Source organism: Furipterus horrens, unplaced genomic scaffold (genome assembly GCF_987537825.1).
Source record: "Furipterus horrens unplaced genomic scaffold, mFurHor1.1.pri manual_scaffold_6, whole genome shotgun sequence".
In the NCBI taxonomy this organism is placed as follows: Eukaryota; Metazoa; Chordata; class Mammalia; order Chiroptera; family Furipteridae; genus Furipterus; species Furipterus horrens.
In genome coordinates this window covers 89916493-89988046 of record NW_028327176.1, presented here as the reverse complement: position 1 = coordinate 89988046, position 71554 = coordinate 89916493, and the positions used below count along the sequence as shown (strand labels likewise).

The window sequence follows — 71554 nt, the reverse complement described above, 5'->3', positions numbered from 1 at the left end:
GTACTAATGCTAGCTAATATTAGTAATATGAATATTAACAATTGAATGCATTGCAAATATCCTCTCCCAGTTTGTGCCTTGTATTTTAACCTTTTAATATTGTCTCTATGGTACATAAGTTTAAAACGTGTCATTTTCTTCCTTAATGATCTATGGTTTTTGTGTCTTAAAGTTATAAAGATGATCTCCCATAGAAAACAGAGTTAAAAGATTTAACCATCAAGCCTAAGCTTTTGTTCAGTCTCCACTGAAAAACTGCAGTCTGGTAGGAAATTTGGTACCACCTATTTTAAAATAAATACTTGTAGAAATTTATCTTGCAGAAATACTCACAAGAGTCCCAAAAAACATATGCACAGGGTTGTTAAATACAGGACCAATTGTAATAGCAAAAATCTAGAGGTAACCTAAATATCAGTGGAAAGCTAGTTAAATGAATTATGGTATAACAATATAATGTAATTCTCTGTAATTATAGAAGAATAAGGGAGGTCTGAATGTGCTCATATGGAAAGTTCTCCAAGATATATTTGTAAGCATGAAAAATAAATATGAAAAAAAAAATCCAATCAGTATGCTACCATTTATGTCAAAAAGGAAAAAAAGATTCTCTATGTGTATCCATGTAAATTTCATAAGTAAAACCACCGAGGATGATTACTTGTGGGGGAGGGGGACCCATTTTTCACTGTCAATCATTTGTGCTGTTTTCATTGTTACTTCCATTATAGCAAACAAAGCACATTGCTGTGTATGGTCCCATTTGCTGTAAGTTGCTATTTGTTTTGGCACTTGAAATATTTTGAGGTGAAGAGGACCTTTCGTTCCAACAGTTGGGAGGGAATTGAGTTATTAGAAATAGGGCAGGAGACTGGGCATCAGTCGGCAGTTTCATTACGCGGGCTCTGTAGACGGTCGGAAGGCGGAAAGGGCAGTGCTCAGAGCTGCGTGGGGGCTGATGAGATTCAGGCTTGCTCTTGTCTGGGGGCAGGCGGGGTAGGGGGAGGTGTCGTGAACCAGGGGGAGGGATTGGGAGAAGTGCAGGATGGGGGTGTCTGGGGCATTGGGGGTGTCTGTGGGATGGGAGTGGGAAGGTTGGGGTAGCTGTGAATCAAGAGGACCACTCCCCAGTCTCTGCAGCCCCAAGACCAGCTGTCTGAGTCCCTTGGTCTGGACCACTCTAGGCACTGTGGCAGCAGGGCAGGAAGCTCTGCACCCCCTCCCCAATTGGAGGAGGACAGCCCTCACCTTAAAGCTTCTGGCAGGCAATTCTCTGGAGAGGAAGGACAAAGTCAGGCTCAACCTAGGAAAAATGCTCATCCAATAAATGAGAACTGCAGGTTCTGGATCTTACTACCCTTGTTGAGAAAAGAGATGGGGTTGACATCCACAGAACAAAGACAAACTGTGCCCAGGGTTAAGTCCTGCAGCCTTCTTCTGGGCCATGCAGGGTAACTGGTTGGGGGATGAGGTCTCTGGATTCAAATCCCATCTAGGTCGACCTCTGCCAAGTTACTTAACATCTTTATGCCTTGGTTGCCTTATCTGTAAAATGGGAAAATGATCATACTTATCCCATAGGGTGTTGTGCTGGCATGTAGTAAGTGCTTACAAAAGCTAACCTTTATACTTCTTTATTTATCGCCTTTGTAAATTCACTACAGCTGGGGCCCTGGGCAGTGAGGTGAAGACTTGATCTGTGTGTGAGGGGATGCACAGTAACCAAGCTCACAAGCCTGATGAATCAGCCCAGCGTTTCATTTACACTGGCCAGTGCATGTAGGTGGATCCATCAATACCTTTTCTTCTCTCTTCTGCCAGGTTGGAGCCCAGACTGCATCAGAGGCTCCTTGGGGGAAGGCACTGCTTCTGTGCTGCTCTTCCAGACTGTCAGCTCGCTGCTCCCCAGGGTTGACTGTCAGCCCCTGGGGGGAGACGCTTCTGGTACTTAGGAGGATCGCAATTCACGGTGTCAAATGAATACTTGTTGAATGAGTAAAGGTCATCAAGCGTTCCCTGTCACAGCAACACTGGAAATGACCCAAACACTCAACAAGGAGTTGTTATTCAGTTGTGGCCCTGTCACCTCACAAAACCAAACAGTTATTGAAAAGGGTAATTATAATGATTACATAGAAAGATAGAGAAACGCTTGTGATGTGACCTTAGAAAATCAAGAGCCCTGGCTTGGGTGGCACAGTGGGTTGAGTGCTGGCCTGTGAACCAAAGGGTCACCTGTTCGATTCCCAGTCAGGACACATGCCTGGGTTGTGAGCCAGGTCCCCACTTGGGGGTGTGCAAGAGGCAACTACACATTGATGTTTCTCTCCCTCTCTTTTTCCCTCCCTTCCCCTCTCACTAAAAATAAAAATAAAGATACTACATAAAATTTTTAAAATGAAATAAAATTAAGTTTATGTTAAAAAAGAAAATCAAAAGAAATCAAAATGGTCTAGAAATGATTGGAGTCCATCCTGATATTTTAAGTGCAAACATGGAGTTCAGAAAAGGGAGATGCTATCATTTGTGTAAAAAAGGGGGCCAAAGAATATGACTTCAGTTGCAGTCTGGGGTATGATGTCATCAGCCTCCATATAACAGTCCAGCAAAACATATGCCGAATTGCACTCTTTCAAAGCCACACAGTTCTCCCTTTTCCCTTTCAAAACCACATGGTTCTCTCTTTCCTTTCAAAGTTGCAGGGATCTCTCCTTCCTTCTAAAACCACATGATGCTCTCCCTGCAAATGGCTGCCGCCTTATTTTTAAATCCCTGACAGAAGCCTGTGACGCAGGGGGTGTGGTAACCAGTTCTGACCATTCTCAGAACCTTACACAGGCCCTGTATGCTCTTGCCTCACCATTCCATGGTCAAAATCCCTCCTGTCTCCTTGGGGCCTTGGAAGAAGTAAACCATTTGGATAACTAAGACACCAGGTACCAGCCATAGATATGCAAAGGCATCTTGAAAGCTGTCCATTTCTCCCCATTCCCTAACCACAGGCTCTGGGGAATTTTGGGGACCTGCTCTGTAACAAAACCATTGCCATTGGTCACACAATGGTCATTGATTTAGAAACACTGGTGAAGCCCAGTGCCTGCTGCTCAGGCTGCCACAGTGGTGAAGCACACTGAGCGTCCTGACGAACTGTGACCTGGCATCCTTGCTGCTTCCTGTTCCGACCAGGGTTCCAAATGTACCCCACAGGACCTGTGCTGACACGCGCGCTATGGATAAAGGATTTCATAATCAAATGAATACATTTAAGAAATATGGGGGTAAGATTAAGATAAATTGGAGATCCACAATATAAACCTTCATATTAAAGGCACTGATAAGTCCTGTGTGGCAAATTCCATTGGGTTCCAGTTTAACAACCATTCCCACCTTTTTCCTGGCTAATCAAGCCCTAATTCTGTTTACTTTCTTCAGGCAAAAGCAAATCCCAGAACAAAGGGGATTAGGAAAAAAGCAAAGGAACATAATTCTAACCAATAAGACAGAGAATAATCTGCTGGGGAATTCTAAGGAAGTCGTCAGCTTTGTTTTAAAAAAGAGATTAGCATGCCTGGCCAGTGTGTTTTAGTTGGTTGGGACTTGTTCTCAGGGCACACACTGAGGCTGTGGGTTCCAGCCCTGGTTGGGGCATGTATGAGAAGCAACCGATTGACGTTTCTCTCCCTCTCTTTCTACCTCCCTTCCCCTCTCTCTCAATAAATAAATAAATTTTCTAAAGAGAGACTAACAAGAATCCTGGGTTTGAAATGGCTGAGCAGCTCCTATTAAAGCACAAACCTCCCACACAACAGGATTATGAAAAGCAATGATGAAGACACTAGAGAGTGATCAAAGCACACACAGTACAGAGGAGTCAACACTTGAAAGAAGGGAATAGCCCTGGATAAGTTTTGTTTTTTTTTGTAGTTTTTTGTCTGAGGGAAGGCCTAGGCGTCAGGGCCTGTGGGGTGGGTAAAACTAGGATAGGAGCCCCCAGTGACACTGGTGTGAAAAGCCACAGAGCAGAGTTCTGGTGACCACATAGCTGGAAAATGAGGAGAAACCCTGGAAAGGATAAGGAACCATGAAGGCAGAACCCCAAACTCTGTAGATGCTGCTCAGATCTCTGAACTCCACATGTGCAGGTCTGACGCTAAGATTTCAGCTCTCATCTACCAGAGAGGAGACAATATATGCAGTTTGAGAGTTCAGCCAAGTGAACTGACTGCTAAAACAAATAAACAAGTAAATAAAAGATTAATTAATTAAAAAAGCATACTCTTCAGAAGAACAAAAGGAATCCAGACTGTTTACAATATGCCATTTGCAATGTTCAGAATACAGTCCAAAGGTCCTTGACATTAGATTCACAACAATAGAATAACACTTAGTATACTGAGTTTTGCTAGTCCTGTAGTTGGGTCACAGTTTGCCAATTCATTGTCCATATACTCTCTCATGGTTTCTGATGATGCAGACAGTGGCTGTCTAGCCAAACTGGGAGGTAGGCCCCAGCCATTCCTTTGAACATCCTTTACCAGTCTCTGCCAGGATTGTGCTCCTCTCTTAATACCCAGGGTTGTCCTGTCCCTCAGGAGAGAGACGACAGTCCAGTGCACTTGGCCAGTCTCTCCTGTCTGCTTCCAGGGCCCAGAGAAGGAGCCTGAGCCCAAGGCTGAGGATTAAGTCTACTCAACAGTCAGAATAATGGGTTCCTGGTAGGGCAGCCAGACAGGTCCTTACATCACCCCTGCAAGGACGTTTTCATTCCACCCAGCTAGAATGGCCCATTCTAATGAGGATGACAATGGTCTGTGATTGACAATAATTGGGGATTACTAAGAAAAGAACAGAAGCATTTATTTCTCAAGAAACTAGAGTATTATTTAAATCTAAGAGTTTATTTTTAAAAATTCATGATGTTGGATTATTTACTTGTTTTACTATTTAATGGTTACTTTGTTTACCTGCTTGATAAAGTGCTGTGACTTTTAGAAAAGATGAGGAAACATAATATGAGAAACACAATAAAAACACCGGGACTCAGGACTTCAGCAGCCAACAAGGCTTTGTTCAGTCACAGGTCTGCAGAGCCAGGTGCACAACAAAGGTATGCACACCCAGACAGAAAAACAGGCTGGTTTTATACTAAACGCTGGTAGCACCCGCTCCCTCCCCTTTCCTCCTCTGTTTCTCCATGCTTGGATACTCCAGAGTTACAATCTAAGGTGCTTAACTAAATTAACTGAGGGTAGTAATTTCCTAAATTGTTTGCTGAGCTGTCTAGCCACATTTTCTCATTTCCCCGTGTTTGGTGCTGAATACCTTTCCCCTTTGATCTCAGAGGCATTTGCTCTGAGCTGCGGAAATATCACTTCCTGACTTGTGGGTATGCTAATACTGTTGACTCTGACTCAGAGACCCCCTACTTCAGGGTTTAATTACATTTGTTCTTTGCTGCTAATTATATCCTACTCTGGTTTGAGAGTCACCGGTTCTTTGTACCTTACAATAATGCTTTCTAGCTCAGTGAATATCTACAACATAAGCCCCCTATTCAGACCATATCAGCTCAGAACACAAGCTGCGTACCTTGCGTACCTTAGCTGTAAGCAATCTAAGGTGAAAAGGGCAGTCTTGAAGGCTATGCTCACCACCAAGTGGAAATAGCCACAGTATGTACTAAGTTCTTCCCGAATCAGGTGATTCCTTTTGTATTTGTAATAATTATCACACGCAATGATAGAACGGTTTTGGAAAGCAGTTTTGTTACAGAACTCAAGGGGTTCGCCTCTTGGGGCTCGCTATTCAAAAAAACAAGACATGATTGTTGCAAGGTAATTTTATTTACTTGCAGCAAGTAAAGGAGACAAGATCGTATCCAAATCTCTGCCTTCCCAGAGAAAGGCTTAGCCTTAGTCATTGCTTATATGCACTATTTGGCCAATTACATGTTGATTTGTTCTTTGCAGCTGGCTACATTTACCCAGTTGCCTTTTTTTTTTTTTTAATTGATTTTGAGAGAGAGGGAAACATCTATTTGTTGTTCTACTTATTTATGTATATGCTGGCTGATTCTTGTATGTGCCCTGACCGGGGATCAAACTCGCAACTTTGATGTCCACACGATGTTCTAACCAACTGAGCTATCCAGCCTGTCCAGCTGTGCTCTTGTCAGCTCATCCTGTTTACTGCTGCATCTGCAAAATACTGTGCTACATCTTAACATTTAGCAAGATAACATTAGAACTGCCCAGACCTTGAGACCCTTGTCTTATCTAACAGTTTGGTTATTTATGAAGAATCATAGCAATTGCGTCTTGGGTGGACCTGACCACTCCCAATTTGTGATTCTACGTCTGGAAATGTATTCTAGGGAGATAATCTAAGGCATAGGAAGAGCTGTAGCCAAAAGAGCTCTCCACTGCACTATCTTAAATATTTAAGCACTGAAAGCCCATAGCATCTGAAAGTAAGGGAATGACCTACAACAGTGGTCCCCAACCTTTTTGGCACCAGGGACCAGTGTGGTGGAAGACAATTTTTCCATGGATGGGGGTTGGGGGAGACAGGAGGCTGAGCTCAGGCCGTAATGGGAGCAAAGCTTTGCTAGCCAGCCGGATGCTCACCTCCTGCTGTGTGGCCTGGTTCCTAACAGTGACCTGGGGGTTGGGGACCCCTCACGTACAGTATATCCACCTAATAATATGTTAAGTAGCCATATTTTAAATGGTGTTTACATTTTAAGTATATCTGGTATTAAACTAAGTTGTCTTCAATTGTCTTTCCATCTAATACACGAAAGTGGCTGAAACAAAGGTAAAAACAAAAGTCGTAAGGCTAAGATTATTTGTAAAACACCAGCTATAAAATTTGGTCCCAGACTCAGCCCTCCATCCCTCTGTCCCTCTGTCCCGCACAGCTCCTACAGCACACACGGTGCCTTGCGTGGGAGGCCCTGTGCAGCTGGCGTTTTCATTATGTGTCTCTCACACTGGGATCCTTGACAATATGCCTGGGTTTTGGGACCTCTTTTACTCTGCACAGCACACAGCTCAACCCCGGTACCCAGTCAACCACCAAGTGCTCATAATCTTCCTTTCTAGCTTTCCTTAGCTTCCTCCCTCGCTCTCTATCCCTTCCAGGAAGGGCTGTGCTCATCTCTCAGGGGGATTCCCGCAACATTGTAGCTAGCAACACTGTATCGGTTAGGGTACTTTCCGCTGCAAGTAACAGAAAACATTCCAGAGTCACCTAAATAATGAGGAGAAAAATCAGGGTCCGCTGGCTAGCACTGGGTCACACATCCACGCCTCAGCTGCAGCGGAGGCTGGGAAAACCAGCACAAGGCATTTACCATCTCTACAGTGGGATGTAGGCTTTGCCAGCAGGAACAAGGGAGAGGTGAAGGGGCAGTCTCCATGGGGTGGGGAAACAATAGTGTCTGTCTCAGACTCCCTGCTTGGGTCTCCTCAACCCTTTAGGCCATTATCTATTTATAAATTCATTTAGTTAATGATTCATCCATTGGATTAGTCCCTCTGTTTCAGCTAGTTTATGTTCCAGTAACAACCTTCAACTACCAGTAGCTTGGAATATTAGGGCTGATTTTCACCGGCCATGGCAGCAGGGGAAAGAGAACATCGACTTCTGTGCTGGCTCTCACCTGCTTCCGCCTGAAATTAGCATGTATTAGTTCTCCTCACATCTTATTGGCTAAAGCAAGTCGCATAGCCACAACTAGCTTCACAAGGGCACAAAAGTGAAATCATCCTTTGTGCAGGGTGAGCAGCCCTAACAGTTACCACGTTCAACAAATTAAGCTTTGACTATACGCTAGGTGAGGAGCTGGAGAGGAATTGGTAAGAAGAATAAAGTATCTGTTCTGAAAGCATTTCCTTTATGCCTTCTTGTTACTATATAAAGATTTCAATTGTCAGTTGTACCTCCTGGTACATGTTTATTGCATTAAAAAAAAAAAGGACTTGGCTGTCTGCCTGAATAGGCTGTAAAACTTAATACCTAGAATGGTGCCTAGCACGAGTAGAGACTTAATAAATGTCTGTTGAATGAGGTATGAGATAGGATGGGCTCAGCTACCAGAAACAGGAAGCCTGGCTGACAGTGGCCTAAATAAACAATTAGTATTTTCATATAACAAGTCTAACAGCCAGTAGCTGCTGTGGTTGGTTTCTCTGTTTTGTTCACCCAGGACCCAGGCGGGCTCTTTCTAGCCTTACACGAGGATATGCCTGGCTCCTTGACTTTTCCTCCATGTGATTGTGCCTCATAGTCACAATATGGCTGCTACTGCTCCGCTTGACATACTCATATTTAAGGTGGGAAGAAACAGAAGGGGCAGTGGCGAGGGGCTCTCCTCTGATGATGGTCCCTAGTAGCTACCACTAGCTTATATCTCACGGCCAACTCATGGGTCACATGGCCATCCCAAGATTTAAGCAAGGCTGGGAAAAAGGATATCTGGATTTCCAGTCTCTGTGGTTGGAGATGGCAAAGAAGGGGCTGGAATGGTTTGCATAGCCAACCGAAAGTGTTCACTGAAATGAAGAATATGTGCTCAATAAATATTCACTGGTGGGAGTTCATATTTTAAAGACCTGGTTCTTTATTGTTTAAATCTTTTTTTTCAATTACAGTTTATAGTTAATATTGTTTTATACTAGTTTCAGGTGTATAGCACAGTGTTTTTTGTTGGTTTTTAATAACATATAAAAACCCTCATCATTGCTGTGACTACCCAATATTGAGTACATCATCTGTTTGTGCTGGGCACTATCCCAGGCAAAGTATATGAATTCACTCATTTACTCTTCGCAATACCTGTGACACAGGTATTATCAATCTCTGTTCTACATATGAAGAAATTAAATCAGAGTAGTTAAGCAACTTGTCCAACTGGTTCACTTACCAGCTAGTAAGTGATGAAACAGGGGTTTGAACTTCAGGGCCTGACCCCAGAGCCCGTGTTCCTATCCTAGAACTTTAGGTCTAGAGGGAAACAGTGAGCTCATCAGACCCGAGCCCTGTAATCTCACAGTACTGAGGCCCAGAGGTGGGAGGTGACCAGCTCAAGGTCACACAGCAAGCCCAAGTCAGAGCCAGGCCCAGGACCCAGGGCTGCCAGGCCATGGTTCTTTCTATCACACTGGGCTGCCTCTATTTAGAAACCTCACATTAGTTCACTTTGTGTGTAGTTGCGTAATGTCCTTGTAGCTCAGTTTCCCTTGCAGTACAATGGGGTTAATAAGAGTAGCCACCTCAGGGGTGGTTGTGGGGAATAGATGTGGGAATGCGTGTAGGGGCCTGAGACCTGTGTGTCACGTGGTAAGCACATCACACAGGTACGGGAGTCTGATCAGGTCCTTGAAGCTCTTCCCCGGAGTTTTTCATCTGACTTTTAGTGTGAGTTAGACAACGTATTTTCTTTGCTTCTTTTTAGGTAGGTACAATTCGGCAAGCGACTGCATGTGACAGCAGAGTGAGGCGGCATAGCAGGCGGCAGCAGGGAGCCCAGGACTTCAGCGCAGAAGACCTGGGCCGAGTCCTGGTTCTGCCATCGGCGCTCATGTGTCCTTCTTTCTCTGGCCTCAATTCCCTGCTTGTACCATTTGGCGGTTGGAAGAGGTGAGCGGTCAGGTCACTCCCGGCTTCAGACGTCTTTGCTGACCATGACCACCCAAACGTCGTCTCAGAAGCTTAAGTCACCAAGACTGGCAACAATTCAGCAAAGGTTCAGAATCCTATAATTTGGGTTTCAGAATGAAGAGCTCTTTCAAGGCCCCCTCCCAGACCAAGAAGAGCCAGTTAGGAAGAAATAGCCTCTCCTTAGGCAGACTTGAGGAGTCCCTGGGACTGTGCTCCTTGGCCCGCCCTCCCATCCTCCTCTGCCCCACCTCGGACACAATGTGACTTCCATCCCCCCCGCCCCCCAGATACTACTGTAAACTTGCTCTCAGATCTATCTCCACACCCTGAAATTTATTCAACAAACAGGCACATTCACTGAACATGCAGCAGGCACTCCTCTGGGGGTGCACAGCACACACAGCCCCTGCCCCGTGGGGCTGACACGACAGCAGGGGGCAGAATGAAGCAGCATAAACAACAGGGCATACGGCAGAGCACGTGGCATAGCAGAGAGATGGAGTTAATTGGGTTGGGGTTTTGTGCGGTGAGTACGATCTGGCAACTCAAGGTGTGACAGGGGAGAGTGTAGACATGAAAGTTGTGATAACTGACCATGGAGTTGAGACTGGGCTAGGAGGGGGGCAGGGTTTGAAGAGGGCAGTGAAAAGTGATGAGTCTGCGGACTGTGGAGCCCATGGGGGCGGAGGCTTAAAGAACAGGCTACAAAGCAGTTTGAACTTGGGATCTTAGGAGGACTTGGAGCTTGACCATGGGATGGAGTAGCTGACCAGAGAAGACGAGATCATCAAGGAACAGGGGTGGGGGCAGTGAGCGTGGAGGAGTTTGTGAAGACACATTTAATAGTGCAACGTAATGTTACATTTGGGGAAAACTTTTTTCTTTTTATTGATTTTTTAAAGTATATTTTTATTTTACCTTTTAATATTTTATTTCTTTTTTAGAGTGAGGCAAAGGGAGGGAGAAAGAGGGAGAGAAGGATCAATGTATGAGAGAAAAATTGATCAGTTGCCTCCGGGGACTTGGCCCACAATCCAGGTTGTGCCCTGACCAGGAATTGAACTGTCAACCTTTTGGTTCGCAGGCTGGCACTCAATCCACTGAGCCACCCTAGACAGACAGGGCTAAAGTATATTTTATTGATTATGCTATTACAGTTGTCCCAATTTTTTTCTTTGCTCCCCTCTGCCTGGTATCCCCCCTTCCCTTTAGCAATCCCCTTCCTTAGTTCAAGTCCATGGGTCAGGCATGTAAGTTCTTTGGCTTCTCCATTTCCTTTGTTATTTTTAACATCCCTGTCTATTTTGTACCTACCAGTTATGTTTCTTAATCCCTATACCTTTTCCGACATTCTACCCTTCCCTCTCCCACTGGTAACCCTCCAAATGACCCCCATACCTATGATTCTGCTTCCTGTTCTAGTTGTTTGCTTAGTTTGTATTTGTATTTGTTTTATTTTAGATTCAGTTGTTGATAGTTGTGAGTCTGTTGTCATTTTACTGTTCACAGTTTTGACTTTCTTCTTTTTCTTAAATAAGTCCATTTAACATTTCATGTAATAATGGCTTGGTGATGATGAACTCCTTTAGCTTTACCTTGTCTGGAAAACACTTTATCTGCCCTAAATGCCTAAATGCTAGCTTTGCTGTATAGAGTAATCTTGGTTGTAGGTCCTTGCCTTCCCTCATTTTTAATACTTCTTGCCAGTCCCTTCTTGCCTGCAAAGTTTCTTTTGAGAAATCAGTTGACAGTCTTATGGGAGCTCCTTTGTAGGTAACTCTCTTCTTTTCTCTTGCTGCTTTTAAGTTTCTCTCTTTATCTTTAACCTTTGGTGTTTTAATGATGATGTGTCTTGGTGTGGTCCTCTTTGGGCCTAGCTTGTTTGGGACTCTCTGTACTTCCTGGATTTATATGTCTATTTCCTTCACCAAATTAGGGAAATTTTCTTTCATTAGTTTTTCAAATAGGTTTTCAATTTCTTGTTATTCCTGTTCTTCTTCTAGCATCCTGATGATTTGGATGTTGGCACTTTTGGAGATGACCCAGAGTCTTCTTATTCTCTTCTCGATTTTTTGAATTCTTATTTCCTTATTCTGCACTGGTTGACTGTTTATTTCTTCCTTATGTCCCAAATCATTGATTTGAACCCGGGCTTCCTTCCCTTCCATTCACCACACATGAATGTGGGACCGCCCGTTCTGCCGGCCATCACCACTGCCTTGCTACCGCCACCTCACTGCCACCACACTGCCTTCTTTCTGCCCCGGCTCCCTGGCTCCGCCCCTCCTACCTATCTAGGTGAAAATTTCTTCTTTAACTCCTTGGTTGTCAGACTTCCATTCAGTTTGATTTTCTGGCAGTTCTGGTTGTTTTTTGTTTTGAGGTTAGTTGAGATTCTTCTTATGGCTGTGTGAAGAGGCAAAGCCTGTCTACCTAAGCCTCCATCTTGGCCAGAAGTCTCCTAGGGGAAACTTCTTTTGTTTTTATAAGAACTACAGAAAGAGAAAGAGGTGTTTCTGTCAGGTAAAGCAGGCCTGAGCATTTGAGTTGAGAAATACCTGAGAGTATGTTGTTTCATCAAGATCAGCACTGCCAGCCAAGGGCATGTGGTGCTGCTTGTGCAATCATGCAGCCCTGAGCTGCTGGGAAGGTGTTCAGCTTTTTAAGGGTGAAGGAAATTTCTGTCATCCCTGAAATACCAAGGAAATAGCTACTATTTCAAGAGGCTTGAAATAATATTATAATAATAATTTATTAGTATCATGTATCGAAGGCAATGTGTAGAGGCGTTAAGAACATGGGTTTAAATTCCAGCCCTGCCATTTATTACTCATTTAACCTCATCTGCAAAATGGGGGTAATAACAGCACCTGCCCTTCCTGCTTCTGAGAAGTAAATGAGCTAATACGTGTAGAGACTAGACTGTGTAAGGACTGAAAAAATGTTGGCCAGATAGTCTAATCTTTGTTGGCAAAAACAGGCTTCAAAGGCCCCGTGCCATTAGTATTTCTGTGTGTGGAAAACCAGCCAAAAAGTAAAGCTGAGACGTGTGTCCTTTCTCCGTTAATTGCATTTCAACAGCCCCTGTGAGGGTGTGGCCCAGGGGGAGCAGGGCTGTGTTGGGAGTTAGGAGCCCTGGGTTTCCCTTCTTCCTCAGCCTGCAAGGCCATGACCAACTATGGCCAAAGGCACGGCAGGGTGTCTCTGAGGTCAGTTTGTCCACCTATAAAGTGGGGACAATTCTGCCAGGCCCCAAGGTGGTTTTGAGGATGAAACTGAGCATATGTTCCATGAAGGTAAATGGCAAATCCCTGGAAGAGTGTGTACACCTCACTGGTTTGAGTTTCTGCCTACTGTGGTTTGAAATTCAGCCTGCACCCTCCCCAGAGCAATACCCAGAAGGCAGGACATTTACCAGATAACCAGGTAGAAGTATTTTTACAGGTAAGTCTATGAACAAATTTGGGGAAAATATCATGAATTGTGCCTAGTGTGGTCAGCAGTTATCCAGCAGATGTTGCTGTTCATGCAACATGACCTGAGGTCAAGGCTGTTCAGAATGGGTTATAGCTGCAGATTCAGAAGCCCCTACACCCCCACCAAAGAGATGGGAGTCGATAGATGGGCCATAGAGCCAAAAAGGGAAAAGCTCTTTATGAACTGACATGGAAACACCAAGTGAAGAAAGAAAAAACGGTGCAAAACAGGACTATAGGATGCTACCATCTGTTGTCCAAAAGAACAGGGGAAAATATCTATAGAATTTATGTATTTGTATATGCATAGGATATTCTAGAACTAGTTATAGGAAACTAGTCTTATTAGTTTCCCCTCTAGGAAGGGAAACTGGGACAAAGGGGTAGGAAGAGGAATATCACTGCAAATCTGTTTGCACTTTCTGATTTGAGATGTGTAAATGCAATAGCTATGTGGTGGGGACAGGGAGAGAGGAACACTGTGTGTGTGCTCCAGATTCAGATGGCCAGGCACGACTCCCAGTTCCACCACTCCCTGGCTGTGTGACCTTGCACAAGTTACTCAGCCTCTCTGAGGCTCAGTTTCTGCACAAAAGGGACATGATGATGTAATACCTCCAACCCACCTGGACTGTGGGAAGATTGAGTCCAATGAGTTTAGAGCATGTAGATGGAAAATAGTTGCTATAGCTGCTTGATCAGCCAGGGCTGCCTATTCTCCAGATCCGCTTCCAAACTTCCCAGAGGACGCGTGCAGTTCACCTTTTCCTTTCACATGCCATGCCCTGGGCATCCAGCCATGGGAGGCCCTGCACCTTCAACCCTAGGTCAAAGAAGAGCGGGGTGCCCTGAGTCAAGTGCAATGAAATGTTGCTCTCATGATTCTTCCCAGAGGGAAAACCCTGCAGGCCAGCTACTGGGCTCTCTGGTAACCAGGTCCAGCTCTATTGATGCCCACATCTCTCCACCCTGGGCTGCACCTCCTCACTCTGTCGAAACAGCAGTTCTCAAACACGAGTGTGAATCTGATTGCTGGTGCAAATCAGATTCCTGGGCCCACCCTAGGACCTCCTTTTGCCCATTTAGGCCTCCAAAATAGGGCTCCAGCCACATGTCCATCAATCAGTCCCACGCTCTTTACCCTCCATGTCTCTCCCCAAACTACTCACTGGTCCTCAGGCACATCCCAACCTTTCTACCTTCTCCCTCCACACTTCTAAGTTCCAGGATCTCTCCTTCACAAGAGAGATTGCCCCCTTGCTTAAATGATGCCTATCTAGAAGACACAGCTCAAATATCTGCTCCCCCAGGAAGCCCTCCCATTCGGGCTTCCTTCCCCTTGCTCCAGGCACTCTCAGACCCTGAATCTGCATCTATCGCAGCACTGATAGGGCTTCCTTGAACTAGAAGGATACTCCATAACAAGGAAAGCCGTGATAGTCAAGTGCACGAATGTGAGCTGCTTTGTAAACACCAGCCCCACTTCAGCCCAAGCCCCAGAGGAGTGGCACTGTCCCTGTTTTATAAAGAAGCGAGGCTCAGGGACATAGGGGGTTACCCTGGCCGTACAGCTTATAGGTCCTGGACTGGAAACTGTGCTAGTTGTTCTGGTTGGTTGTGGGTCTGTGTCGCCCCACTCCCAGACTGTACACTCTCTGAGGGTGGCAGTGCGTTTCTTTTCCCTCCTTCAGGACCAGGCCCAGTCCAGCCCCTCAAGGAATACTGTTGTTGAGATGGGGGTGGGCACAGAAGGAGGTGCCAGAGTAGAGAGAACTCCTGAGGGACCAGTGTGGCGGAAGGGGTGACAATGCAGGGGCCACAGGTTGGTTCTTGGCTGGTGCAGAGGTAAGGGGGAGGTGGAAAGACGGTATGCGGAAACAGGCAGGCAGATCCAGTTCTCATCTTTGGGAACTCGAGGAATTAAGAGAATTTGCTGGAAATAGACAGGCACAGGGCCAGAGGGGAGCAAAAACTGTTTCCCAGTCTCATCTAAACATCTCAGGAGGTTGCTGTATGAGAAACTTGCCTATAGACTCCCCCTGGGCACAGACACACTTTACTGCCTGTATACTGAGCTATGCGTTGCAGAATTGGCTGTAAAAGACTGGAGCCAACTCAATGTCTACCAATAAGGAACCAGTTAAATCAGCCAGATTTTCATTTGATGGGACACTCTGCAGCCCAAGAAAGGAGGAGGACACTTTAAAACAGTGGAGTTGGACCCATGGGCAAAGGACCTGAATAGACATTTCTCCAAAGAAGATATATATGAAAGGCCAACGAGAACATGAAAGATACTCAATATCATTAGTCATTAGGGAAATGCAAATTAAAACACCCCACACTTGTTAGAGTGGCCATCATAAAAAATACAAGAGATAACAAATGCTGGCAAGGATGTAGAAGAAAGTAAACACTTGTGCACTGTTGATGGAATGGTAAATTAGTGCAGCCACTATGGAAAACAGTATAAAGGATCCTCAAAAAGTTAAAAATAGAGTTACCATACGATCCAGCAATTCCTCTTCTGGGAATATATCTAAAGGAAACAAAAACACTAACTCAAAAATATATCTGTAACACCACATTCATAGCAGCATTATTTACAATAGTCAAGATATGGAAACAGCCTAAGTGTTCATCAATGGATGAATGATAAAAAACATTGTGATACACACACACAATGGAATATTAGTCAGCCATTAAAAAGCAAGGAAATCCTACCATTTGCAATAACATGGATGAAACTTGAAGGCATTATGCTAAGTGGAAGAAGTCAGAGAAAGGGAAATACTGTATGACTTCACCATATGTGAAATCTAAAAAACACAAAACATATAGAAAAAGAGGTCAGACTTGTAGTTACTGGCGGCAGTGGGTGGGAGGAGGGGGAATTGGAAGATGGCGGCCAAAAGGTACTAACTTCCAGGTGTAAGATAAAAAAGTACTAGAAATACAGTGTATGACAGTGACTATAGCTAACAAACACTGCTGTAGGATGTATAGGGAAGTTGAGAGCAAATTTTAAGAGTTCTTATCTCAAGGAGAAAATATTTTTTTCTTTCTTTTCATTGTATCTATATGAGAATATGGATTTTAGTTGAACCTATTGTGGTAATCATTTCACAATATATGTAAATCAAACTATCATGCTGTACTCCTTAAATTTACAAGTGATGTATGCCAATTATTTCTCAATAAAACTGAGGGGGGAAAAAAGGGAAGAAGGTCTTATCACTCTGACATGCAGCAATCACCAAAATACATTTCAAGTAAAAATGTGTTGTGCATAATCAGGGAAATGCTAATTTAAATAACTATGAGTTACAATTTCACGTGTATCAGTCTGGAAAATTTTAAAAACTAATAATTCCAAGTGTTGGCAAAGAAGTGGAGCAAAGAGAGCTCTCAAACACACTAGCGGGTACGTGAATCAACACAAGCTCTCGGAAAAACAGTTTGGTACTGCATCCTGGAGTTGGCCATGTGCATTCCCTAGAACCCTGCAAATGCCTGGAGAAACCCTAAGTGTCCATTGATAGATGATTGGATAAAGAGGACATGGCACATGTACCCAATGGAAAAATTATTTGGCTGTAAAAAGAATGAAACATTACCGATTTCAACAACATGGATGAACCTAGAGAGTATTATGCTAAGTGAAATCCTAGACAGAGAAAGACAAATAGCATATGATTTCACTTATGTGAACTCTAAAAGACAAAAATAAAAATAAATAAACAACCAAAATAGAAACAGACTAACGGACACGGAGAACAGACTGATGGTTGCCAGAGTGGAAGATTGTTGGGGGGCTGGGTGAGGAAGGTGAAGGGATTAAGAAGTACAAATTGGTTGTTACAAGGTAGTCACGGGACGTAAGTACAGCACAGGGAATACAGTCAACAATGCTGTAATCACTACATATGGTGCCAGGTAGGTACTAGACTTATGGGGGGATTACTTGGTAAGTTATATAAATGTCTAGTCAATATACCGTACACCTGAAACTAATATAATATTGAATGTCAACTGTAATTGAAAAAAAAGAACATTCACACCAGCACTGTTTCTAGAAAGCAAAAAATTAAAAGCAACCCAATTGTCCTTAAATAGTACAACAAAAAATAAATTGAGTCATGTTAATATCAGGAATCCCGTACCAGAGTGAAAGTGAACTAACCGCAGCCATGTGTACCAGTGTGACTGAATCTCAGGATCATAATCGTGGGGGCGGGAAGGGGGATAAAAGGAAGCTGTAGAAGACTTCATGCAATATACACTTTCCTCTCTTCAAAATCTAAAAAGTGAGACACTACACAATATTGATTATATGGTGACATAAACATGTGGCAGGACTATAAAGAAAAAATGGGCATGATAAGCATAATATTCAGGGTAGTATTTAGGGGAAAAGGGGGATTTTAAAAGCTCTGCTGCTTTGTCTAGGACAGGTGGTGGGCACCAGGTGGCTTATTGCGTTGTGATTTTTTGAAAATTTTATATGTATTGTATAGGTACTATTTTTGTATCTGCTCAATATTTAATAACTTTTTAAAATGAGGCCTAGCCTTGTATGAACAGTATGCTACCATTTGTATAGAAAAGGGGAGACACACATACACATATACACACACGCCTATGCTGGGTTTTAGGGTTGCCAAGTTTTATTTAAAAACTCATACAAAATAGCCCTTGTCGGTTGGGCATCATCCCTGGCTGATTCCCTGTCCAGGGCACATGCCTGGGTTGAGAGTTCAGTCCCTGATTGTTTCTCTCTCACATCAATGATTCTTTCCCTCTCTCCCTCCCTCCCCCTCTCTCTAGAATCAATAAAAGGAAAAAACAGTTGAAGTTTAAAATCATTGTCACAAAAAAAAAAGAAACCAAAAAACCTCATACAAAATATGCCAGATAAATGTGTTTTAATCATCTTCCTCCTCTTCTTTATCCTAGCTAATCTAGAAGTAACACAATTTGTAACTCTCTGCTGATAGCAACTATGTGCAACCAATCACATAGCTTATTCTTCTTCAAATATTGTTCCATGAGATATATGAAATATCTCTTGAAAAAAGGATTTACAGTGATCTGCTTTTGTTCCTTTCAATGGTTATAACTCTGTCATCAAGATGCCCAGCTTTTCCATTCACTCCGTCTCCTGCAGAAATGGCTCAAGATCAGCAGCACGCATAATTCCATCTTCTACACGGTGGTGCAGTCAAGGGGAAATGTCAGAACCTGCTTCTGTCTTTGCCCTTCTCTTGCCACAAGCTATCTCACAGGCGGGCGGCCGAGGCAGGAAGGCCGCCTCTGGTGGTACTGAAATATCTCTGGAAAGTTACATATGCAACTGATAAAACTAGTTGCCTCTGGGAAGAAAACTGGGAGGCTGGGGACAAGGGGGGAGATATTCCTGAATTTTTAAAAATTTAAATCACATAAACAACTTAAATTAAAAAGAATAAAATTTGAAGAGAGACAGGGAGGGGAAGGAAGAAGGGAAGGTAGGGTGTGAGGGAGGGAGCAGTGCGACAGGAAGGCTGGCTGGGCCCTGGCCACCAAAGCCCAGCTTTGCCCAGACCCACGTGGAGCCAGAGGCCGTGCCAGCCAGCCCAGAAAAGCCTGTGTCCTCATCTCACGCTCCGGCCCAGACCCAGACCCTGCCCTTGCCCTTGAGGATGGCCGGCTTCAAAGAGTTGCCTACAGGAACTCTGGCTCTGCAGTCTTTTGTTTCCAGAGCTTTGTTTCCAGACAAGGCTTCCCGGTCTCTTTTCCTGACCCTTCGTTCTTATCACAGACCTTCACCCCACTAGTGATCTGAGCAATTCCTTTGAAGTTGCTCAGTCTTCTGAGCCTTCATCCTTGATGACTCTGAAATGTGTCTGTGTCACCAAGGTCAGCCGACAGCAAATAGGCCTTTTCATCCTTTTTTTAATCCTCCCTCAAGGACTCAGGGTCATTTGCTGTACTGCCTCTCATCAAAACCTGCCTGCACATTCTTTATTCACACTGGAATACCAGTAATTGAAAGGAAAGCAGGGTCACAGGCAGGTCCTCAAGGACCATGGCCTTGAGAGAAAAGGCATGAAGTGCTCATGGAATTTCAGGCATCAGCCAGTGAGCAAGGAGGAATTTGGACCCAACGCGCGCAGGGTGTCCTGCCCTGCTTGTACTCCGGGTACCTGAGGATGAAGTGGCAGCCTGGGCTGTAGAAGAGAGTGGGCCCGGAGGCTGGGCTCAGACCCCCAAACCCAAAGGCCAGAGAGAAGAGGAGGAGGGGGCTAGGAGAGTTGTGTTACTCTGAGCTAAGAGCTACCTTATTCCCCAAAGAGCCAATGCAGGAACCTGCTGGCACCATGGTATGGAGGCAGCTGCTGAGGGACTGAGGGGACGGCGCTACATGGCCAGGACAGGGGCAGTGCTCCCGCCTCACCCATCCCCTCAATGCGGGGCTCCCCAGGTAAAAAGCACCTTGTGGATTTGTAACTTCCCTCAGGAGCAAGCAGTGTTATAAAGGGAGAGAGAAACCTTGCGGTACAACGGAGTCTAGCGGAAGCTGTTCAACAAGCAGGTCTGGAGCAAATGCCATGGGCTGACGATCCTGTGTCAGTGAGGATGGGGAGCAGCCAGCCTCTCATACCTGGCCGTGGGGGTGGAAATCGTGCAGGCAACGGCAACTGAACACACGCCTGTCCTGTGACCTGGCAATTCTGCTCCTGGGGATATACTGAAGCAAAATAAGCACCGTGTTCACCAAGTGACATGTACAAGAATGTTCACAGCAATGCTATTCATGAGAGCCTCAAACCAGGTGGGTTAAGGAAACCCCAGTGTGTTTCTATAGTGGAATACTACTCAGCAATAACAGAAAACAAACTGCTCTGATGTACAAAATAGGGAAGGCGTTCAGAGACATAATGCTGAATGAAAGAAGCCAGACACAAAAGAGCACACACTGGATGATCCCATTTGTTTGAGGGTCAAGAGCAGGCACACTGCTCTGTGGCTATAGAAGTCTATACAGTGGTCGCCCTTGGAGAGGGGAGGAAGCATGGGGAACGCTCTAGGGCCCTGGAAATGTTCTGTATGTTGATCTGGGTGGTGGTTTCATGGGTGGATACACATGCAAAAATTCATGGAGATCAAACTTAAGGTTTTACTATATATAAAATTGCATCTAAAGCAACAATAATATTCAAGATCTAACGCTCCATTGCTCTTGCCCTGAGCCCTGACCACTTGGCTGCTGGTCTCCCCTCAGAAGAGTGTTGTGTGTACTTTGGAATGACCTTTTGTGCCACTTGCTGGAGGCTCACCTGAGGCCGATCCTGGGAGCTTCTCAAGCTGGAGAAGAAATTCTACAGCCATGTGGGGACCACCTCACTCTTAGAATTTGGTGTAGGATTTATTTCCATGGAAATGCACCCCCAGTAGCAAAGTTCTTGGGATGGAGATATAGAATTCCCATTCAATTTCAATCGCCAGAGACTATCAGTATTTTAGTAAAACAAAGCGAGGTAAAATAATAATAATAAAAACAACTACAACAATAATAACAATAACAACAGCAGCAGGCAAAGGCTGGCATAGTCCAGTTCACCATACACAGCAAGTGAGGACGAGCCAAACTTGGGCCGAGGCGGTGTTGGGCAGAAATGACCGACAGCTAACAGCCTCTCAGAGCGGCTGATTCTCAGCTACCCACACAAGACACTAAAATACACATTCTATCTAGAAAAAATAAGAGACTATTAGGAATTACATTAATATGGTGGGAATAGTTATTTCTGGTGGTTGGGATAATCTTAGTTTCTCCTTTGCACTTCTTAACAAGATTTCCCAAATTAGGCAGCAAAGAACCAATTTTATAATTTGTCATGACCAGTTCAGAAAAAATCCTGCAGGGGTCTTTCTGGACTTCGAAGCTGGGCCGAGGCCCTCCCCTAGGCCCCCTTGTATCCTGCACCCTTGCCCAGCATCCCAGTCTTGCCTCCATGTCCTGAAAGGGGCCAATACAAAGCAGAAAGAGGCAGGAACTCGGCTCCTGCTTCAGAAGTAAGGGGAGTTAGATGGACGCCTGCCATGTCCAATCAGCAAGCCCAAGACACACGATGTTCTTTGAAATAACAACACATTTACTCTGCTGAAATTTGGGAACAATCAGCTTTTACAAAAAGTTGAGGTATCGTTGACAAGCAACATTTTATTAGTTTCAGGTGTACAACATAATTGTTTTTGTATGTATTGCAAAATGATGATTACAATAAGTTTAGTTAGCATCCATCGCCTTACATAGTTACAGATTTTTTCCTGTGATGAGAATTAAGATTTACTACTCTCTGAGCCACTTTCAAATGTGCTCTGTTTTGTATGGTATTATTAACTATATAGTATTAACTGTAAAAAATTAGCTTTTCTACCCTGTGTGCCTGTGAGTCCCGGCCCTTTTAATAATATTAAAATTTCTTTCTACCCCTAGTGCCCTCTGCCACCCTTGAAGGGAAAGGGAAAGCAGAAGGGCACCCCAAGTGCCAAGGTCAAATCAACGCTTCCCTCCAGCTCTGGCCCAGCAGACACACACCTCTCTGGTCCCGCTTCCCCACCACATAGCGAGGCAGAAACTTCTGTCCTCCAAAGATCTCCTTCCCTCATCCCAGTGCTGGTAAAGGCCAGACTGGCTGAAGCTGGCAGGAGCAGATGGTCATGCCCATTGCCCTGCAGACACTGTGGGAGGCCTACAGACCCATGGGTGGGGGGGGGGGAAGGCCCCACTTTCCATCTCCCTCCCAGAGCCCAGCAGTTTCACCACTCATTCCCTCTTCTCTCAAAGTCAAAGCTCACAGCCTAGCCAGGTCAGGAGAATCCACATGAAAGGCAAATTCACACTCAAGGGTTTATGGAAACTGACACATTAATGGAAATGGCAAGCTGACCAGAGCTGTGGCAAATGCTTTTCACGGTATTTTTGAATTTCTTAGAAAAATGAGATTTTTCTATTCCTAGCCAGAGTGCCCCCACAGGCTCCAATACCATGTTTCAGACTCAAGGACATAAAACTTTAATTACAACATTGTTAAAATTCATTAAGGGCACGTCTGCTCACCACAGGGGCTGAGTCACACGCCTAGAGAGAGTAGAAAATGCTTGGTTTGGGTCCAGCAACCCCTCTCCCTGCTCTGTGACCTGCGCGCCTGTCCTGCCCCTCTGCGAGATGAGTCGGTGGGCCTAGGTCCTTAAAGCTCCACATTCTGTATGAGGTCCCAGGGACCAGACCCCTCTGCAGGCACTGTCTCCGTCCTCCGTCCTCCGCCCTCCGGCTCTAACTCTACGGGGCTTTCCTCAGGTCTGTCCTTCCCAACTCTCCTCAGACATGCTGGTAACTGACCTGATGGGGGATCCAGTGCCCCTGCACTTCTGTCACCTGCTCCTACCTTCCTCTTGAACTCAGCCCAGTCCCATCTGCTTGCTGGGACTTTTTCTCAGATGTCCTGTAGGCAAACTCATCAAAAACTAAACTTTTCCTCCTCCCCCCGAAACCCACTGTTGATCTCTCCAGCCACCCAGAGACCCTGCCTTAACATTCCTTCTTTTTTGACTCTGATACCTAATTAGTTGCCAAGTCTCTTCCCTGTTCCAATCCCTCAATGGATGCTACTGCCTGCTATGCACTAATGCCTTGCCCTGGCCTTAAGTTCCTCCATGAAGTCTGTCTCTGACTCAGAGATGTTGAAGACCTTGCTTGGGGTCACACAGCCAGAGTGACAGGCTTTCCAGTCTAATGGAACGGTGCATAATCCCTAGTTGGGATGTGCACCATCATCTCCCGAGCCCTGCCTTGGCTTCAGCCATTTCATGGATTTACGTTGCCTTCTCTCTCTCTTTCTCCTTGCCTGCTGACATCCTGCCCATCTGGGTATTTTTCCTTTACTTTGTTTTCAAAATGTTTTATAGGGTGACATTGTAATTTTGCCTTTGCAATTTAAAGTATAAATTTATAAATAGGCATTTTAAGGCTTGAACTAATTGCTTCATTCTTCTGAAAGTTTTTGTTGTTCCCCCCACCAAACATGATGCCTCCCTCCTAAATCCCTCCCGTCGGGGAGCCTCACACCTGCCTCCTTCAGAGTTGTCTGCCATCTAAGTGTCCTGGGTGTGTAGCTTTGCACCCACAACGTGTAGTACAAGGACTGTCAGCACAATGGAGGTACTTTTATTTAAAAAAAAAGAAAAGTTAGAGAAAGGGAAACATTGATGATTTGCTGTTCCACTTATTTATGCATTCGTCAATTTTTAGATGTGCCTGACTGGGGCTCGAACCTAGAACCGTAGTGTATTGGGATGATGCCCTAACCGAGTTACCCAGCCAGGGCCTGTACTTTGTTCATGCTACGACAAATTGAGAAGTCACACTTTAGTGACTTCAATGACAAGAATTTCAAAGGTCCTGTGGAAGTGACCTGGAGCCCCCGTGTCCAAGACTAGCACAGGAGCCAGGCAGGCACCAGAGAGAATGGGGTAGGAAGAGCCACCCCAGGCCCAGCCACTAGCATTTGTTCCTGGGAACTCTCGCCCTGCTTCTGTTCTCCAAGATGTGCCTCTCCAGAAATGTTGGAACCGCAATCACTGAGGGAGGGGAGAAAAGTAGATAACAAGCCAGCACAGCCTTGAAATGTGTGCAGCTCTCGAGAAAAGCCTTGGCCAGATCCTTGTCCCAGGATTCTGCCACCATTTCTTGGCTATCTGACCATGGACAAGTCTTTTAATCTTGTAAGGTTTCCTCACCTGCAAAATGAAGATCTGATAGGCTCAAGGATCCCTAATGGAAACAGGGACAGTGGCGAAGGAGGTGTGAGCATCCTAGAGTCAAATTCCATAAGCTCAGTAAACCGGAGCTGGAGATGTGCCAACGGCCACTTCTCCCACTAAATGAACAGATGTCCCTAAAGGAAGAGGCAGAGGGAAGCCGAGGCACAGGAGCTAGGCTGGCCTTCCACAGTCCCCAGCAGGCGGTGCTGTCTGGGAGGGAAACAATGCCAGAGACTGTTTTCACACTCATCCTAGGGGTCCAGAGACACAGCCCTCTCCAGCTGGGAGCCTGTGAGGCTAGGCTAGACAACCCCACCCTTAACATCCTTAACGGTCCCTGGCCTCCTGAGGAGGGAGGCGGCTGTAGGAATTGAGAGGTGCAAGCACCCACTGATGACACCAAACACAACACAGCAGCTGCTGCCCATTAGAACATTTATTTCTCAGAGAGAAAATAATTTCAGACAGTCATATTATAGTAGGTAAAATTAACTTTTGTATTCTTTACAACCATAGATTTTTTTTTATTACCTCTCTTATACCATCTGTTATAAACAATTCTAGAAAGCAAATAAAGTCACTTTCTACAATAAATAGAGCATCGTGTGCTTCACAGCAGACGCGACTGAGACACGTAGGCCCCATGCCACAGCAGGATCTGAGCCGTTTCCTGTTCTAAAAGAGCAGTTTTAAAAATGAGACTCAGAGAGAGACTGAGAAATTGAGAGAGAGAGCGAGAGAGAGAGAGAGGAGACTAAGACAGAGAAAGTGTCAAGAGTAAAGAAAGACAGACACAGAATGAAGGGAAATAGAGAAAGCCCCGAGATCTTACAACACAGGTTGAGACAAAGGTCACAGAGTCCACAGCCGACTGACTACCTGGGGAGAGGGGGTGCATTGGCTCCTTTAAACAAACCACACTGTGTGCACTTAAAATACGCAGTCACACAATGGAGAACTCCTGTAATGGAAACTATAGGCCTGAATAATTTAGAACAATATTTTACAATTATATACACCATGTCTCTTCCCTAGCCATATGCTGTATTGTTTCTATACTGTACAAAATCCAAAACCCCATCCTTTATGTTATAGTTTCGTTGGTTCCCTTTAAAACTCTGGCTCATGTCCCAAATGTATAAGAAGTTGTGGTGGTTGGTTGGTTGTATTTTTAAAAACTCGTGTGTGTAAAAATGGCAGTGATCTCTCCAGTGACTTCGTTTTATCCAAAACTCCTCTATGAAAAACTTGAAACGATTAGAACGTCAGGTTAAAAATCGACATGGCAATCAGTGGCCTGCAACCTGGCCCTGCGACTTTGGTGCTTAAGAGGCAAAAAGAAACATCCAGAGAACAGACACCGAAGCCTCTGAAAGTCGTGGTTTGTCAGTCAGCAGTCCCCGTTTCACAGTTTCTTTTCCTTCCGTTTTTGAGAAGGTGATGGTGTGGAGGGGTTGAGGAAAGAGAGGGAAGGGGACAGAGGGTCAGAAGTAGAAGCGTGGGCTTCCCCGGAATTGGGAAGCAGAGCAGCAGCAGCTGTGCAGGGCCGGGCACGGGTCAGGGAGAGGCTGGACTGCAGGCCCGCACCATCCGTGGAGAGGGAGGCTACAGGCTGCAGCTGCAGGAAAGGAAGAGCCCCAAGGAGCAGAGAAGAATGAAGGGGCAGACCCAGATCCACCCCAATAACCATCAACATCCAAGTGGCTAGATGGACACACACACCCCCAGCCTGGTCTGCTGGAGTGCCCCAAACTCAGTCTGCCTCTTGGCAAGACAGGGAGAGGGCAGGAAGGCACCTGCCTCAATCCAGCTGGGTAAGCTCTCACAGCCTGGCTTCAGCGGGGCAGCTGTGGGTGTGAAGTCAGCAGGAGGAGGAACAGCAGGGGGCGGGGGCGTGCTGGTGGAGGGGTCACCCAAGTGGCAGGCTGGCCTGTTCTGGGCCCTGAGGAGCCAGGCGGAGGCACCCACCTAGCATAGCAGCTGGCCTCAAAGGGAATGAAATGTAAAAAACAAAAAGACCCATTTGGTGATGGTTTCGGTCAGTTTGGCACAAGAGAACGTAGGGAAAGGAACATGGAAAAAAGACTGGGCAGAGGTGCAGATGGGACGGGGAGGTGGTGTGAGAAGGGGCGGTGGAGGGGCGGAGCGGGTGAGCTCAGTGAGGTTCCCCGTGGGACCCTGGTGTGTCCACAGCACCTCTGGGGTCAGTGTCAGAGCCTCGCTCGCCCTGAGGTGTAGTTAGCTGGGAGTGGCGTGGAGGGACCAGGCACACCCTTGAGAAGAGTCCAAGACCATCTCTTCGCTGGGCCTCACAGCTATTTCTACATGGAACTGGTTCTTCAGAGGACCAGCCTGAGGGAGCTCAGATGGGAGTTTTTGGCACACAGCAGCCCGCCAGGGGAACAATGCAGTTTGTCAAAACTGGGGCCTCGCCCTTGGACAGGACTCAGCCCAGTCAGTCCCTGGCCTGCTATAAAAGGAAGGGAGAGCTGCCGGCACAGAGAAGCTTCTTTGTGCCCCGGGGATGGAGGCAGAGCAGGCAGACACAGGCCGGGCCTCGCCTCACAGGTAGCTGGAGGTGACAAAGGAGTGGGGCCCCCGCACACGGCTCAGGTGGATCATTGCTCGGTCGTAGGCCACCTGCACCGACTTGCGGATGCTCGTCTTGCGACCTTCCAGCATCTTGAGCTTGTCCACAGTATCTTCCACGCCCAGGGGCAGGACTTTGTCTCTCGGAAGCCACTGCCTAAGATATGAGCACAGTTAGAGGCCTGGGCCCTGGTGAGTTGGTCCCCTGAGGGTGTTCCTCAGGGCCTCCTTGCTCAGGACATACAGAGGGAGGCAGACTGGGACATCCCAGATAGGAGGCCACCAAGAAACCTGTTTCTGCAGTCAGGCCCTCCTCTGGGCCCCAGGGTGTTCACTCTGCTTAAGGTGTTGTCAGGGTCCAGGAACCAAGACAGGTCCACGTGCGGCCCTCTGGGACTGGCTGAGCTGTTGGAGGGCTCTGAGCTTGCCCTGCATCAATGAACTGATCCCTGGAGGGGTATGAACCTGCTGTTTTTCTTAAAATATCCCCAAGTGAACCTAACATGTGGCTAAGAGTTCAGTCTTCAGAGCCAGACCTTAAGTTTCTACGCCAGTTCTGACTATGGGGTCTTGGCTTTCTGAGTCTCAGCTACCTCATTTGCAAAATGGGTTGGGAGAGGGGTGATCAAGGAATATTTAAATAAGATAATATAATGTAATTTACATTAAAGGTACAGAGTAAACAATAAATGATAGCTATTATCATAATTTTTACTGGCTACTCCCTACCTCCTTATTCTATAGAAGCAAAGGTGAAAGGCCTCTCGTGCTGGTGCTAAGAAGCCCTGAGCGAGCAGGCCCCTTGCCGTGAACCCTGCCCTGCCCAGAACCTGGCCCCAGGACTGAGACATGCACTCCTACAGCCACTGGGTGTACTGGCAGTGGACAGGTTCTCAGTGGAGTTCTCTCTAGGAGTTACCCTCCACTGAGGGAGCTGCTTGGCTCAAGGTCACCACCACCCCAGAGACACCCAGCATTCAGTGACCAGTTAACGTGGGGGTACAAAGGCACAGCGCCAACTTCTGACACGGCTAACGAGCCACCCAGCTCCAGAGCTCTCCAGAAGATCAGCTGAGGTCTGTAGCGAAAGCACTGCAGTTCATTTTCTTCTCCCGATGCTGCATCCCTCATCCCCGCAGCTCTCCCCAGTAAGCCTCCTGAATCAAATTTCCATGTCAGAGTGTTTCCCAGGGAACTGGATCTCAGTTACCATTAACACAGCAACAGCAAGTGCAGGCCAGCTGCTGGCAGGTAACGCCTCACCTTCACCTGGTGGAGGAGGCAGGGTGACTGAGCCTCCAGTCCTTCTGCGCATCTCCCCAGCATGTCAGAATCTGCACAGCCTCCTGGCCAGGCCCCTCAGCCTGCACCCTGGCGCACCTTCCCCAGCAGCAACGCCCACTCACCAGGTGCGCTTGTTGTCAAAAAAGAGGACAAGGAAGAGCTTCTCTCCAGCCTCGGCCTGTTTCTGCTCTCCCAGCTTCAGCACATCCAGTGGGGGGACAGGGATGGGGACGCCATTGTGCAGGAGGCCCTCCCGGGGCATCTTGGGATCGATGATCTGGAAGTAGGAAAGGAGACAATACTCAGAAGGGGTGGGTGGGGTGAGCGGGGCAGCCCGCCCCAGGACTAACCACCAAACCACCACACACCACCACTATGCAGGGTCTTGGCTGGAGAGGTGGACTTCATCCATGACCCTCAGTACCCCAAAATGGAAATTTTGGCTACTTCCCCAGCTCACTGTCCTAATCCTCTGGCCCTGCCCAACCCGGCCTTAAGGTGAGGGAGAAGTTTGCTCCACGAACTGTCAGGGTCCAGAGCTGAAACAGAAGTAATGGGAAACCAGCATGAACGAGTCAGAACTGAGTGGGGTGTCTTGTGATGTCCAGGTCAGACAGGAAAACTCCTTCCTCCCAATGGCTTTTAGGGGAGAGGGGTGGAGGCCATGTTTTTCCTTTAGAATCCCTGCAATTCACTTCCAATGCTCAGGGGCCTTCCCAGACACCATGGCTATGTAGAAGTCCTGTGTGAGCAGGAGGACCCCATCCTTCGGTTCTAACCTAACAGAGCTTCTGGTCACCCACCACCTTCTTGTCTCACTGTAACTCTTCCTGGTGTGTGGACCAGATACATGTGTGACACCTCCATGGTAAGATAAGAGAGAAGCACGAAGACTGAGCCTGGAGGGCTGCTGGAGGGGGGAGAACGATGTGGCTGCAACAAGGGCCACTGGAGGAATGAATCCTCAAGGCTGCATGTTCCACCAGGGCAAGGGCTCAGCCACATGCCCACTGGCATAAATAGCAGTAACTCTCCAGCTCTGTGGAGTTACCAAAGCTCCTAATAATTCACACATCATCTTATTTCATTCTCTTGCTGATGTTGAGAAGATTCTGACTGGTATTAGCTGACAAAGAGGCCTAGTGCAGAAGGAGGATGTAGCTGCCTGAGGCCATGCTGGGACTAAGACCAAGCACCTGAACCCGCTTGGGTCTCTGTAGCCCACTGCCTCCTCCACAGCCGCTCTCCCAGAGCAGCCGGCTGATAATCTCTGTGTGCTGAGGCCAGAGAGGCGTGGAAATCTACTGAGGAAGCAGCATTCTCCAGAGATGGAACAATTTTAATTTCTAGACCCTGTCCCAGGGGGTCTCCTCTCATAATAACCTGCTCTTTTAGTTACCTTTGGGTGTCTGCCAGCCTCTCTACATCCTTCTCAAGATAAGCAACTGAAAGCAGGTACTCTGGTTAAGAGTTTACGCCAAGGAAGAACCATACCTACCCTGCCCCCAGCTATGTGATTCATCAAAACTCTATATCTTAGCCTGTCTGTCCCTCCCGGGGCTAAAGCTAAGGGTCCAGATGAAAACCAACATACAAGCCCTCCTGAGTTTCCTCAATTTTCAAACAAGACCCTGGTGCTACTCCGGTATGTTTCCTCTTGACTAAGCCATGCTGGCTTATGGGAGGTGGGGAGGGCAGAGAAAAATGTTCCTCAGGGCAGAAGCAAGGTAACAGTGCCATTTAAGGAGAGCTCTCCTTCCTTCTTAAAGAAGATAGAAACAAATTTGTCCCAAAATAATAAATAATGGTCCACTCACTCAAATGTTATGCAGATATAAAACAAGTTTGTAAAGTGTGTGATAAACTTTAACATGTACTAAGTGTGTACATACACTATTACAGCTGTAACATGTAAACAATAAACAGAAGGAACAATACAAAAAAAAAGTTAGCATGTTAGAATATGGGGATTTATGTTGCTTTTCTCTATTTTTCCAAAACTACTACAGCTACATTATTTTTATAGAAAAACAAAAACCACCTTTTAAATAAAAACAAGAACCACCCCCCTCAAATTTAAAAACTGTATATTCACTGTGGATGCAGGTGCAGTTGACCCTCGAACATGACAGTTAGGGGTGCAGACCTCGTGTGCAGCTGAAAAGCCATATAAAACTTTTGACTCTTCAAAAACCTAACTACAGCCATCCCTTGGTATCCATGGGGGATTGGTGCCAGGAACCCTGAAGTTACCAAATTCTGTGGATACTCAAGTCCCTTATACAGCTGGCCCTCCGCATCTGCGGTATGGAGGGCCAACTGCATATTATTGAAAAAATCTGAGAGAAAGTGGGCCCACGCAGTTCAAACCCATGTTATTCAGCGTCAACGGTATATATTTAAATAAGCACAGGAAAGCATAAACCAAAATAAAAACACAGGTTCTATTCAGGCAATTGGGTTTTCAGTGGTGGTTGAATTTCTTTAATCACAAAAGAAAATGTATCATTAAGAAGATAATTAGAAGAAAAGACAGAACTAGTTTTAGAGGCTTTTCTTGCAGTAAGTTAAACAAAATCTTCAGAGCCTTAAGTCATTTCTTTAAGGACCAAGCTGGGAGTCTCAGGGATAGCAGGGCACAGAGCATTGGGAAGACAGCCCTGGGCCCAACCTCCTCAGCGGCCGGATGCCAGTGTGGATCCTGCCACCTGCCACTGATGTGGAAGAAGTAAGGCAGGCAAGCTGGGTTCCAATATGGCTACAGCATGTTGTATAACCTTCGGAGCTGTGGTTTCCTCACCTGTCCAAAGAGAATCAGAGTTCTTGCCCTCCTTTACCTTAAGAGGCTACCTGAAAGAGCCACAGACACAAATGAGCTGGGAGAAGCTCACAGCTCTGTGTGTATACACGAGGTTGGTGGGGTGGTTCTCAAACCTGGCCACCGATCATCTGGAAAGCTTTTAATAAATATTCACGTGTTGGTCTGGCCTCAGAGAGTCTAATTTAGTAGTTCTAAGATGGAGCCTCAGTATCTTCATTGTTTAAAAAAATGTCCCTGGATGATTCTGACATACCCCAAAGGTTAGAATCAGCACATTGCAGGGCCAGATGGACATTACCTCTCCAAAACAGAAAACGCTCTAAGAAATAACAGTCAAAATGGTAAAAAGACATTTTTAACTACTGCTAGTAGGACTATAAACCAGAACTTTCTAAAGGGCGACCTGGCAATTTGTATCAGAATTTTGTATAGACATTGCCTCAAGAACGCACTCTTAAGAATTCCCTGTAAAGAAATAATCAAGGATGTGCACAAAAGCAAAGCTACAGTAATGTTTATTGCTGGCTATTTATCATAGTGAAAAACTTAAAACAATTTAAATGAGCAATTAGGGAATGGTTAAAATAAGGTAAGTACATGCATACAACTGAAGACAATGCAGTCAATTAAAGTTATGTTGATGAAGCACGTTTAATGGCATAAGACATGCATGTACATGGTATGCAGTTAAGTGAAAGGGAGGTTAAAGAGTATGGTCTCATGCATATGCATATCTATGCATTAAACAAACAAACAAAAAGGGTGAGTGGATATATATACCGAGGTCATTTCTGAATAGACAGGACTATGGATGATTTTGAACTCAGTGGCTCAGAACACAGGCATCACATATTTTAAGCCGTGGCTCAAATTGCAACCCTGCTAATAGCTAGATGACACATGTAACAAATGGATCCTTGTTTTTTTCCCTTACAAAATGAAAATCATACCTTTCTCAGTATTTCAAAACTTTAGCATGACAGATGTTTAATAAAACATCTAAACATGACTAGCAGCTTTTAAAATTCTCTATGAGCACATATTACTTTTATGCATTAGCAAATAAGTTCCTAAGAGCCCTAGTCTCCATCTCCCTAAGCTGGGAGCCTTGCTGGTTTGACCCACCCAAGGTTGGGCTAAAACCTCCCTCCCTTCTGCAACTGAATGCACCCTGACTCCCATCACACTCTGAAGGCACAATCCAATCCGATAACCCCTGGGGCAAGGCAGGGGCCAGACAGCCCAGGGGAGGAGGAGGGTGGCATCTGAGGCAGACTCACCAAGGCAGGGTAGGAGGGATAGCCTCGGCACTTGGCCCACACCAGCTCCAGGGGCTCCAGGTCTCCACGATCTTCAAAGGGCATCAGGAGGCTTCTGCCTGGGGGTGGGGGAGGGGAGGAGACAGTGCCCAAAGGGGGCTTGGAATGGTGCTCAGGAGTCCTCTGCCTGTGGCCTCCATTTCACTGGGGCAGCCTTGGAATGAGTCAGCCACATCCCCTCCACCCTTCCTCTTCCCTGCCCCTTCCTTACAAGTTCTTAGATTAGAGTTGAGGTTGGCAAACTTGTTCTGTAAAGGGCCAAAAGAGTAAATATTTTAGGTTTGTGGGCCACATGGTCTCTGTTGCAACTATGCAACTCAGCAGGAAAGCAGCCAGATAATCTGTAAACGAATGAGTATGGCTGTGTCCCAATAAAACTTCATTTTTGGACACTGACATTTAAATTTCTTATAGTTTTCACATGTTACAAAATACAATTTAGAAAAAAAAATTTTTTTCAATCACCTGAAAATATAAAAACCATTCTTAGTTCATGGACCCTACATAAACAGGCAATAGGCTATAACTTGATGACCTCTGGGCGGCATTCCTTGGGAATGTAACTGCTTCGTTACCAGGGCTCTTGGGAGAACCACCATCATTCAGCTTGGGCCGAGTCACAGACTGCTGTCTGGGCCTCCCCAAGTGGGGAGTCCTCAGGATGGAGGTGTCATGGAACAAGAAGCCTGGGACAGACATCCCAGTAAAACCACTTGCTAAATGAGTTCTTTTCTGACACAGCCACACCTGGCCATCCAGGTCACCTGGATGTATAGGACTTAGCAGAGCCAAGCAGGTGTGCAGTGCCTTCCCCTGCCCACTTTTATCAAGCCTCACACCAGGTGGCCTGCCTGGGGCAGGCTCATCTCTTCAGTTTCCTTTGTTCTGCATCCAGTGCTCTAGCACCCAGGGAGGGTGCTTCACAAAAGCTTCTGAACACACAGAGGAACCTCTGTTCCCCTCTGCACATCTACAAACTGGGAACTGGGAGGTGGCCACACTCAACCAAGGAAAAGGCCCAAATCTCAGAGTGCAAATTATGTTTTTAAGGAAACATTACCACCCTCATTTATAATTTTTAAAAAATGTACTACTAATTGTGAGGTATTGTTTCTACCTACTGAATCAACAGCAATAACAACAAAAAGACAAACTGCAGTGCCCGAGCTGTAGGCTGCAGGGAAGCAGTGCAGTCACGCTGCTGAGGCAGCTGCAGACCAGCCAGTCCTCCCAGAGTGGAACTTGGTGTAAGTCTCAAGAGCCATAAAAAAATGTATGAACCATCTGCTCCAATAAATGCCTTCCCTGGGAACTTAGTTGAAGAAAATAACTTTACAAATAACCTATTTTAAACAAAATGGGTTCATTACATATAATGTTAAAGTCGGAAATAAGTATCTTAACAATAGAAAGATGAATTATAATGCATTGTTCTAATGATAGATATATAAAGATTACATCAATATGAAATATGAGATAGCATTGAAAAGAGAATGCAAAACAGCATGTGTTTTAGATTAGCATTTTGTTAAAAACATGTCTGAAATAAACAGAAGGCAACACAGAAATGAAGACAACTGTGTTAAGATGATGGTACAGTGGGAGGTCAATTTCCTTCAGCATCATTTTAGTAAGTATGTAGTTTTTAAAATAATAAAATGTCAAAATTTTACCTATCAAAACACAAAGCATGTGCCAATCCACTCCTACTTTTGTATCTAGACATGAGCCTTGCCTCCTGGGCACTGACAGACAGTAATGAAACACACAGGCTTGCATTCAGCACACATACGAGAAAAAAAGTGATGCTAAGGGAAGATAATGCAAAAGGAAAGAGGCGAAGAAAAGCCCTGAAGCCTGTGTGTTAGATGAAAGCTTCAAAGACGGGCACCCTTGCACACCTGCCACGGTGGACTGGACAGTTGCTCAGAACACAGCCTGCTCTGGACCTGCTTGTCCTGAGCACCACCCAGGCCTCTCCTTTGGTCTCACCCTGCCCTTTACTCCCTTGGTCTAAGGAGAAAAGACCTATGTTATTTCATGGTTTGGACTAGCTGGAGTGTGTCATGATGGGAGGGCTGAAAGCCCTGGATCACGTGAAATGACAGGGGCGTGTGTGAGATTCAGCGATACAGGCTATCACTGGCAACCCCAGTGAGGGAAGACGGGCCTTATCTATTGAGATTACAAATGCACACTTCCTTCGATACCAAAACTCCCCTTCTTAGGTACAACCCCCACAGATACAAAATGATCTGTGTATAAGGCTGCTTATGGCAACACTGATTATAACAAATCGGTGGAAACAATCGAAATGTCCATCCATAGAGGGCTGACTAAGTAAATGATGGCACTCCTATATAAAGGGACATTAGCAGGTGATAAAAAGCACAGAAGGATCTCTAAGATATATTATTAACTGAAAAGAAAAAAGATGGCTTAGAGGAACATGTGCATATTAGGCTTCCCTAGTCACTCTCCGACATATACACGCGAGGTCTGGCTTGGCTCTGTAAGGATTACACTTGGGGAGACACAGAAGAAGCTGCTAACAGTGGCTGTCCTAGGGAGGAGAGCGCTGGTTTTTCATTATGTACCTTTTTTGTACCTGATTTTTGTTACCATGTGCAGATATTACCAATTCAAACTTCAAATGAATTGGGGATACAGAAGAGTATGAATGACCTAGGAAGGAAGACCATCTCCTTGCCCAGTGCCCAAGGGTTTAGAGGAGCTCGGGGTCTAGGCAGACCCAGAGCTGGTTCTTTAGAAGGCCTGCCACCCACCCCGAAATCCACCTGTACATCACTCCTCACCTGAGCCACTGTAGTCAGAGTCTCCATTCACCCCTTCCAGAAAGGGCACTCGAGACAGGGCTGGCTTCCCACGGCTGCGTTTGGGGGGCATCAGACCACTACATACAGAGCAAGGAAGGAGAGGGGGGCGCGAAATCAGTAATTTCAATGACTAACACCCCCACTCCTGCTCTCCCATGGCTGACAGGAGTGGAGCTGCATAAACCCTTCAAGGAGAATGGCTTCTCACCTCCCCCTAAAAACTCACATTAAGCTATGATATACTTCAGAAAGTTCCCATGAGGCTTTGAGGAGCCATTTCATCCATGTGGAAGGACTGGAACTGGAGAGAGATGCCTGCTTTCCTACTTGGGAACCCTGGACTCTACCCAGAGGAAAGGTGACCCCGGGCCCTTGTCAATCCTTTCAGAATTTAAATAGCAGGGCCTTGAGGAGGGTCCATCTCACATCTTCCCAGAATTCTTTGCTCTATGGTTCACACTGCTTGTTCTTTAGAAATCAACTTGTTTTTTTAGTTATAAAAATCTGCCTCTCCCAGATTTTCTATAAAAGACATGTCTTACTTCTTTAATTAGACAAGATATTTTTAAATTGGAAAAAAAAATCCACTTCTCACTTCCACTTTATGTGTGTGAATTTCTCTTAGACAGAGATAGATTTTTTTGTAAACTGCAAGGAGGTATAAAATATATATTAGACAAAGACTACAAGGTAATAAGCAAAAATGAGAACAGAGATACCAGAGTAATGGTATAACCTGAACCCACTCAGGCATCAGTACTTTTAAATAGTTCCCAATGCAATTCTAATGTACAACCATAGTTGGGAATCTATGGGCAACAATGATGTGGGTAAGGCTTTCTTTTCACCCAAACTTTAAAAAAATATTACTACTATGTAATTTTTTCAACTAAAAACAATACTTAAAAGACAGGCCAATAATTTGCAGAAGAACAGAAATGCATAGGAAACCTCTGGTGGTGTAAGAGGTGGCCGGGGCTAGGACTGGTGGGAGAGTAGGGTACTCCTGTTTCATCTCATCGTAACTGACTTCATCATGGTCTTATATAGAAAACCTGCACAACCAGAACTCAATGAGTCATAATCCTTCAATAACTAGTAGGTTGGGAGGTTTTTTCCTGCTAGTCAAAATTAGAGCCTATTTGGAAAAACACAAGACCACTCAGCTCATATTTAGGATTCAGTTCTCACTCACCCTACAAAAATCTGTCACTGAGCTTAAGAGACTGTGAGGCCTTATAAAAATATAAGGTACTAGTAGTTTTATTTTATTTTATTTTTTAAAAATAATTTATTTGTTTGTTCATTTATTTTATTTTTAGAGAGGAAAGGAGAAACAGAGGGAGAGAAACATCACTGTGTGGTTGCCTCTCACTTGCGCCCCCAACTGGGGACCTGACGTGCAACCTAGTCATGTGCCGTGACTGGGAATCGAACCAGTGACGCTTGGCTCGTAGGCCGACGCTCAATCCACTGAGGCAGGTACTAGTAGTTTTATTAGGAAAGCCTCTTTAAGAACATCTTCAAATACAAGAGAGCCCAACAAAATGGTTAAGAGATTAAATTGTGTAACCAGACTACCTGGGTTCAGAACCTGGCTCTTTACTCAGTAGTTCTGTGACCTTGAGCAAGTCAGTCAGCCTCTTTAAGGCTGTGCCCCCATGTGTTGCTGTGAGGATTTAATGGATTAATACACAGAAAGCACTCAGTATAGCACATACCAAGCACTGAATAAACGGCAGTTCTATCATAAATATTATATGAAGGGCAGTAAATTTTAATGTCTCACTTTAAATTTCATAAACTACTAATGTTATACTATAAAATGATGAGCTCTGAGAAGAATGAGCTCAATAAAATGGGATGCAACACCAAAACTAGGTCTGTGTTTTCCTGTTTCATAGAAAGAAGCACAAGTGATTTGATCATGGCCTGCATTTCAGCCCTGTCTCCAAGTTACCCAGACCTAACGCAGACGACCCAAGCTGCAATTATTGTGCCTACTGCTTTAACACTCAGCTCTGCCCTCTAGAAGATAAACTCCATGAGAACAGACACCTTCTCAGTGCTTAGCACAGTGCCTGGCTCAACATAGGTGCTCGGTTAATAATGGAAGGAATGAGCCCTGGCTGCTGTGGCTCAGTGAACTGAGCGCTGGCCTGCAAACCAAGGAGTCGCTGGTTTGATTCCCAAACAGGGGACGTGCCTGGGTTGCAGGCCAGGTCCCCAGTTGGGGGCACACAAAAGGCAACCACACATTGATGTTCTTTCCCTCTCTCTGCCTTCTCCTCTCTCTAAAAATAAATAAAATCTTTAAAAAAATAATAGAAGGAATGACCCACAGAAAGATAGGGCAGCCCTGACCTGCTCAGAAAATCATCAGAACAGATAAACCAAGGGGCATGTGTGTGGGGAAGGGGGTGGGATTAGTGACCAGAAGTTCTTCCAAGTTTCTTTTTCATTCTGGGATTATATGATCCCAATCAAATTAATAAGTAAGATGGTCCTTTATGTATTTATCACTGCAGCATAGAAAAGAAAAAAGAAAGAAAAATATCCTGGCAACCAGAGCCCCTGAATCTCCTGTTTTAAATCTTGAAATTCCATTGAGAACCACTGGGTTAAAGAGGAAATGCCTTACAAGGGTGCTGTTTCCACGCTGAGCTGGGGCCCCAGCGAGATCAGTGGCACTGGAGTGCTGCCCAAAGACAAAAACACAGCCTGAAATAGCAGTCTAACTAGAACCCAGCCTGGCTTCCTTCTTGTGGCCCAGGGCTGGGAAGACTGCCCTTCACAGAGGGGAGAGCCCAACACACCTTTGAGCTTTAGTCAAGGTGTAGGAGGAGCCAGTTTGGTACCCCACTCCCCATGAACTGGGTTTCCAGGCACCTTTGAAGGGAGTCAGGAACTCCAACCCAGGACCAGGCTAGAAGCATCTTATAAGATTCTGAAATCTCTGCCTCTTCTCTATGCCTGGTAACTGTGTTCTTTTCCATCTACTCCCCCTATCTCTCTAGAGGCTGTAACATGGGAGAGAACGAGTAAGATAGGGCAATTCTGAGGCTTGTGGGGAGGAAAACTTCAGAGGAACCACTGAGTGCTGGGACCTGCCACGGCAATGACCATTCCAGACCCAAGGGGTAGCTGGTAGCCTCCCGTGGCCCCGCCAGGAGCCCAGCAGCCAGGGCAGAACGAGCACCTAACAGAACACACACCGAACCTGCCTTGGAGGTGCTTAAACATAGACCACAGTGGGACTATTTCCCCTATTCTTAACCCAGAATCCACCTAGCAGTCATGTGGAGGAACCATGAGGTCAGCCTTCAGGAAAACTCTTTTTTCCTCCGTGGCACCAAGTGTTTCCCATCCCAAGAGTTCCACACTTTCTGGTTCTTGTAGAGCTCACAAGACAGAGATTCAATAAATCCTTGGACTTGGAAGAAACTTTAAGGTTCTGGTATCAGAAAGCCTCCCTTCAGGTGAAAGAATGGGAAAAAAAAAACCCTTCTCTCCCCAACTCAATGACGGTAAAAGAGCCGGGGTCTTTGTCTAATAAAAGTCAATTCCGAACTTCCTAGCAGCTCATTTCTTACTCTCATACCACACCTCTAACCAAGCCAAGGCTATGATGCCCCTCAAAGGCAAAGGGTGAAACGACGTCTGCAATGAGCTGGGTTATCTGAGTGGGTCTGGGGGTGGATAGGGGACTGGCTCAAATGCTAACCTCTCTGTGCAATAAGAGATCTGGCGCCAAATTAGCTCCACAAACCCTGTGACGCATCAGTATCACTCCTCCCCTCCTGGTTGGAGAAGGCCTGAGTCAAGGGTCATGCTTTTTCCTAGGAGCTACTAGAGTTACAGACCAGAGACCTCAGGAAATAGCAGGGCTGGGGGAAGAAAAAATATGAAATAAGCTGAAGGAGGTTCAATTTGAGCAGAGAATATAGGGAGAGGTGGTCAAACTGCCAACAAAGCTCTGGGAACAAGTGTTCTTACCTGCAAGCTTCAAATGCCAGTCCACCACTGAGACCCAAGCTACATTCTGAGTCAGACCCGCTTTCGGTGTGTTTTCCAAAGCCGTTGGTTACGCCTGCCAAGGACACAGAGAGTGAGCGAGTGCAGAAACCGCCCCCACCCCAACCCACACTGCAGTGTGAGCCGCCTCAGGAGAGCTTAGCGGGTAGAGTGGAGAGAGCCGCTGTGCCTTCCCTGTGGAAAATGGATCTTGGGTGGTAGAATCTGATAAAGGTTTGGGGGAAATGTTGGCTGAGGCAATGAGCAGACACTGCATTTTCCTTCCCTTCCTCTAGTTTTACTGTAAGGAAAACACAACACACAGCTCACTCAAGTTATTGTCATCTGGCTACAAAGGGAAATACCAAGACTTCCCCACTCTGGCTGGCTCACAAGTCCCTGGATCTGTTTCTCATTTCAAGCCTCAATTATCAGGGAGTCGCCTCTGCCTCATGGATAGCCCACCCGCCTGGCCTCTTCAGATAAACACTCACACACCCTCCCCACCACACAGCTTCATTCTTTTGGGATGGTGTCAGGGGAGGCTGAAGCAGGATAAGGGCTGTGTCAGCCACACCCTGAGATATTGCAGAGCTCGTGAGACTTGAGGATGGGGGACTTTTCAGCAGAACTAAAGCAGACCAGAGCATCCTGGGATGGGGAGTCAGAATTCCCAGGGTTCTAGACTGGGATCTAAAATATTGGTCCCTTTTCCTCTTTAAGCCTTGGCCTCTCCTTTCATCAAGTGAAGATAATATATCCTTACTTACGGAGGATTCTATTACAATAAGTATGAAAGAGGAGGTCTGTTTACAGCAGGGAGCCCTTTGGAGGCTAGTGAAGACTCTGCTCATCTCAGGGACATGACGGTCATCTGCTGTGAAGGCTTCAACTTTCCTACTTATCCAACTCTGAACTACAACCCAGAGTCCTACAAGTCTGAGAGCTGAGTCAAGAGCTCTAAGTCACCTTGGCCAGAAAACTGTGAGGCAAGTCACACCTGTAAGAGCAGGTGTCTGAGCCAGGGTATCCAGACTCTGACCTGGCTCTGCCTCAGACATGGTGACCTCAATTTAAGTCACCAAGCCAACTGTGCCTTAGGTGCCTCATCTGTAAAGAACCAACTTGTTTTTGCAGAAGTATTCTTGAGGGTCAGGTAGCTGGACTACAGCGGAGGAATAGATTCTAGCTGCATCCCCAAGTAGTGGGCCCTCTCAGGTTGGATGAGCCTGATGTCCAGTTTCCCAGGAGCAGGGCCTTTCACTTTGAGTGCAGTGTTCTCAGTGCTGTTTGGCTGTGCCTGATACAGCTGAAAGGATGACAGCAGTAACCGCTACTGTCTACTGCTACATGCCAAGTGCCTTACACAGACCATTTCCAATCCTTAGAGCCCTGCAAAATAGGTATCATTAGCCCCATATTAGAAATCAGGAAACAGGCCTGTTTAATTTGCCCCAGCTAATTAATTTGCTACATAGCTGGTAAGAAGATGGAATTTGAACTGAAGGCTGCCTAACTGCAGGCCTCAAGCTCTTGACTGTATAGCAACATAATGCTATACAGGGAAGCTGGGTCAGATGGGAAGGGAAAATATTGCTAGAAACAAGATGTTAAGAAGGAAGAGAGAGCCGTGGATGGTATGGCTCAGTGGATTGAGTGCCGGCCTGTGACCCAAAGGGTTGCTGGTTTGATTCCCAGCCAGGGCACATGCCTGGGTTGCGGGCCAGGTCCCCCGTTGGGGGTGGACAAGAGGCAACCACACATTGGTGTTTCTCTCCTTCTCTTTCTCTTTTCCCCTCTCTCTAAAAAAAATAAAATCTTAAAAAAAAAAAAAGGAGAGAGAAAAGCAGAAAAAGCATGTGCTGGCCCACAGCCCACAGCCACCATGTAAAAAGACATGACAGGGACATAAGCAACAGACAAGAGTAGGCCTCCCCACTAAGCAAACTGGCCTTCCCACTGAGTCTCAACTACTTGGACTGGCAATGAGGGCCTCACACATGCAGGCCCACCTCACCACCCAGACTTGGCTCCTGACACTCCAAAAGCCCTTCTCCAAACTGTCTCTTATGGGGACTCTGTCTTATCTTTTTGGAATGTTCCTCTCCCAGATACCCAAATAGCTCACACTTCAGCTCCTTCAGATCTTTGGTCACATGCCACCTTCTCAGAAGATCTCCTTCGGCCACCCTCTCTAATACCACCCCAGCATCCCCTATCCCCTGTTCCTGCTGGACTTTTCTCCAAAACATCTAATATAAGATACAATTCACTCCCTTGCTTTTGGTCTATCTCCCCTCCAAGGCAGGAGATTTTTGCCCAGTACCTAGAATAATGCCTGATATCAGTATCTGATGAATTGATGAAGTGAAGATAGGACCCACTATACCATATACAGCTACACAGATTAGGGGGCTACAACTCTCATTAGACTCCAGTGTTTTTCCATCTTTCAATGTATTTTGTTTTATATCACCCTCAAGAAGAGAGAGCGCCCCAGACACAGATCAGCCCTCTCAAATTGCTTGCTCACAGCCTATTTTCCCAGGCCAATACTTATCACGTGCCAGTCCCAACTATGAGCTATGGAGCTCTCAATGCTACTGTTGGCATCCACAGGGACCATCAGGGAGGCGGCCAGTGGGGGGAGGTTCTGGCTGGCAGGGCAAAGCAGAGAAGCAGATGAGATGTAGCAAGAGAAGTCACAGGTGGGGTCACCTGTTTCCTCCTCCTGCTGGGGGGACCTCTCCCCTTCACTCTCACTACAGGTCCTGCTCCTCGGCCGCTTCCGCGAGTGCTGTTCGTCGTCGATGCTGGCAGGAGAGGCGGGAGAGCCCACTGCACCGTGGTCCTCACCATTCTCCAGGGCCCCATCTGGGCTCCTCTGCAGCTTAACCCCATTCTTGGCCTTCTTGAAGAGGACTGAGGTGCGGCGGCCCACACTACTGAGTGGGGCACCAGCTGGGGTATTGGAGGCCATGAGGGACAGTCTGTTGATGCCACTGTCACTTAACAGGTGTTGCAAGGGTTCGTTCCCTAGCTGCAGAGGTGATTTTTCCAAAAGCTCATCTTCTTCCACCTTTCTGGATTTTAGGAATCGGCTTGAAAGTTTGCTATCATTGATCGGTTTTAGAGTGGGGGGATCTGGAGGGGATTCTTGCTCAGACAAGGAAGGTGCAGGCCCAGTGGGCTCCAGGGTTGGTGGGGGAGGCAGTTTGGAGTCATCTGTTAGAGAAAAAGAGAACCTGCTTGAACATTTTAGAAAAAGTCTGCCCCTACATGCCACATACTGACCCTGATAGCCAAGAACCAAAAGGAGCGGCTATTACAAGATTTGACAAACACCCCAGGTCTTAGTCTGAGGTAAGAGAATGCAGGACCAAGCTTTATTGACACTAGTAGTCCTCAACCCTGAATATGAGTTAGGATTATTTAGGAAGTTTCTTAAAAATTTCAATGCTGAGGTCCCATTCCAGACTAGCTGAAACCAAACCTCTAAAGATGGGGTATTTTTTTAAGTTTCCCAGGTGAGTCAGATGAAGTGAAGGTAAAAAACATTACTCTACACCCAAGAACGGCAAAAGCCCCTTGGTTTAATCAATAATTAGGTAAGTCTCAGCTACACTGATTAGGGGTCTACAGCTCTCATTAGACTCCAATGTTTTTCCACCTTGCAATGTATTTTGTTTTCTATCTCCCAAATGAAGCAAACGGGACAAGCAGAAAGAAGTTTACAGATATGGAAAAATGAGGCCAAGTTAAACTGGTGGTTCCCAAACATGTCTGTTCACCTAATGCCTTGAAACTTTTAAAAACTGAGGTTTCTAAGCCACAGCCAAGAATTCCCTAATCCAAAGCCTGGGAATTTTGTTTGAAACCCTCTAGGACAGCGGTTCTCAACCTGTGGGTCGTGACCCCTTAGGGGGTCGAATGACCCTTTCACAGGGGTTGCCTAAGACCATTGGAAAACACCTATATAATTACATATTGTTTTTGTGATTAATCACTATGCTTTAATTATGTTCAATTTGTAACAATGAAAATACATCCTGCATATCAGATATTTACATTACGATTCATAACAGTAGCAAAATTATAGTTATGAAGTAGCAACAAAAATAATTTTATGGTGGGGGGTCACCACAACATGAGGAACTGTATTAAAGGGTCGTGGCACTAGGAAGGTTGAGAACCACTGACCTAGGAGAAGCTGTTGCTGCTAGGCCACTGGGCATGACTGTGCTGCCACAGCCCAGGAGTGGGGATACCAGTGGCATGTGACTCCTACATGGGAAGTCAGGAAGAATCACAATGAACACAAAGCCCTCTAAAGCCAAATGTGACCCTCTCAGCCATGTCCCCATTCTCTGCCAACCTAAAACAAAATGGGCCATTCGCCGCACTTTGGCTCCCTTCCCTCTGGAAATAATTCCCAACCTTTTGAACTGTACAGATGACAGGCCCTCCCAAACCACAGGCTCAGATACAAGGACAGATAGGAGGGAGAGAATGGGAAGCAGTTCAGATTTCAAGCCTGAGTCTTTGAGAATTACTGCCCCAGCTGTCTTTTGCAGTCTGGTTTTCTGCTTCGGACAGGCCTACAGACTTGGCCAGCTAGGGTCAAAGCCACAAGGTAGTTTGAGAGCCCAGACTATCCTTAGGGTCTTTCTTTTCTGTCTCCCCACACCAAAACCTGAGCTGCTCTAAGAGCCTCTCTAGATAATGGTGCAAGGTGAGTTGATATTTAACTGGTACGTGCAATATAACCGTATCAGGTGCAAAACATTGAAATACTTCTTCACTGGTTAATAACAGCTGCTGGGCCCCAGCATCTGAAATTCCCTGAACCTGCCTGCCCACAAGCCAGCAACTAAATACCCACACCAGTGGCCACCAGGAGTCCACTCCAATACAACAGTCAACAATGTACTCGAACTGATAAACTGTGGTCTCTACTAATTGTTAAATATTTTGACTATCATCCCTGGGTATACGTGGAAGTGTGACCTCTCCAAGGGCTTCTGCTTGCCCACAAAGGTCAGACCTAAATTCAAGAAAGGATGCTTCTACTGTGGGATTTCAGCTTAACTCCTGCTCCCTTACCCTGCCCTCCAGCACCGCGCCTGCCTATGCCTGCCTCTCACCTCTGTCCCCGTCGTCTTCTGGCTCCTCTGGTGGGGACTGCTCCAGCACAGCCACATCTACTTGGGACCCTGCTGGCAGCTCCCCTTTGGACACAGCCTTGCCCAGTGAGGGTGGCTGTGGTGGCGGCGGCTGTGCCAGCTTCTGCCGAAGAGCGTTGATCTCCCGGCGCAGCAGGCGGACACGGCGGGTCCGGGCCCCGCTGGACCGCATGGCACTCACCAGGTCCAGTTTCTCCAGCAGCTCCTTCAGCTGCACCTCCGGGGACAAATGGGCCCGGTTCTCTGGGATGAGGATGTTGTCCACTGCCAGGGAGAAGGGAGGACAGAAGGGGCTGAAGGACCTGCTCGGCCCAGGGCAAGGGGATGGGGCTGAATCCTTCAGATGCAAAATATTCTGGAATGCCTGGGCCAGTGGCTCCCAGCGGCATCACTCTGGGGTCTTGGCCCTGGCACCACTGCTGCCTGCAAGGCAGCCACAGGGACAAAATCAGAATCTGGAAAACACCAGCAGGAAGCAGTCCACAGTCATGATTATGGGCTCCACGGAGCAGGCACAAGGCAACTTGGCAATCCCCCGGCCTTAGTGACTGCTTGGCTGCTGCTATCGAGAAGGAGAGAGCATGGGCAGGCAGAACGTGGGGCTCAGAGGCAGTTCCGTTTTCTGGTCCTCTAACTGCACTCTTTTGAATAAGACATATAGCAGCACTGCACTTCCCTACCCCACTGCTCCAATGCCACACAGAGGGGTCTGGGAGAGGAAGACCCCAGTTGAGGCTTTAGCTTTTCAAGCAGACAGCTAGTACCTGATTTCCTTTTTTTACCATTCAGGAAGTGCTCAGTGAATTAGTTAAACTTTAATCCTTGGAACTGTTCCAGCCACAAGCAGGTGTATTCCAGCCTGTACCTACCCCAAGCTTTGCTCCTAGAGTCCACCCTATAGCCCCAAGATCCACCCTGACTCCTGGCTCTCTGGGCTCTGTCCCTGTGCCTCTTCCTAGCCCTTCTCCTTCCCACCCATCCAGGCTTCTCACCGTCTTCCCAGGAGAAGCGGTAAAAATCCTCCAATTTAGGTGACTCGGGCAGGTGGGTGCCCCTCTCGGGGTCATAGCCGATGTTCTCTGCCTGCCGCCGGGCATGCCGCAGGATGGCCCCTCCCAGGTCCCGCAGGCGGACAGCTGCTCGGTGGAAAATTGTGTCTTTAGCATTATACTTCATGCAGTTGGTAACTATAAGGTTAAAGTCCTCCTCAAACTCCTCCAAGGTGTGGTACAGATGGGACTCCAGCTTCCGCCTCATAGTAGAAAAATCCATTGGCTTGGATATGAATTCCAGGTAATCTGGAACCTAAACATATAAAACCTGTACATTTACAACAACCATTTACTAGCCAAACGCACCCTTCACTGGTACTCTTGCCTCCCCATTTTCTGGTTTGGCCATTCTGGGCTAACTCAGAGCCCCAGAGTCCTGGCCTACCCTGGCCTGCTTGACCCCTACCATGGGCAAGTCTACTAGCCTTACAGGCACCCCTGGGTTTTGCATACTGCCACCCAACCCCCTCCTGGCCTACTCAGACCCTGTTTCCAGTTCAAGAGGGGCTCACTACTCAGGAAGTGGGGTGGAAGGAACTTGCCTCACTCAGGTTGACAGGTTCGGCGAAGATGTGTGCGGGATCCTTCTCCTGCAGCAAGTCCAGCGTTGTCCTCAGCAGAACATTGAATGGCATCAGCTCTAGCTCCATGGCAGCCTGCTGGACCTTGATCTTTGGGGAAGTGGGGAGAAATCAGGACACCCCTCACAAAGAGGCACTGAACTTTTTCTCGATAACTTGACTTTTTGTATTACAAATTTTATAAACAGTTTGTATAATAAATTTCCACAGGCTCTTATTAAGCTGACCAGTTTATAAGGAGCTATTAACTTACAGTCTAGAAATAAAGAAACTAACAGGTACCACTACGTGGATGTTTCCTATGTATCAAGCATCATACCAATAATTATATAGTTGACACTTGAACAGCACAAGTTTGAGCTGAGTGGGTCCATTTATACATGGATGTTTTTCAGTAAATATTGTAGATGTATTTTATCTTCCTTATGATTTTAACATTTCCTTTTCTCTAGTTTACTTTATTGTAAGAATACCTTATATTATACATATATAGTATTCCCTCACTTATCATGGGTATCACGTTCCAGACCCCTCCGCGAAGTAGGAACCTTACATTTATCCTACACTCTTAACCCTACGTAATTTTAACAACATATGTATACAGTACCACAAAATCCCGCGATATAGTGAAAAATCCGCGATAAATAATTAAGTATTTTTAAAAATCCTGCAATACAGTGAGGCTGTGATAAGTGAACCACGATATAGCGGGGGACTACTGTAATATACAAAATATGTGTTAATCCATTATTTATATTAGAAGTAAGGCTCTGGTCAACAGTAAACAATTAGTAAATTTTGTGGGAGTCAAAAGTTCTATGTGGATTTTAAACTATGTGGGGGGTCAGAGCCACTGCTGCTCACACTCTCTAAGAGTCAACTGTAATAATAACTTATGTTGTACTTTCATAGTCCTTTCTAAGTGCCAAGTAGCATTTCAAGCATTTTATATAACATAAGTGAGTATATGAGGTAGCTACAGATGAGATCTTTTACAGAGGAAACGAAGGCACAGAGAGACTAACTGACTGGCCCCAGGTCACAAAGCTAATAAGGGACAGAGCTGGGACTCAGTCCCAGACAGCCTGGTTCCACAGTGTGTGCTCTTGACAGCTATGCCACACTGCCTCCCTATTTATATTACCTCAGTTAATCATCACAATAACCCTGAAGGAGAAATTTATTATTCCTTTTTTATAATCTGAAATCTGAGGTTTGGGAAGAATATGATGCATCCTCACTAACCCAAGGTTACCTGGCTAGCAAAGAACAGAGACAAGATTTGAATCCAGGTCTGAACTTGACCAAGGAGCACAGTGATGATATAAAATGTGCCTTGGGCCAGAATTCCCACCTAGTGTGCTGAGATATTGATCCCACTGGCCTTTGGAACATCTGGGTCAGCCCAGAGTGACCAGGACCTCCATGCTCATGCTCAAGCAGCAAAAAGCCTCACATATTTACAGTAGTATGCTATGAAATGTTAATTCTTCTGTGTGCCTATTGTGAAAAGGTTGGGAAGCCATAGATCAGACTATGAAAAGTCCTGCCTCTTGGCCACATCAAAACAGGCCTGCCTGCTTTCTTCTCCCTTTCATTTCTGTGAACCAGAGGCAGGAAGAACTGCTTAATTGCAGAACCAGGCCTAGGATGGCAGACAGTAAACGAAACCATAAAGAAAGTCCTGAGATGTCCTTTGTGGCCAACCACACTGAGTATGGCAAGAGCTGCCCTGTCTCAGAGGTGGAAACTCAGGCCTTGTGCTGGGGCAGTGAAGTGGGAGTTTGGAGAAAGAAAGGAGCAATCTTTAACCCAGGCCAATGAAGCATGTGAGTAACAGCTACTGTTACTGGACCACAGAAACAGTGTGGGCTCATCATTCATTCAATTAATAGTATTTGCTCTTTGCCACGTGCAAAGCACTGCAGTAAACACTTCAGGGAGGCAAAGAGTATCAATCATGATGATGATGGCAGCTGACACTATAGCCCCTGCTATATGCCAGGTTCTGTTCTATGCTCTTTAAATATGTAAGTCATCTAATCCACACAACAACCTTATGAGATAGGTTCTATTATTACTTCCATTTCACAATTGAAGAAACTGAGGTATAAGGAGATTAAGTAACTTACTCAATGTCACCCAAGTAGGAAGTAGCAGTCAGGATTTAAACGCAGGCAGTCTAGTGCAATAGTTCATATTCTTAACTACCTATCTTAACATTCCCCACACTCAGAGGCTTAGAATATCCTTGAATAGAGGTTGGAAAATTTAAATGACTCAAGATTATAAGTGTTTAAGGGCCTAATGAGGACCCTCAGAAGTTCCCAGGCCAGAGGTGATATCCATCAGAATGGCCTGAGAAACTTTTCAAAATGCTTAAGGCCAGGTTCCCCCTGAGAGTCCAAGTAAGAAACTTCAGGGATGGGCCCAGGTATATATTAAGCTTATGCATGAGGCCACCAGAAGCTGAGCCCTCAGTGAGAAGCTATCAGCAGCACAACAGAGCAGGCAGGCCCTGAAGCCCACAGTGCTGGGCAAGAAGGGGAGAAAGTTTACACTGGGCAGGGGCTGCAGGTCTCCTGGTAACACACTGACACTGGGAGATAAAAGTTCTTGAACAAGAGCCATGGGGCTCAGAGCTCCTCCTCACCTGCTCCCGCTTGAGCTTCTCTCTCTTCCGAATCAGCTCAATCAGCAGCCGGGCCCGCTCCAAGTCATGCCGGAGCTTCTGCCAGTATTTCAGCTCTTCCTTCACTGCACTTGTTTTCTCATCCTGCTCTCGCTGCAGGAAGGAAGAGAAAGAAAGGAAGAGCTAGAGGACTTCTTCCTGTCGTAAGTCCTCTCCCAGGTCAAGACTCAAGGGGTCTTGGCAAGTAAGAGCCCCAAATCCCTTCCTTGACCCATGGTCCCCAGAAGCCCCTCCAGGCTCTCTCTACTCCATTCCTTCCTCCTATGCTTCCCTGACCTTATAACAATGTTTCTTCACTGCAGCACAATAATTGTTGGGGTGAGATCTGGGACTGCTTCCCTTACCCTTGGGGACACCAGAGAGCAGCTATGTCCCTCAAGACTGGAGAGAATTTCAGAAGGACACTAATTAATACACACCTCAGGGTGGAAAGAATTTCACCCTAGAGCTTTGACTTTGGGCTGCAAAACAAAGTGTTCTCACTATAAGTTTGTACTAACTTAAAAACATTACCACCACAATCAAATAAGTGATTCCAGAGCTAGAAGTTGTTACATTGTAATTGGGGGAAGGAAGAGGCTCAGGGTTTGACGCACAAAGGCAGAGTAGCAAAAAGACAATAAAAACTGATCAGATAGATTGAATATAAAATGCTGAGAGAATATAAAATAGAGAGGGTTTGAGTGGGTTGAGGTTAAGTCAGGGAAGGCTTCCTGGGGGAGGCAATCTCACTAGGGTTTCACATGTAGTGACAGACATGAATGAGTAAAGCAGGAAAGAAGGCCTCTTTTGGAACTGAAGGAACACAGGGCAAAAGTATGGAGGAAGAATTAGTGATTCTTAGCTTGGTAAGAAAAACAGGCTGGCCAGAGGAGAGGAACTGGAAAAACCACAAAGGCCAAGGAAGACCCAGGTCCAGCTGATAAGAAGCCTCAAATGCCAGGCAAGAGCACCTGGAGCCTGGACGTAGCCTGCCTGGAAAGAGGAAATATATTTTGGAAAAGGAAGTGATGGTGGAAAATAGTGTATAAGTCATTACCAGTTGAAAAGCAAAGAAAGAATTAAGAGACTGGTGACCATCCAGAAAGCTACTGCTGAAAATAAAGTACATGGGTGAGCAGTGTAGCTAGAGAATGGAGACAAAGGGTCATACACTGATAAATCTCCACAAAGAGCTCAGGGGATGATTAACTGTGGCTTGTTATGGAGGGAAGAGTCAAGAATAACTATAAGGTGGGGAACATCTGAGGTCAGGAGGGCAGTTTCATGACAATAGTGGAGAAATATGTTTACTAACAGGAAGATAATGAATTTAGTTTCTGATATCTGAGTTACAGGAAATAACATCTATATGGACATCTATAGTTCCTATGCCCTAGAGGGGCTGAGGGAAGAAAAGAAGGATGAGGACAAGAAACCTGGAGTGATCGCCACAGTCATTTACAACTATGAGTGGGCAAGTTCTCCAAACAGACAGGTAGGCCGCTGAGCCTCTGGGAATGCTACCATTAAGGAGTAAAAAGTGGGATGGGCACAGGGGTGGACGTAGTCTGTGGGGCAGAGGAGGTGTGAAATTGTGTCACCGAGAAGCTCTAAGACAGGTTTCAAATGTAGCCCAACAGTCAATAAAGTGAGAATCTCAAAATAAGACCTGCTGGGCTGGGAGGAGGTCACCATGGTCATGTGAAGGCTTGCTTCATCTCTTGAGTAGCAGTGTGGGAACATTTAAAGGCAGAGGTAATGGAGCAAGTAAAGAGGAAGAGAGAACTAAAGATGTTAAAAGTCTTCCAGGAGGCCTCTACCCTCACAGAAAACACTAAATATGTAGCAACTCCAGTTGCTAGTGGCTAAAATGCCATGACAATTGGGCAGACTGTGCACTACAACTTAGATGGCAAATTTGTGTATTTTCTATGAAACATTTTTTGGCAGATGGCAGTATGGTGTCCTGAGGAAAGTAAACCTTTTACTAATTCATGCCGTGTGACTGCCTGGCTCTCATTAATCCCACTTCTTCCTTTCTGCCACATCTGAAGGGTTTTCTCCACATATGCAGAAAGCTGGGCTTGCTCTCCACTATCCGCTAGAATTTGCTCCAAAGTCAAGCCTCTCCTATCCAGAAGGAGCTGCTGTCTGATCTGAAGAGCTCTATAGTGCTGGAGGCTGTTCCTGGGACAGACCACCTAGAGGGGTGATCACATAAAGGCAAAGGATCCACAGAGGCTGGGGGGAGGGGGAGCCCCAACCATCACTCCTTCTCCTTCACTCTCGATGCACTTTATCCCTCCACCCCCAAATCACCATGCCACCTACCTGCTCAGCGTTTCTTTGGGACTGCAGGTGGGAGTGCAAGCGCCGGATGAGGGGGACACCATTCCGTGCCTGCCGCTTCAACAGCCAATAGTTGTGAAGCCGCTGCATGAACTGGTTTTTCCTCTGAAAGGAGAGACCACTACAGATCTTGTTCAACCTTGAGTAGAGGCACAGGGAAGTGAAATACAGGATCAGTGGGTAGCCCAGAATACAGCCTCCTCTACAGACCCTACTTCATTTCTGAACCTTATAAAGGCAGACAGAATGAAGTGGCCAAATGTCTCACCTGAGAGAGAGGCTTAAAAAGGACAGCAAAGTTAAGCAGCTCAGCTTCACCTGACTTTCCACCTCCTGCACTGCAATCCTAAACCTCCAAAAGGACCCCCTCCCAGAAACCCTGTTTCCTGCAGTCCTGGACTCCTGAGAAACAGGCCTGTAGCCCAGCAACCCCAGCCTTCTCTTGATAAAGGCAGCACAAGAGAACAGACATTTGAGTAAGCTATGGGGCAATATGGTCACTATTTCCTGTGGCTGAAGGTCCCACAAGACAAGAGAGTAGTTCATGACCAAGCTGGAAGGAAAACTAGTAGTAGGACAGCAGTCTGCTTCTTTCTGTCTGACCTCTGGTTTTTCATTAAAACCTCAGCAGCCTAAAAATGTCTAATGTTGACCCCAAACATATATTTATACGGATCTAAAGGTATAAGAGGATGGAGAATCTGAAAACTTAGCTGGCTAAGCTACCCCAAAAGAGAAGTCTTAAGGTCAGAGTTTAAGACAGTAACATGTGGAGGGAAGGGAAAGGGGTAGAAAGGGAATTCACAAGAGCCTACAATCTCTCTTCCTAATGTCCACAGTGGAAGGTGGATAACATTATTCCCATATTACAAAAGATGGAAAGGCAGCTTAGGAACAGAGGCTGAATAAATGTCAAAGTCCCTAATGAAGCTAATAAGATGATGGAGCCAGGGTGAGATCTGAATCCAGGATCTCTTTGCTGTGTTCCATAATTGGTTATCCATCGGATAAGCAAGGCCTCGGAGCTCCTGTGGTATTTCCACCGCTTTTTTTTCATCCCACTCCACTGAAAGGAAGATACAAGCATGGCTAAACAAGAAGGTAAGACCTAAGAAGGATGGGCATATTGGACTGGGCATTGCTCACCTGGGCCTCGCGCCTTTCCACGGTCAGACATTCCTGCCCCAAAGCCAAGCTTACAAAATCAGGGCCTAAGACCTTTTCCCAAAGAACAGATCCCCCACCAATGCCCATGCCAAGCACACCTGCCCAGATGCAGGCAGCCCCCTCCCTCTATAACCTCTTGGCCCTGGAGGGTCCCAATAGCATTTGTGCAGATAGGAAAAAGAATTATAATAATAATAAATAGCAGCAGCAGCAGCCTCCATTTATTAAGTGCTTACTATTTGCCAGGCACTGTGCTAAGTGCTTTACTTGTATTATTTCTCACAACAACCCTATCAAGTAGGCTCATTTACAAATAAGTACACTAGGGCTTAAAGTTAAGTAACTTGCCAAAGGTCACACAGGTAGCTAATGATAGAAACAGGGTTCAAATGTAGGTCTCTCTGGGTCTTAGCCAGTGGGCAAGAAACATTTATGAGAGCAGACATGATAAAAAGTCTGGCCCCAGGACATAACCACCCTATAGACAGGGACTAAGCACTCACCCCCTCATCTCAAGGAGGAGGGTACCTGGAACAATTCTGTGACTAGAAGATGTAACTCCAGTCAACTGAATTATAACTCAAGTGATGGCTTGCAACAAGAGCCTCTCCCTCCTGACCTTCTGCACTCTTGTGTCTTCTTCCTAACTGACAAGTCTGGTTGCCTGTTTTCCTCGTAGAACTCATTCCCCACTACCCTCCAGTACTCCTTCCTTCCTATTCCTCTCATCAAGTGAGACAGACAGCAGGTACAGAACCTACAAGCATCATGAGCTCCAGCTTGTGGTCTAGTCTGACACTTTCCACCTGGTTCCAGCCCTTAGAACAGGACCTGGCATATAGTAAGTGCTCAATAAATATCTCATTGAATGAATAAAGGAGTGAACTACTTTACCTCCTGTGGCCACGGTCTCTTCATCTGGAGGTGTGGGAGAAGGTGCAAGGACTACATTAGATGAATTATCTCCAAGGTTCCTTCCTGCTCTAACACTGTATAGTTGTTCATGAATATCACCCTTGAGGTGAGCCTCTGCTGGAAAATTTCCCATCCCTCCAACAGCTCCAGCTACCCCTCTGATAGTTTAACAAGTACACTGATTTCTCTACACACTCAGTGGGCTTAGTTACATAGCTGAACTGAGTGATCCTAAATCTAAAAGCTTCTCAAAAGGAGCTCCCCACACCACCATCCCCTCCCAGAAAATCCCCCTCATTCCCAGGACCAATATTTCTGGACAGCAGAAATCCATATTGACCCCATCAAGTGGAAGTAGTTGTATTACTGTACAGGATTTTGGAAACACATGGGGAGGGTTTGAAGTGTCACAAAGACCAGGTGATGAAGGAGGGGATTCAACTGGCATTTACAAAGAACACACACGCTAAGCATCTAGAAACGCATGGGATAGTCCTAATAATGAAGAATTACCCTATCCAAAATGCTACCCATGCCCCTGTTGAAAATACTACCTTAGATACCTTGTTACCTGAGATTCTAAGCACTTGAGTGTTTGTCTCACCTTTAATCAAAGGATATACATTGTTCTGAGGACAAAATCAAAACTATAAACCAGACTAGGCAACCCCAGGGCCCAAAGGAGAAATTTGAGGGCAGAGAAGAAAACAGATGTTCACCAACAGTGCCTGGGGAAGAAAGCTTCGCACAGGGCCAACACCAACCCAAGAAAAAACCATGAGTCTCTAGGGTGCCCTCCTGGGTGGGCTCACCTGTAAGAGGGTATCTGTGGGACAGTGACCAACGGGACAGTGGAGAGCGTGTCTCGACCCACTTCTTCTGGCTCTTTCTTGATCTTTTGCTTCAAAGTCATCTTGTTCTTCTTGGGCACTCCCTTAAGGGGGCCACCTACTCCACCTTGGCCTTCATCTTCCTCCTCCTCTTCCACCTCTTCCTTCTCTTCCTCCTCCCCACAGCCTTCCTTCAGCCCTTCCTCATCCCCAGCCTCACTGAGGCTTTCAGGGGAGCCTCCCTTCCTTCTAGCAGTGGCAGCACCTGGCGGTGAGTGGGCTTCGCAATAGGCAGTCTTGCGTACTGTGAAGATGGTGCCATTGAGGCTGGTCTCACGCATAGGCTCAATCTTCATGAATAGTCCGGCCCTCTGCGCACATGTCACATGGAAGGCTGTGTAGCAGTTCATCTTATGGCACTGGATGGCTGCACCCAGCCCCTTCTGCTTGCAGATATAGCAGGTCAGTTTCCAGCGGGCAGGTGGGATGTTGTCAATGCCTTCAATGGGCTCCAGGAACACGGTGTTAGCAAAACAGACTTCAGGGATCCAGATGGCACACACCACGTGGGCCCAGTGCCCATCACTGGTCTGTTTGAAGGCGCCACCTTTATTGGGGCAGAGGACACAATCCACAGGCCGGGAGGGAGACTGCAAGCAGCAGCGGCATAGCCACTGACCTTCGGGGATGTAGGGGACGCCATAACACTCTTGGTGTACAGCCAGGTTGCATATGTCACAGAAGAGAATGACATTGCTATTGTGGCATTCATCATCCAGGCACACACAACAGAAGGCATCTTCATCAATGAGTGACTGTTGGGCCCCACTGCTACGACTCTCCAAGTATGACTCCTTCTCAAGCCGATCTACCAGCAGCTCAAAGGTATCTGCTGACACCAAACTGTGCCCATCTACTCGCCGCTTCTCATTCACCATGTCCAACCAGGCAAAGTCCTCCTCATCCATGTCATACTCTACCTCTGCATCCAGGTCTTCAGGTGGTTTTTCAATGTAGCGGTAGTAGGCAGCAGGCAACGGGGGTGCTTCTGGCTGACTGCCTGAGTCCACCAAGCGGAAGCTGGGCTGTGGGAGGTGGAAAGAAGTACCGGATGCATGCTTGGAACAGGACTCCTTCTTCTTGCCCTTGGATGAGGGTTTTTTGGACTTGCCAGGGAACTGAGGCTGCTCGCTATTTTCCTTATTACTATTACATTCGGTGATATCCTGGGCAGTCAGCTCATCCTCTGTGATGATCTTGAGCGGGTCGTAGATGCTGATACGATGCAGGCGTCCATCAATGTCCACCTCAACAATCCGTTGGGCCTGGGCATATGTGAGGGTCTCCCGGGTAGGTGAGCACTTGAGACTATAGGGGGATGGGGAACGCCGGCCCTCGGCATTCTGCCGTGACTTCTGGTGAGGCTTCCTCATGGCACCTGGGAAACAAGGGAACAGGCCTAAGGAGAGAAGGCCAGGAGACTGTGAGGTGCATACATTTATTCACCCTTCCATCTGATCAAGCAGCCACCAAGAAAGAGGACTGGATGTTCCGTCTGAACATTCTGCCCCTCAGATGTCCCCAGGGCTTGCTCCTTCGCCTCCTTCAAGTCTTTCCACAAACATCACTTCTTAGTGAGACCTTCCCTAACTACTCTATCTAAAATCGCAAATTCCTTTCTCCCACCAGCAATCTTTTATCCTGCTTTATTTTTCACTATAACACTTACCATTTTTTACTGTTATGGAATTTACCTCTTTATAATGTATGTTTGCTTCCTTCTACTAGAATGTAAGCTCCATGAGGGGAGGGATTTTTGCCTGTCTTATTCACTATATCCCCAGCACCTAGAATGGTGCCTGGCTTCCATAAGTCGTCGGCAGCCGTCCGTCTCGAGAGACGATGGTGTAGCTTCTTAAGAGTCTATCTGCACCGCCGAGAATGGCTGTGCAGTCCGACTCGGGAGTGACACGGTATCTGTCTCCTCCCGTGTTGAATCGACATCTTGCGATGACGCTGGAGTGTCCTCTCCAGTGAAGCTGAAGCTACAGAGCCTGGGCAGGGTGATATGGAGGGTCTGCTGTTGCCCATGCAGCAGACCCCCCCTCTCTTCGCAGCTGAAGGATCCAAGGGAAAGACGGAGTCAATACAGCTTGGCTTCAGGTGCGCCGCAGGAGTTGCTGGTGTTGACTACAACGTCAAACTGCCTTAGGGACTCCGGCTCCGGATTTTCTGTCGGGGTTTACTCCCTTAGCCTTTCCCCTGAAGAGGTATGCCGCAAGGCAGCGGAGGTTTTTTGGAATCAGAGTTTTCCTTCTCTGATGTGCCCTGACTGGAAGATCGAACCAGCAACACTTAGCTCGCAGGCCGACGCTCAATCCACTGAGCCAAACCAGCCAGGGTCTGGGCTTCCATAAGTACTATACTACTTATTGGATAAGTATCTTTCTAATACTTAAAAGTACTACTTGAATGAAAGGCGAAGTCAAACATGCATGATCCCTGCCCTCTAGGACTTCTGTCTGATTAAAGGGACAGGAAAGTAAACAGGTCATTACAGTGCAACGTAAGTCTGTGGGACAGCTAACTATGGAAAAGGAGGGGCGGTTATGGCTTCAGAAAAGAAGAAAACAAGAACAGCATCCATCTTAAAGCTCTGGACATGCACAGTGGTCCCACCAAAGGATCAAAAATTCACAGGTCTGGAGTCTTCTTCCAAACCATCTCACCATGATCAGAAAGCCTATCCCCTGACCATGCCCAGGCGTGAAGGTACATGAAATGTCTATCTCATGCAGTCTAAGGATTTCAATCTATAGTATTCATGGTTTTATCTGCAAAAGGCAGCACTTGGTATGCACTGGCTAGTACATCTCGAAGCAAAAGCTCTGGAAGTGGCCCCAAGTGGCACTGCAGTTGTAAGTTTACCTATCTAAGACCCTCACTAAATTTAAGGCCAAGGTGATTGGGGCAATACCTGAGGTAAACTCTCAATGCATTGTTTCAAAAGCCCCTCTTATGTGCAGCAAAGAGTAAGCCCTAATATTTTCTACATCATTTTCTGGATAGAGGGAACTATGACAAGCTCAGAGGAACCTGTGGTAAGCAGTTACTGAAGCCATCACTACTAGGACAGATCTTTGGGGATACGTTGCCCTGAGGTGTGGGTAGAGACTTGAAAGGGTATGAACAGGGAGAGGATTTCAAGGAGAAAAACAGTTTGACACCTTGGTTGAAGCATCTACCATCTCTATAAAACGGAGATGAGGACAGTGATGATTAGCACACGTTTGCAAATCACAGAGTCCTTTTACTTACAGTATTTCTCACAAACAGTTTGGGAGGCAGAATAGGTATCTTCAATTTACAGATGAATAAATAAAAGCTCAGAAAGGTGTTGCTCAACCCAAGTGATAAAGCTACAATTCAAACCCAGATCTTTGACCTGCTCAACTTATCTTACTTACTAGGAGGAAAGAACACCACAGAGATGCCCGTGTCTGGTTTTTTTTAAAAAAAAAAAGAGGTGCTGGGGCAATCTAGGTTTTATTCTTGGCCCTAAATGACCTGAAGAAAGTCACTTAATCTCTCTGTGCCTTTATACTCCATTAGTAAAATGAAATCAATAAAATCTACCTCTTAAGGGTTGCTATTTGTCAGTTAGGTATTATTAAGATCCTCATTTAAAAGGCCTTCCAATCCCAAAGTGTGACTGAAACAATCAAAAACAAAGTGGCTGAGGAACAGTGCCAGGCAGGCACACAACCTATTTGGAGCCAAAGGAAACAATCATCACAGCAATTCTGTCCAGGTTCCAGAACGCCCTTGGCCACTACGTGCCTTATAAATGCCAACTCTTTGGGGGCAGCCTGGGCCAACAGACCGCTTTATTGCCTCCTCCCCCTCAAGGGCATAGAGACCCTTTCACAGGTGTGAAAGCCTCCTCCCCCTCAAGGGCATGGAGAGCCTTACACAGGTGTGAAAATTCACCTCAATACTGGCTTGGAATAGTTTATAGAGAGGCTGTGGCTCCTTTGTTAATGCAACTCTATCCTTCCTTCCTCCCTACTACCTCCCCGGCAGCTCGGGTATCTCTCCCCCAACAGCAAGTATCTAGGGAGACCTCTTTGGTCCCACCCAAGCCTCCAGACACTGGGGGGCAAACTCTAGAGGGGAAAGAGCTGCTGCTGAGGAAGATGAAATGAGTTTCGCCCACAAGGAGCTTACAGTCTTTTTTTTTTTTTTGGCGGGAATTTCTCATCCCACACAACCCTTCCCACATACCCATCTGCAAATTACCAAATTACCCTAACAACCCCAGCGGTCTTTCGGCATCCCCTTGAGACCTCACCGACCCACACCACCCAGGACCCCATAGAATGAGGAGTTTCTGTATCCCTGCGCCCCACACGAGATACTCATGGGACGAGGACCGCAGCCAACGCTCCTGCCTCTTTAAAGGGGCACCATCTCCGGAAGAATCTTGACCTTTCAGAGGAGAAAGGAGGGAAATAATCTACCTCAGAGGGGAGGGGGCGAGCGCGCTAGACGGACTGACGCTAAGTCCGACCCTCAGACAGAAAGCTAGCGCTAGCGAAAGAGCGGGGCATAGAAGCGAACGCCCATTGGCCGCCTCACCTGCCCGTTAAAAAAAAAAAACAGAGAGCTAAAGGACACTCAGGGGGTGGAACTCTCCTCAGGCAGGACCAATTGGAAAGAGTGGCGGGGGCGGGGCTCGGCGGCTGGGCTACGGAGCCGGGGGAAACAAGATGGCGGCTGCGGGAGGGGGTCTCCGCTTTTCTGCTCCCCCCCTCACCCGCCTTCCAGTTCCCCACCGCCGCCCGCGCTCCGGGAGAGGGCTTTCTCACTGCCCCCGCCCCGCTCGGAAAGCCCCCCCTCTCCTCTCCCCTCCCCCACCCGTGCAGTTCCTGGTCCCGTAGGCCCCGCTGCCCCCGCCCCCGCTCTGCCCGGTCCCGCTGCCGCCCCCATTACCTCAGCCGCCCGCCCGGCCCCAACGTTCGGGGGACCCTGGGCGCGGACTGGCCGGCTGTCGAGCAGGTCGGCGTGGCCCGGGGAGCAGAGCGCGGCCTCCCGCGCTGGCCTCCGCGGCCACAGGCGTGCCCCCTCCCGGCCCGCGCTGGGCCCCAGCCCGGCCGCCACCACCGCTCCCGGGGGAGGAGGGGGAATGGAGCCGCCGCCGCTGCTGCCGCCGCTACCGCCACGGAGCCCGGCCGAGGGGAGGAGGGATCAGCCCCCAGGCAGGATCCGCCCCTCCGGCCTCCCCCCCGCCACCTCCACCCCTTCTCTCGCTCCCTCCCTAGCTCCGCGGGCTCTCCCGCAGAACGGGAGCGAGAGCGCGAAAGAGGGGAGAACGGGAAATTATCCCCCCGCCCGTGTCGGGCGCAGCGGCGCTGAGGAGCGCGGAGCTGCCGCCGCCACCGGGCACCGTCCCCGGCTCGGCCTCACGGTGGCGGTGCGGACGCGGCAGGGGCGCGGAGCAGAGACGGGGACCCCGAGTCACCCTGGCCCAGTCCGCTGCGGGCGAGCCAGACCAGAGTGCTAAAACATTAGGGGTCTCGTAAGGAAAGACGGGAATCCTTAACTCCGGAGTAGTCAAGTCTTCCCCTCCCCCAGTGCCTGTTGGGTGTTGGCTAAGGTTTGGGGTAAGAGCCCCCCTCTCGCATTTCGAGGGCCCCTTCAAAGGTTAACTCGAAACAATAAGTAAAGTCAAAACTGGTCTGTAGTTTCTTGGGGTGCAGGTGCCTGCACTTGCCCCAGAAAGTCCTCACCCCGCCCCTCCGGCTCGGGTCGGAGGACAAAGGTCTTAGCGATGTCCATCCCCTCCCCCAATGAGGACAGCCAGGAAAGACCTGCCTCTTGTCTACAGGTGAGCGTCTTGTCGCCCAGAAGACATCCTTACAATAAATACATCCTTAAGAAATAGACCCTACTTTTCGTTGTGCCACATCTCCCCTCTGGGTTTAAAAAGAGTAAACATCAAAGTTTGTCAGTCTACTTAAGGACTTCTGTTAACTCGTTTATAACTGTAGACATGGGAAACATTCTCTCCTTAAACCTGATTGGGCTGGGAATCAGTTAACTTAATGTAATAAGCGGCTTTCTGGAAGATGCTTGACAAATGGCAACTTCAAGCTTTCAAATGTAAACAGACTGGCATTCGTTGTGCTAAATTTAAGAAGCCGGCTCCTGAGCCACCCCCTTTTTAATTGGAAAGCTTTCCTCATACGACTGAAGTCTCAGGCACCAATATTTAATGATGTTTATAGAGGACGTGTGGACAAACTGCCTCTAAATGTGAAGATGAATGACATATTTTGAAAGGATTTCCTCTGCCCACACTAGTGGTGTAGCTTGGTGAGACTTGCACAACTTCTTGGTTAATTCTGATGATCGAGGACACAGCTTCTAGAATCAGAGGATGAAGGTGGATCAGGTCTTAGGACCCAAGTCTTCCAAATGTTTAAAATGAGACATACTGCTACTTTTGAAGTATAAATGTTCAATATCCCAAGGAATTTGTAATACATTGTGTTTTGAATTGTAAAGTTGATAAAAGGAAACTATTTTGCATTACAACAATGTTTTCCTATTACGTGGTAGTACCTTCTGGCAAAGTGATAGCAAAAAAAACTGTTAACCAATGTTTTAAAAAGAGTGGCTTGTGGAGCTAAGCAAGAGCAGAGCAATGTTTTGAAAACTGAAGATGAAATAGTGCGAGTTAATGTCAAGTGTTCTAAGGCTAAGGGGACTAATCATTTGGAGGGATGGTGTGGAAGAAAAGATGATTAATTGTGGAAGGAAAAGCCCCAGAGACAAGAGAATACAATTACTTTTAGTTAAGGAAAACAAACAAAAAAAAAAAACTGAAGACTAATGGAACCAAGGATACTGAATTTCATTTCATGTTCTTTTAAAATGTGAGATAAAACCATTTATACTTAGGATTTGTAACATTTCTTGGTGCATGTTCTCAAATTTTATTTAGCAGAATTCCATTTGTGCGATTAGGAGCTATAGATTTCCACTAAATTGTTGAATAATTACCTTGAGAAAATGCATTGGTTTGCACTTGTAATGGTAAGTAATTATTTTGATGCTATTGAAAATACGTTAAAATAACACATATAATTTCTAGGTTTTTCTATTTAAAAGTTTCATAGACATTCTACCTGAGTGTTTCTTTCCATTTCCAACTTCCAGTTTCTTAATGTTTACATTACAGTTGTCCTCACTTTTATTTTTGGCACTTTGGATTATGTTCTGTTAGTGTAACTGCGCAAACAACACCTGAAAGTAAATAGTTTGTGGCAAGTATAAATTGTTCAACCTGTGCTGATGTCTTTTTATTTCCACTTTTAATTAGCAGTTCTATTAAATTCTAAGCTCTAAATCATGAATGAAGTTAGGACACCATTAAAAAATGTTATTTCTATGTTTTAGTGAAAGAATTGACTCTGTAAGTAGCCATCTATTTGGTATAATTTTACTAAAGAGAGAAAATACACGAAAATAATAGCACCCCTCAAAACAGAACTGCATTTTAACAAGATCCCCCTAGGTGATTCATATGTATGATGGTTCATTTTATGTGTCAACTTGGATGGACTAAGAAATACCCAGATAGCTGGTAAAACATTTCTGGATGTGTCTGAGGGTAGGGTGTTTCAGGAAGAGATTAGCATTTGCATGGGTAGACTGAGTAAAGATGACCCTCACCAATGTGGATGGGCATCATTCAATCCATTGAGGGCCTGAAAAAGACAAAAGGATAGAGGAAAGTAGAATCTGCTTTCTGTTTGAGCAGGAACATCATGTCCTTCTGCTCTTGGACATTGCTGATCCTGGTCCCCAGGCCTTTAGACTTGGACTGAATTACACCACCTGCTTTCCTGGTGTCCAGCTTGCAGACAATAAGTCATGGGACTTCTTGGCCTCCGTGACTGCTTGAATCAATTCCTAAAATAAATACTATATATATAATGAAGATTGGGAAATAAATGCACATGCTCAATCCACACATTTTAACTATAACATGTTTCTTTGGAGAACCCTGACTAATACAATATGCATATTCAAGTTAATAGGTGGTGGATTAGAGGACAATTAGAGAATTCCTGGATTAATGTGTTTTAAGATCCTTGCATTGTCTGGGAAAAGGGTAAAGTTCTAGGGATAATAGCTTTTAATTAGTCAAGAAAACCTGTTATAACAATCTATGATTTCATTTTTATTAAATTCTTGAGAATACAAACTAATCTATAGTGACAGAAAACAGATTGCTGGTTGCCTGGAGGTGGAGGAGAGGATTTACTTAAGGGGCATGAAGAAACTTTCTGGAATGATGGAAATATTCTATTAGTTGATTTTGGTATGGAGAAGCAAAGGTATATATATATTTCAAAAGTCATTGAACTACTGGATAGCTGTAATTTGTTTTACATAAATTATAGCATAATTAAGTTGATAAAAATAATATTTGTTGTAATTTTTAGACTAATCATTAAGAGAGTGGAAAAAGGATATAACTCACAGAAAAAAGGAATAATAAATCAGAAGACAAAAAAAAGGAACGTAAGTTAAGCTGGAACAAATAAGCAATGAAGTGATGACAGATCTAAACTCAATCTCCATTCTATGCTGTAGTAGTCTATAATGAGAGGGACATTTTTGAGAAAGTTTGATGATAGATGGTTAAAATGTGTGGGTTAAGCATGTATTTATTGCCCTAACTTCACTAATATGTTAAAAAAGGATTAAAAAAAGAGATAATGAAATCCATAAGGAGAATTGTCAATAAAGTTATGGAGAATGGAAGTAGATGGATGAACAAATCTGAGAAAGCCAAAGCAAGTCTGCAGAAAGACCAGTAAAAACCAGTTGATTCACATTAGACAGCTAAAAAGGCTTAGCTGCAGGCACTTATAAAAGTTGGATTGAATGAAAAATCTGTAAGAGGGCTGTCGGATCTTGTCAGATCTCCTCAATACTCCTTGGAGATTTACCATCTCAAGAAACTGAACTAAGGAGATCTTGGATTTGGGGGTGTCAGGCACCAATGAAGGCAGAGACCAAGTTGAAAATGGGAATTAAAATGTAACTATATACTAAATGGAGACACATGCTTTCCATTCTCAGGGCTGAAGAAGGGGAAGAGGGGAGCTGGTACAAATTGCTGGAACCTGGTGGTCTAGAGGAGGATGAGAGAAAAATCCAATGGGAAAAAAAAATGGTTTCATAAGATCAAAATTTTTTATGGCCCTGCCCCTCCCCTTTCCCCTCCCCCTACCTTTCAGAATACTAAGAGTCAAGTTTATATTAAAACAATTGGATTGGATAGATTACCAGTTACATTTGACCATATGGTAGTAGGCTTTTCAGTACTGATGGAAAGTTTAGAGATGAATTTAATAATATATACATAGAAAATGAAAATATTAAAACAGGCTGTTATTAATTCCAGAAGGGACACTTACATGAAAAAGAAGTACAATTTTGGTTGAACCTATGTGACTCTTTTGCAACATCTGTAATATATAATCATAAAAATAAAAAACTATATATTTAACTATGATAAAATAATATTGGGGAATACGAGGTGAGTGGTGGACAATATAAGTTAAATCCTCATTATAGTTAAAAGATAATAGATAAAATTAAAAAACCAAAAACTAGCAGTAAATGCATGTTGTATAGAAATGAAAGACAAAGCTAGAAGAAAGTAGTAAAGAGTTTGAAATAGTTGCTTTTGGATTGGGAGAGCTGAATTGGAATGAAAAAGGGGATCTCTTATTTTTAAGCCTCATGGTTTTATTGACTTTTTTAAGACTATGTAATTTCATAAAAGTTAATATGAAAAATACCTAAAGTTAAATAGTATTATTCCAGAACTAAGTGAATGGAAAGTGGCTATAATAAATAAGTTTTCCATTTCAATATGGCAGAAAGTATGCACATGATGCAGAGAAGAGTTAACATGGTGGACCTGACTGCTAACCTTTGAAATGCCTGTTTACAGGGTTGGCCTGTGGCTGGTATATGGGAAGGCTCTCACCACACTAACTGGTGAGAGTGGTTTACTGTGCCGTGTGCAAACAATATGGTTTATGCTGAACACTGTGCTTTCCTTCTGGAAGGATGGAATTTGGGTACACGTTAGGCAAAGGGTGCCTATATAACCAGCCCCCAATAAAAACCCTGAGTATAGTTTCTAATGAACTTCTCTGGTAGACAACATTTGGCATGTGTTGTTACATCTCATTGCTGAGGGAATTAAGTGTGTCCTGTGTGACTCCACTGGGAGAGAACTCCTAGAAGCTTGGGCCTGGTTTCCTCCAGACTTCACCTCATGGGCCTTTTCTCTTTGCTGATTTTGCTCTGTATTCTTTTACTGTAGTAAATCATAGCCATAAAGATGGCTGCTTGCTGAGTCCTATGACTCCTCCTAGGGAATCATTGAATTGGGGGTGATCTTGAGGACCCTGGCACACATTTTATTCCAAATATGCCATTAAAATAATAGTGTAATTACAGGATGTGTGCTTGCAAGCAACAAATCCCAATTCTAGCTGCCTCAGGCAAAAAGAGAATTTATTGGAAGCATTTAAGGAGGGTTCACAGATTGACAGGAGACTGAAGGAGCAAGCTAAAAATCAAATATAATGTGGCCAGGCCGTTGCCAGTAGGTTCTGTAGTGGAAATAGTTTAAAAAAAATTTTTTTTTCTGTTAGTTGCTAATATTGGAAATATAATTTATTGTTGTGTATTCATCTTGTATTAGGCCAACTTGCTAAACTTCCTAATTATTTCTGATGCTTTTACAGGTTCTTAAGGGCTTTCTCTGTAGTTAAGTATATTGTCTGTGAATAATAGTTTTTTAAAAGATTTTATTTATTTATTTTTAGAGCTAGGGGAAGGGAGGGAGAAAGAAAGGGAAAGAAACCTCAACGTGAGAGAGAAACATTGATCTGTTGCATCTCACATGTGCCCTGTCCAGAGACTGAACCTACAACCCAGGGATATGCCCTGCCTGCAATCAAACTGGTGACCTTTTGCTTTGCAGGACAATGCCCAACCAACTGAGCCACAAGGTCAGGCAGGTTGTGAACAATAGTTTTGATCTTCCCCTTTCAAACTTTAGAGCCCTTCTTCACTCCCCCGCTCCCTCCCTTTCTTTCTTACCTCAACACAGTGTTGGATAGAAGTAGTTATAGTAGCCATCCTTGTTAGTTTAAAGGGAATGCTTCTGACATTTACCTATTAAGAATGATGTTTGCTTTAGGAGTATTTAGATACCCTTTAACAGATTAAGAAAGATCATTTTAGTCTTGAAAGTTTTATTGATGAGTGTTGAATTCTATTAAGTGCTTTTTTTGCATCTGTTAATATAATTGATTTCCTCCTTTACTATTACAGAATTGGTTCTCTAATATTAAACCATTCTTGTATCCCTGGAATTAACCTGACTTTGTCATGACTTATTCCTTCTTTTATACATCACTGAATTGGTTTGCTAATACTTTTAATATATTTGCATCAAGGTTCACAAATGAGATTGTAATTTGATTGTTTTGGGAATTATGTTTTAGTCTCATATAATAAATTAAGCACATTTCCCCCTTTTTCTGTTTTCTGGAAGAATTTGTATAAGGTTGGAATAAACTGTTTCTTGAAAAGTTGGTAGAAATCACCTAATAAACTATTTAATCCTAATAGTTTCTTTGTAAGGAATTTTAACTATCTTCAATTTCTTTAATGGGCAAAGAATTATATGAGATCTTTATTTATTGAGTTATATTTTTCTAGGGTCCATTTATCTAAGTTTTGCAAAATATTATCTTTCAAATCTCTACTGCATCTGTAGTTATGTCCTCCTTTGCATGATTAATATATCATCTTTGCCTTTCTCTCCCCTCTCTCCCACCCCTGTCAATTTTATTAGTTCTCCCTGCCTCCCACGCCCCACCCCCCAGATAACCAGCTTTTGGCTTTGTTGATTCTATTTTCTTGATTGATGTTCTGATCATTTTTATCTGTTTCCTTCCACTGTTTTTCAGTTTATTCTGTTATTTTTCTAACAAGTTGGGTGCTTAGTTCTTTAATTTTCAGATTTTCTTTGTTTCTAATATAAGCATTTAAGTCTGTAAGTTTACGTTGAATTTCCACTATTATTTGTTCCTCAAGTCTTGATACATAGAATTTTTTTATTATTGCTCAGTTCTAAATATTTTTGCACTCCTATTATGATTTCATCTAGGACCCGAGTGCTGCTTCTGAAGTATGTGTTTAATTAATTTTTCTCTTTTAAGATAATTGTAAATTCGCATGCAGTTGTAAGAAATAATACAAAGAGATTCCATGTACACTTTATCCAGTTTCCCCCAGTAGTAACATCCTCTAAAATGATAGTATTACAACCAGGATATTGACATTGATGAGAATCCAACTGTTTGTCAGATTGAAGATCCCTTATATATGATGAGTCATTTCTCTCTTGATACTTTCAAGATTCTCTCTTTGTACTTGGCTTTTGACATTCCGTGTTAAGGTATGGATTTCTTTGAGTTTATCTTTTTTGGAGTGTGTTGAGCTTCTTGAGTGTGTCGATTAATGGTTTTCACCCAGTTTTGGAAGTTTTTGGCAATTATTTCTTCAAATATTCTTTTTGTTCCTTTCTCACCTCTCCTTTTAGGACTTTTATTATGCGTATGTTGGTACACTTCATGGTGTTTCACATTTCTCTGAGGCTGTGTTCATTTTTCTTTTTTCTTTTTTTCTCTCTCTATTCCTCAAACTGAAGAATCTCAATTGACCTGTCAAGTTTGCTAATTCTTCTCTCTGCCAGCTTGAATCCACAGTTGTGCCTCTCTAGTGTAATTTTTTTTAATTTCAGTTACTGTATCTTTCCACTTCAGAATTTCTATTTGGTTTTCTTTCATAATGTTATCTCTTTACTGATATTCTTTATTTGGTAAGACATTCCTATACTTTCTTTTAGTTATTTAGACGTTATTTCTTTTAGTCCTGTTAAATAACAAAAAATTCAACTAAGTATATTTAAAGATTAAATTGGCTTTATTCAATGATTCATAAATCAGGTAGCATCTCATCTAGCAAATAGAAAGGTGCTCCAAAGGGCTACAGCAAAGGAAAGGTTTTTAAAGTCAGGGAGGAAGAAGGAAAAGGAAGTTTATTAGCAGAGGGTAGATTGTTTCAGCCTTAGGTAACCCACCTATGGGGGACAGATGGGGTCTTATTGAGGATTACCTCTCTAATGCTGACCAGGTAATTCCAGGTTGACTGGTTAAAGGTTACATTTCTAGGAGAGGCTGAAATTGCAATTAGGTTAAGTATTAAGTCTTGGTTTGTTGATGTGGTGGTTAGCACAAGTGATTCCATTTGGGCTAGTTGTTACTTTTTAACATTTTTTTGAACATATTTATAATAGTGATTTAAAGTCTTTGTCTAATAAATTCTGTTCATCTGGGCTCCTGAGAGACAGTTTCTGTTAACTGCTTCCTTCACCCCACCTAGTGTATGTCATATATTCCCATTTTTTGCATATCTCATAAGTTTTTGTTGAAAACTAGACATTTTAAATAATATAATGTGATAACTCTGGAAATCAGAATTCCCTCACTTCCCAAGTTTTTATTTTTTTTCCAAAACACTTGACATTCAATATTATTTTATATTAGTTTTAAGTGCAGGGCATAGTGGTTAGACATTCATATAACTTACAAAGTGATCCCCCCAATAGGTCTGATAGCCACCTGGCACTATCAGTATATAGTTATTAAAATACTATTGACTATGTTCCCTATGCTTATTTTACATCTCTGTGATTGTTTTGTAGCTACCAATTTGAACTTCTTCATCCCTTTAGGTTTCTCCCCAAGCTCCCCTCCCCTAATCTTGTTATTGGAGAAACCCTGGTTCTTCTCACCCATACAGTAAAGAATTACAGATCAGAAAGCTTATTAGCATGCATGCAGAATTTACTAGTGAATGGGAGAGTGAAAGCAAGGGTGGCCAAAGGCCAGGGTGGAAAACTCACCCGAGGGCAGTCAGTGGCCCTGGGCCAGAAGGCCAAGAGTACCAAGAGCACCATGTGGGCCAAGAGAGCGAAGAGGGCGAGTCCTTTGTTCTGAGGGAAGGGGTGAGGGAGTCACATTTTTTTTTTTTTTTCAGATTTAATGTGTTTTATTGATTAAAATATTACATTTGTGCCACTTTCCCTTCCCTCTGCTCCCCTCCACCCGGTGGCCCCCTCCCTCCAGTTGTCCCCCCCTTTTAGATTATGTCCATTAGTTGTGCTTACAGTTCCTCCCAACCTCTCTCCGTCTATTCCATTCCCTCCTACCATGATCCCCAATTCCTATATCATCTCCCTCCCTCTCCCCACTCCCCCTCCCTGTTGGCCTCCCCCCACTATGTTTCCCTTACCCACAGTTCCTTTTCCACTCTCGTTGCCTGTTTCGTTTGCCTTTGTTTCATCTCCCTAGCTTCTGTTTTTTAAACCAGTCCCTTTAACATCTCATATAACAGTGGTTTGGATCTAATGAACTCTTTCAGTTTTATTTTGTCCTGGAAACACTTTCTCTGTCCTTCTATTCTGAATGACAATTTCGCTGGATAGAGTATTCGTGGTTGTAGGTTTTGGATTTTCATTACTTTGAATATTTCTTGCCAGTCCCTTCTTGTCTGTAGGGTTTCCCTTGAGAAGTCAGCTGATAGTCTAATTGGGACCCCTTTGTACATAATTCTTTTCTTCTCTCTTGCTGCTTTTAAGATCCTCTCTTTATCTTTAATTTTTGACATTTTGATTATAATGTGTCTTGGAGTGGTTCTCCCTGGGTCCAGTCTCTTGGGAACTCTCCTTGCTTCCTGGACCTGCAAGTCTATACCCTTCCCCAAGTCTGGGAAGTTCTCCTTTATTATATTTTCACTCAATTTTTCAAGTTCTAGTTCATCTTCCTCATTCTCTGGCAAACCAATGATTCTTATGTTGGGCCTTTTATAGCTGTCCCAGAGGTTTCTGATCCTCTCATTGTTGCTTGCCATTTCCTCTCGCTGCATTGGTTGACTGCTTGTTCCTTCTCCATATTCCAGTTTGTTGAAATGGACTCTGGATTCCTCACCATCTGTCTCGTATGTGGTTTTGTTCCTTTCGTTATGAAAGTTTTTCGCTTCTTTCATATCTTTTTCCTGCTCTTTTGTGAATTCTGTAAGCCACCTGATAACAATGGCCCAGAACTGAGCCTCTGACAGGTTTCTTATCTGTTCATCTGTCAGGTTCTCTATCTGCTGTCTGGTGAGTTGTGTCACCGGGATCTCTATATTTGTCTGCCACATTTTGACAGATGCGTTTTGTTTTCCTGGGCCGGCTGTCGGGGGCAGGGGGCAGTGCCTGCGTACGCGTCACAAATCAGCGACCGCCTGCGCCTGCCCGTCCGCGACCTATTTCGCAGCCCTGTGGTGCTTTCTGTGGGGGCGGGGGTCCAAGATGGATTCACACAGTTATTCAGCTAGGAGACCGGGATCCGTCCTCCCGCCCCCCTGGGCCTCACTGTTCAAGGCGATGCTGCGGCTGCTCCCCAGCGCCGGAGTCCGGCACGCCAGGGGCTTGATTGGAGTCGTGCACGCCAGGGGCTTGATTGCCTCCAGGATTTTTCGCCGCCCCGCCCCGCCGCTCCGCAAACAGCTTTGCCTTCTTTAACTCTTACCTGCCCAAATGGCACCGCTGGTTTATAACTTCATATGTTGGGCTTCCGTGTAGCTTTATTTTCTGGAATTTCTAGTTATCCTTTGTTTTGAAGTAGTTGTATTCCACTGTAGTTGTAGAGGGAGACCTAGCGTGTCCGTCTAAGCCTCCATCTTGCTGAGGGAGTCACATTTTGACGGACAGGTAAAGGTGGCGCCAGTTTTCCAGGACTCAGAGTGAGTACCCAAAGGTATTAATGGGCTTCTTCTTTTAGGCACTATGGGCCCTTCTCCTCTTTCAGGCCTTGGGTTGTAAACACAGTTTCAAAGGCTTTCCTTCCCAGATAGTGGAAGGGATACAAAGAATTCCAAGGACTTTCCTCTTCTTGTGCTAACACAGTGTTTCTTGTGACGTTGGAGATACCTGGCAACATTATGGGACCAGGCCCAAGACTGCTGAATTAGGGTTGAGATTTATCTCTCTCCGCTACTCATTTGACTGTAAAAATCTGGGAACCATCAGTTTTCCTCTGTATTTGTGAATCTGTTTCTGTTTCATTTGTTTATTTTGTTCTTTAGATTCCATATATAAGTGAAATCATGGTATTTGTTTTTCTCTGTTTGACTTATTTCACTTAGCATAACACCCTGTAGGTCCATCCATGCCGTTAGAAATGGTAAGATTTCATTCTTTTCTAATTGAATTTATTGGGGGTGACATTAATAAAATTATATAGGTTTCAGATATACAATTCTGTAACACATCATCTGTATATTGTATTGTGTATTCACCACCCCAACTCAAACCTTCCATCACCACTGATTTCCCTCCTTTATCTTCTAACTTCCCTTCACCCCTTTTCCCTCTGGTAATCACCATACTATTGTCTGTGTGTATGAGGTGTTTTGTTTGTTTGTTTGTTTTTTCTTAATCCCTTCACTTTTTTCACCCAGCACTCCCAAACCCCTTTTCCTCTGACAGCTGTCAGTCCCTTCTCTGTATCTATGAGTGTGTTTCTATTTTGTTAGTTTCTTTTGTTCATTGGATTCCACATCTAGGTGAAATCATATGATACTTGTCTTTCTCGGACTGGCTTATTTCACTTAGCATAATGTTCTCCAGGTCCATCCATGCTGTCACAAAAGGTAAGATTTCCTACTTTTTTACAGTGGAGTAATAGTCCATTGTGTAAATGTACCACAGCTTTTATATCCACTCATCTACTTAATGGGTAGTTGTGCTCTTCTAAATCTTGGCTATTGTAAATAATGCTGCAATGAACATAGGGATTCATATATCTTTTCATATTAGTGTTTTGGGTTTCTTTAGATGAATACCCAGAAGTGGAATTGCTGGGTCATAAGCCAGTTTCCATTTTTAATTTTTTGAGGTAACTCCATCTGCTTTCCACAGAGGCTATGCCAATTTGCAGTCACATCAATAGGGCATGAGGTTCCCTTTTCTCCATATCCTTGCCAATGATTGTTGTTTATCGATTTATTGTTGATAGTCATTCTGACAGGTGTAAGATGTATCTCATTGAAGTTTTCATATGCATCTCTCTGATGATTAGTGACATTAAGCATCTTTTCATATGTCAGTATATTGGCCATCTGTATGTCCTATTTGGAGAAGTGCCTATTAGGTCCTTTGCCTAATTTTTAAAATACTGGGTTGTTTGATTTTTTTGGTGTTAAGTTGTACAAGTTCTTTATAAATTTTGGATATTGATCCCTTATCTTCTCCCAGTCCATAGGTTGTTTTTCATTTTGTTGGCTTCCTTTGCCGTGTAAAAGCTTTTTAGTTTGATGTAGTCTTATTTGTTTATTTTTTTCTTTTGTTTCCCCAGAGTTTGTTGATGTTGCTGTTTGTTGTTATTGCTGCTGCTGCTATTTGTTTGTTTAGTGACTTTCCTGAACTAATTTTGTAGACTGTATTGACATGTGTCCCCACTCTAGTCTCTGCTTTATTAGGTTAATGATCAGGTAATGAATGAACAGATATTTTCTTACATGCCTTGAATTAAATCTCCCAGCCTTTGCTAAGGTTGTGTGTGTGCATGCGCATGTGTTAGGGTGTCTTTAGGACTCTAGCACACTGTGGACAACTCTGCTTTAGTACTTCCTGCTTGTATGGATCCTTAAGGTCTGTCTGTGGTGAGAGAGATTAGGGTCTTCTCAGACCTTTTGTGTACACAGCTCTGCACATGTGTATGACGTTCTAGATTTTAAGGAATATGTTAGAACTTTTCAAAGACCACTATAGATATC

At 45.2% G+C, this 71554-nt stretch overlaps 1 protein-coding gene and 1 pseudogene across 4 annotated transcripts; both read right to left on the bottom strand.

Annotated features, from left to right (window-relative positions):
- Positions 1–18064: 18064 nt before the first annotated feature.
- LOC150006918 (large ribosomal subunit protein eL22 pseudogene) lies at positions 18065–20510 on the bottom strand (annotated as a pseudogene).
- A 4003-nt stretch (positions 20511–24513) lies between these two features.
- On the bottom strand, positions 24514–58746 carry BRPF3 (bromodomain and PHD finger containing 3). Of its 4 annotated transcripts, none has more exons than XM_090282296.1 (13): positions 58556–58742; positions 53546–55022; positions 50634–50790; positions 48282–48413; positions 45590–45718; positions 44988–45300; positions 43957–44259; positions 41531–42037; positions 38795–38888; positions 34778–34875; positions 31923–32020; positions 27944–28098; positions 24514–26694 (listed from the first exon to the last, which is right to left on the bottom strand). In XM_090282296.1, the coding sequence occupies exons 2-13, from the start codon at positions 54994–54996 to the stop codon at positions 26511–26513; spliced, it is 3621 nt and encodes a 1206-aa protein (XP_090138422.1). In that variant the 5' UTR covers positions 54997–55022; positions 58556–58742; the 3' UTR covers positions 24514–26510. The 4 variants fall into 4 exon arrangements, with proteins under 4 accessions (XP_090138422.1, XP_090138423.1, XP_090138424.1 ...); XM_090282297.1 differs by having other exon boundaries at positions 53546–55001; XM_090282298.1 differs by lacking the exon at positions 31923–32020 and having other exon boundaries at positions 26629–26694; positions 58556–58745.
- Between the last annotated feature and the right edge of the window lie 12808 nt (positions 58747–71554).

Coding starts and splice junctions, on each gene's coding strand:
- BRPF3 (XM_090282296.1), bottom strand. CDS start 54,996: ATGAGGAAGCCTCACCAGAAGTCACGGCAGAATGCCGAGGGCCGGCGT. Junction 44,260..44,987: donor CCGCTTCTCCTGGGAAGACG/GTGAGAAGCCTG, acceptor TCTCCCTGGCAG/TGGACAACATCCTCATCCCA. Junction 38,889..41,530: donor CCAGCAGGAGGAGGAAACAG/GTGACCCCACCT, acceptor TGTCCTTGGCAG/GCGTAACCAACGGCTTTGGA.